The sequence below is a fragment of the Microtus pennsylvanicus genome, chromosome 10 (assembly GCF_037038515.1).
Source record: "Microtus pennsylvanicus isolate mMicPen1 chromosome 10, mMicPen1.hap1, whole genome shotgun sequence".
Lineage (NCBI taxonomy): Eukaryota > Metazoa > Chordata > Mammalia > Rodentia > Cricetidae > Microtus > Microtus pennsylvanicus.
Genome location: NC_134588.1, coordinates 9130503 through 9202591, shown reverse-complemented (window position 1 = coordinate 9202591; position 72089 = coordinate 9130503). Strand labels below are relative to the sequence as shown.

At 37.0% G+C, this 72089-nt stretch overlaps 1 pseudogene; it reads right to left on the bottom strand.

Annotated features, from left to right (window-relative positions):
- Positions 1-42171: 42171 nt before the first annotated feature.
- On the bottom strand, positions 42172-42668 carry LOC142859203 (large ribosomal subunit protein uL1 pseudogene; annotated as a pseudogene).
- Between the last annotated feature and the right edge of the window lie 29421 nt (positions 42669-72089).

Sequence of the window (72089 nt, the reverse complement as noted above, 5' to 3'; positions counted from 1 at the left end):
TTCTGAATTGAGATTTCTCTTCACAGATATCTCTACCTTGGATCAAGTTGACAGAATACTTGTCAGGAGAAAAGTAAAGAGCTTGATGCCTCTTACAGGTTTAAGTCCATCTTGAAGAATCCAAGAGCAAGAGAAAAAAAAAAAAAAAAACAACCTGGAGGCAGGACTTAAACAGAAATTATAAATCTCTACATGTAAATATTTCAACTATCTTCTTATAGCCCAGACCTACTTGCCTTGGGGTGGCACTGTCCATAATGGACTGATAGTTCCTATATCAACCCACAATTTAGATTGTTGGGCATATAATTCTATCGTATAAGACTTGGTGGCAGGCCTGAGATCATAGATTCAATCATCTGTATTAAAAATGGATGAATGAATAAGTTAGCAAATAAGTAAATAAATAAAATACACAAACAGAAAACTAATAGAAGGAGTGGCCATGGAATTTTTCCAGTGGAAGTCCAAGGCCTATCATCTGTGCAGTGAGACAATCCTGTAACCAGAGCCAGGTCACAGGTAACAGATGAAAGGCCTGAGACGATAGGTTAAAACCATATGGACAAAGTGGGATTACCAGGGTTGGTGACTTTTGCATATGAAAAGCAGCAAGGTACAATTGTGTGTACACTGGTGAATATGAAGATGTCTTGTCATGATTTAAGTTAATGAACATTTTTAGAATGTCAGAGTTTTCGTCAAATTTTTTCATAATAGTAACTGACCTTATTTAACAGTTTTTAACTATTTATGAAACCTTGCCATATTTTTCTTAATTTCTTTTTGTTGTGCTGATTTTTTTTAGTTTTTTGAAAATTTTGTAAAATATATTTTGATTATATTCAAACCTTTCCCCAAATTCCTACCAAATCCCCATACCTACCCATTCAAATTTGTGTCTTTAAGAAAACGTATCAAGTCCAATTCATGCTGCACATATACTTGTGGTAATGTTGTCATGTATAGGAACATAGTCCACCTACCAGGGACTACAGTTTTAAATACTTCAACTACAAGCAGTTGTCATTTGCCAATAGCTCCTCTGATACTGACCACCTCTCCTCTCCATGTTGGGATTTCGTCTGGCTTGAGTTTGCTTGGATCTTGTGCATGCTGTCACAACCTGTCTTCATACATGTAACTGCTCTATTGTGTCCCAAAACCCATGATTTCATGATTTTACTGTAGCCACCCACCCCTTATGAATCTTATAAACTTTTCCATTTCATTTTCTTAATAATCGTGAATTCTGGCAGGAGGATTGTATGAGACAAAAGGTTTATTTGGAGATTATCATTCCACAGTGCCCTATTCTCTGCTATCTGCCTTATTTTCTAATTGATTTACATTGTTTAATATTGACTAATTCTCAAAAAATAAATATTTAGTTTAATGTTTTAAAATATTTTATGTTAACTGTGTGGTGCTTGCTTTTTACATGCATGTTTATTTAGATGAAGTCACTGGAAGTTTCCAACAGTTTGATTAGTGTTTTTTTAATATTCATTTGTCTCTTACAAATATAGGTGTAAAAGTTCTCACCAAAGTACTTGCAAAACAAATTTAAGAATACATCAAAAAATATTGACAACTACCAAATCGACTTCAACACAGAGATGCAGCAATTGTTCAAAATATTGAAATCAATAAAGGTAACCCACCACACAAAAATGCACATGGTCACCTCATTAATTGCAGAAAAGTACTTTGCATAAATTCAACATCCCTTCATGATGAAAGTCCTGGAGAGATTTTGGATACAGTGTCATATAACAATATAATAAAAATAACTTACAGCAAATTACAGAAAATATTATCCTAAATGGAGAGAAATTCAAACCATTTTTATTAAAATTAGGAAGAAAAACAATTGAGAAAATGCCCTAAAGATATGCCCTCAAAATAGTCTAATGAACACAATTTCTTAAAGAAACTCCAATTTTTCTAATATGTCCAGATTAATGTTGAGTTGATGCTTCTTGCCCAAACATGAGGACCAGAGTTCAAATCCTAATATCTACATAAATGCCAGATGTGGTTCTATTATCTATATAATGCCAAATGTGGTTACACCTGCAACACAAGCTTAGCTAAAATAAATAGTACCTCCAGGTCTAAGGCAAGAATTTATCTCAAAGGAAGAGGCAGAGTATGAAAGAGGAGAACACTCAATGTCCTCGTATGGTATCAATGGATACACAAGATGTGGATCACCACTCATGTACACCTGTGTGCATACATCATATACACACATATTATACACAAACATGCACACATGTACCACAAATAAAATAAAGACAAACTCATTTATGCAAAGTCAACGAAGAGCTGGGCGGTGGTGGTGCACGCCTTTAATCCCAGCACTCGGGAGGCAGAGGCAGGTGGATCTCTGTGAGTTTGAGGCCAGCCTGGTCTACAAGAGCTAGTGCCAGGACAGGCTCCAAAGCTACAGAGAAACCCTGTCTCGAAAAACAAACGAACAAACAAACAAACAAAAAAAGTCAACGAAGAAAAGGAATACTGGAGTCTGAGACAGTAAATTGTTATATAGTGTCTTAGGAAAAAAATAGTTCATTTCAAACATGTAAATATGCTAATTTGATGGGAAAGAATGTTTAAGAACTCATGTACATTATAATATACTGTTTAGTATATTTAATGTCAGTAACGATAATTATTTTCAAATTTTTAAATTTACTGATAGAGTAATTAGAAATATTTATTAAACATTTACAGGTTTAACATCCAAATATGTAATAATACAGAATTTACATAAAGCTACAAGAAGAAATGTAAAATAAACACAAATGTTTCAAAAATAGAGACAAAAATTCAATAAATACCTTCAATTTAATATTTATTTATTAAAACCTTGATGAAAATTGGAGACTTCTAAATTAATAAAGAACTAAATAATAACAAAATATTCCATGTTTGATATGAAACCATACTCAAGTGGGATTAGAATCAGTAAAATATTTTCTTGAAATTTAAAATCATGTATACTTTAGATATATAAAATGGTTTTAAATAAAATAATCGAGCAATTAAAATTATAATTAGACAACATATGTAATTCTTAGAAATGCTCATTTATCCATATTGGCTACGCTTTACAAACAAAGATAAATTTATAAACATTGCATATTCAGTAATACTCTTTAACATGCTTATAAAAAAAATACCCTTTGAGTGTGAGTAATAGAAAGTTTTCAATCCAGCAAAAACATGTTTTCCAAAGTCTAAGGAAGCACAATATGCATCATCAGATACAAAGGTATTTTCTAAAAAAATCATGAACAATGACAGTATGCTTTCATTCGCTTGCACTCACCATTTTTAGTAGTGATGATGGCCCAGCCCTCGAACATGACAGAAAATGACATAGATATGGGAGGGGAAAAGAAACTAAAATACATATTAATAATGTATTTTATTAATTATTAATTTATAATTAATAAAAGGTGATGCATATTAAAACAATGTATTGTTTTATATAAAGTACAAATGGCCTTTTAATATATTCTTATCAGTTGTTTTCATAATCAGGAAAATATCACTGGACTTGACGACATACATGAACTTTGGTTAACCCTGCATCTTGATTTACCTGAATACGTATTAAAGAGTATGCTTTAATGGTGTATCACTTCATCTAAAATCTTATTCTAGAATTTCATAAAGTTAGGAATTTAGGTAATAACTGCTTTTGACATTCGATTACTAGGGTAATCAGGAATAAAGTAAGCAAAGATATTGCTAAAATCAATGTAAGGAAATTTTTATAATTTTTGATGCTATTAAAATTATATAAATGCATGTGCACAATGTCACAATTATACATTAACACTATTATAAGAAGTGATTTTTCTCCCTACTGTCTTACGAATTTGATGAAATCTGAATTCACTTCTCAATTGGATTTAATTATACAATCCACAAGGGTGTTCAAATTTTGCAAATGCATTGGGAAATATGTCAGTTACTTTTCTTGTTGCTGACATAAAACACCATGGAAAAGTGAAGTTATGAAGGGAAAGGTTTGCTCTCGTTCATTGCAAATAGGGTTATTCCACCACGGTAAAGGAGAAGAAATGGTTTTAAGCAGAGAACGCATGATGGCAGGAGTTGGGGGCCAGTTGCTCACACTGTATGCAAAGTTAGGGACATTGCTGCTATCCTTTCTTTTGATTTATTTCATGTTCCAGCACCTGAAATGCCACTAACCACTTTTTGTGTGTCTGTTTCTACCCCACTGAAAATAACAAGGAAAAAAATCTCATAGAAATTTCCACAGAGACTAAAGTAATATACGTAACCTATTACTGGTCTTCTCTGAGTCTCCTTTCTTAAAAGAGTATGTATCCAAACACATTGAAATCAATAAAATGTACTGCAGAATGAAAGAATGAGAGGACCATGTCTTACTCAATGACAGGCTTTCTTTAGAAGGTGTTGTTCTTATGCCTGTGCCATTTTCATCAGGGAAAAAGGGAGGTTAGACTGCGGGAATAGAATAGTTTAAAACCAATCTCCTTAACATACACTAGGTTTACATGTCGCTGATATAGCACTTGCCATTCCAACATTTGTTGAAATAAATACATCATTTTAAAAAGATGGCTGTAAATATAAAAAAATAAGAATCAGGACTTTTACTCTATGTAATAATCAATAATTAACTCTGCTGAGGGAGTATGTCCTTGTACACATTAAAGATTTGTCACTTGTATTGATTTAATTAAACACTAATTGGTCAGCTGCCAGGCAGGAGGTATAGGCAGGTATAGGAGGTATAGGAGAATTCTGCGAAGAAAAAAAGGCAGAGATGGAAGAGTCACCACACAGAAACAGAGGAAGCAAGATAAGAATGCTGCACTGAGAAAAGATACCAAGGCATGTGGCTAAACATAGATAAGAATTATTGGTTAATTTAAGCTGTAAGAGCTAGTTAATATTTTCTGGTGTCCTCTTCATTTTCTTTCTTCAAAGACTTAAAGTTCTTGTCAAATAGATCTTTCACATCCTTGGTCAGAGTTACCCCAAGATATTTTATGCTATTTGTGGCTATCGTGAAAGGTGATGATTCTCTGATTTCCCTCTGCTTCCTTATCCATAGTGTATAGGAAGGCAACTGCTTTTTTGGAGTTGATCTTGTATCCTGCCACATTACTAAAAGTATTTATCAGCTGTAGGAGTTCTTTGGAAGAGTTTTTGGGGTCGCTTATGTATACTATCATATCATCTGCAAATAATGAAAGTTTAACTTCTTCCTTTCCAATACGAATCCCCTTGATCCCCTTATGTTGTCTTATTGCTATTGCTAGAACTTCAAGCACTATATTGAAAAGGTGTGGAGAGAGTGGACAGCCTTGTCCAAATCAGGAGCAGAAGGAGAGAGAGCATGAGCAAGGAACTCAGGACCGCGAAGGGTTCACCCACACACTGAGTGTGTTCTATTGGGTACTCACCAAGGCCAGCTGAACTGGGTCTGAAAAAGCATGGGATAGAACCGGACTCACTGAACATAGTGGACAATGAGGACTGCTGAGAGGTCAAGAACAATGGCACTGGGTTTTGATCCTACTGCACATACTAGCTCTGTGGGAGCCTAGGCTGTTTGGATGTTCACCTTACTACACCTGGAAGGAGGTGGGTGGTCCTTGGACTCCCCACAGGGCAGGGAACCCTGACTGCTCTTCAGGCTAATGAGAGAGGGGGAGTTAATTGGGGGAGAGGGAGGGAAATGGGAGGCGGTGACGGGGAGGAGACAGAAATCATTAATAAATAAATAATAAGAAGAAAGAGCTAGTTAATAATAACCCTAAATAATAGGCCAAATAGTTTATAATTAATATAAGTTTTTGTGTGTTTCTTTGGTACTGAACAGCAGAAAATAGATTACATATATGCATAAGAAATAAGGTTTAGTACGGTTTTCATTTGTTTTATATCTAATATCCACTTATGAGTGAGTCTTTTGGGGTCTAGATAACCCCACGTGAGATGCTTTTTCTTCTAGTTCTAAACATTTGTATATAAATTTCATTATGTTATTGTTTTTCACAACTGAGTAATACTCCATTGAGTAAATAGACCTTATTTTCTTTATCCATTCTTCAGATGAGGGTCATCTAGGTTGTTTCCAGTTTCTGGACATTATGAATAGCACTGTTGTGACCATAATTGAGCAGGTGTTCTTGTGATATGATTTAACATCCCTTGGGTATATGCCCAGGTTTGATATAGCTGGGTCTTGAGGAATATTGATACCCAGTTTTCTGAAAAACCACCATACTGATGTCCAAAGTGGCTTTACAAATTTTCCCTCCCACCAGCAAGAGCTAAATAATAAAGAGGACCCTAAAAGGGAAGCATAAATTTCCCTAGGAAGGAAAAATAGATGAGATCTCCTGGATAAAGTGAAGATAGGGAGCTGGCGTTAAGTAGGAAGGGGTGGGAGAGAGGAACTTGAACCAGGTTGGTCGATTGGGGGTAGGATAGAGAGGGGGAGTCATGAAAAAGGTATCTTGATAGAAGGAGCCATTTTGGATTTGGGGAGAAACCTGCTATAAGGGAAACTCCCAGCAATCCATAAAGACAACCCCAGCTAAAACTCTTAGCAATAGTGGACAGGATGCCTGAATTAGCCTTCTCCTGTAATAAGACTGATGACTATTCTAATTATCATCACAGAAACTTCATCCAGTAGCTGATGGAAGCAGATGCAGAAATCCACAGCCAACCACTGGGCTGAGCTCCTGGAGTCTCGTTGAAGAGGAGAAGGGATGGTACAAGTAAGGGGGAATCAAGACCATGACTGGGATATCCATAGATACAGCTACACTAAACTAATGGAGTTCACAGACTTCAGAAAGACAGCTAGGTGAGTTCCGATTGAACATCCCCATTGTCTCAGTGTGTGGGTGCAGCCCTCGCTGTCCTGAGTTCCTTGCTCGTGCTCTCTCTCCTTCTGCTCCTGATTTGGACCTTGAGATTTCTGTCCGGTGCTCCAATGTGGGTCTCTGTCTCCTTTCCTCGCCTGATGAAGGTTAATATTCAGGAGGATGCCTATATGTTATTCTTAACCGGACTCGCTGAACATAGCGGACAGTGAGAACCACTGAGAACTCAAGAACAATGGCAATGGGTTTTTGATCCTACTGCAAGTACTGGCTTTGTGGGAGCCTAGGCAGTTTGGATGCTCACCTTACTAGACCTGGATGGAGGTGGGTGGTCCTTGGACTTCCCACAGGTCAGGAAACCCTGATTGCTCTTTGAGCTGATGAGGGAGGGGGACTTTATTGGGGGAGGGGGAGGGAAATGGGAGGCGGTGGCAGGGAAGAGACAGAAATCATAAATAAATAAATAAATAAATAAATAAATAAATAAATAAAATGACAGAAAGACAGCTAGGATGCCTGCATGAACCTGGCATAGACTGGCTTGTGGATGACATTGTGTACCTTGGTCTGTTCATGGGGTACATAGTAGTGGGATCAGAACATAGCCTTAGCCCATGAGCTGGCTTCTTGTAGCCTATTTTTATGCAGAATGCTTTACTAAGCCTTGATGCAGGTGAGGAACTTGTCCTGCCACAATGTGATACAACATGCTTTTTTGTCTCCCATGTGATACCTGCCCCTTTCTGAATGGAGGAGAAGTAGATGAGTGAATATATGGGAGGTGCAGAAAGGGAACAATAAGAGATGAGGGAGGGGAAACTGGTTAGTATGTAAAATAAATAAAATATATTTAAAAATATTATTTGTAAGTCTAATCCCATGGCTAAGCTTTCCACCCCGTCTGACTACTGTCTCCTGCTCAAAGACTGACATAGCAGAAGGAGATATCTGGCTTCTGAAAGGTGCCCTTTGACACCCCCCCCCATTACCTCACTCACCATGGCATGCATTTGTCCATGTTCATGCAAATGCATAAATAATAATTTTTAATGTAATTAAGAAGCCACAATAATATTTATCCATTCAAAAATTTGAGGAATAAAGCATTTAGTATGTGAATACAGAAAGACTTTACTAAGGCAAACGTAATGAAAAATATACTACTGAAAGAAAAAATATTAAGTTTTACATGTTTTGTGTCCCACCACTACAGAAGGTTTCATGTAAGGCACAACAAACATGGAAAAAGTAAAAGTGAAATGTTATACAATAAAAAAATACTAGCATTAACTCTAGTTTGAAATATCCAGAAAGTCAACAGGAAAAAATCCGTGAACATGAAATTTTGTTCATAATATTGACATCTAAATTACCACAACCAATAAAGAATGTTCCCCATCAGCACTAGCCAAAGCCACAGTGAAATTTGTTCAACAGTTTTCAAAGTGGCAGTATTAGAAGTCTCGTGTTGCCACTGCAGTGTGTTGGTAAAACTGCAGAAAAATGAGGACTCATAATACCACACTGCATTAGTCAGTTTTCCTCCTTTCTGTAGCTAAATAATTTGACCAAAGCAGCTTAAGAAATAAAAAATAATATTCTGGCTTGACTTGTGTTTGTTTGCTTGTTTGGTTTGTGGATTTTGATTTATTAATCTTAATTATTATTTTTGATATTCAAATATAACCATAATTATTTTTATTTTTACTTCTTAATATTTTTTTAATATCTATACATTTTGCCATGGTCAGAAAGGTACAACAGCAAGAGATCAAACCTGCTCATTGCATGAGTAGCCAGGAAGTAGAGAGAGAAAGACCACTGGACAATGTTTACAAAACTTCAAGCAACATCTCAAACCCACCAACCCATTACCATCACCTCTTACATTTTCCATAACCTTCCCAAACACTGTCACTGACTGGGAAACAAATCCTCTCAAACATGAATCTGTGCTAAACTTTCAAATTCAGAGCCAGCACTCATTGTTACACTTTACTGAGTTTCTGGTAAGATTGGGATTGTTTTCCAAACACATAGGAGAGATGAAGATGAAAATAATTTTAAATTTATCAATCTCATACTTTAAAAATATTCTAGCCTATCTGTACAAAGGGCATAACAAATACTGTTTATTTTATTTTTTATTTTTTTATTGAGAAAAAAAAGTTTCCGCCTCCTCCCAGCCTCCCATTTCCCTCCCTCTCCTTTATTTTAGCTTTATCTTCCAGGCTAGCAAATGCCAACAGAAATGTTGATACATAAGCTGGTTATATAGTCTTTAAACCCCCTTATAAATTAGACCCTTTTCATTTCAATTGCTATAGAATTGTATTTATCTTTTGTCAACAAACTGTCAAAATGAATGACCAAATTTATCTGAAAATATTGCTCCTGATCAGAACAATGCTTGAATGCATTTAGATTTAGAACACTTGCAACCTTTGGGAAAACATTAAAAGCCTCATGTATTACTAACATAAATTCAGTGATTTCATTCTTGTTCTTGTGCATTGTTGTTTTAATCAACTTCTATGACAAAATACTTTTTAAAAAAATTCAAAGGAGAAAATGTTGGCTTTGCCTTTTAGTTACAGTTTCTGGTCACCTAGCCCCCTGGCTTTGGGCTCTTCCTGAGGCCAAACCTCGTGGCAGGGAGTGAACAATAGAAGCAGCTTTTCACCATTACTGTATCGGATGTACAGGGCAAAAAGATCAAGGGGCATCAGAAAACTGCACCATAAGACAGTGGTTCTCAACCTTTTTAATGTTCCAAACCCTTAATACAGCTCCTCATATTGTATGACTCCAAACTTTACATTATTTTGCCTTGTTGCTTCATAACTGTAATTTTTCTACTGTTGTTTATTATAAGACAAAATATCTGTGTTTTCTGATGGTCTTAGGAAATCCCTTTGAAAGGGTCATTCATCCCTCAAAGAAGTCATGACCCAAAGATCGAGAGCCACTGCCATAAATACGTTGTCAATAACCCATTGTCTTTCACGAGGCCCAACGTTTAAAATTTGAATTTAACTGTCATAGGCCATTACATTGAAGTTTATAAATTCATTATTCATTTATGACATTGGAATTCTTTTGATTCAATCACATACTCAATGTTGTCTCTGAAAATTCTACATAAAGGAAAAAGTCCTAAGCCTGTGAGCTTTTGAGATACATTCAGGCTTATGCAATCCATAGCCTATGGGCTTCAGTTGGTTGAGGAAAGTCATGAATATGGTCCAACACAAAATTGCCAACTTACTTAAAACATTATGAGAGGTTTTTTAGAATCCAAACCATACTGATGCCTGGGCAATGCCCCTGCAGAGGCCTGTCAATCATAGCTGCAGTAGAAGAAAGGGATAGTTTGCTCCCAAGAGCCAGTCTGTGTGAGTAAACAAACTTCACAGGCTTACTGTTCCAGGAGAATGAAACTGTGGAGTAGGTTACCAGACTACCTCAGAGGTTCAGAGGGATGTTAGTGAAAAAAACTCCAACCTTGATAAAAGAAACTCCTTATCATCATGCCTTTCACATCCTCATAGTCATATATTCTTACCCAGAAATCTGCCCCTTCCTCTGAGGCCTATGAGAAGACATCTTAGGTCTGTAAGCAATTAACGCTTCACTGGCAAGTTATAACTGTTAGTAGCTTTCCACAGGAAAAGGATGGATGAAAGAAAGAGAGGAAAATTTCATGTAAGCAGACACGTGATGAGAAGAAATGCTTTGAAGAGTAGAGAAACCTAAAATTATTTGGAGATGCCCCAAAAGGTAAGAAAAGCATGCTTTGTATAAAAGTAGGCAGACTTTCAGAGCTGAATAGCTGTAGTCCTGTAAGCTACTATATAGTTTTAGGGGTTCTGGGAGAGAAATGTAAAATATCTCATTGAAAAACTGATTATTCCATTTATGTATTTAGTACAAGTTACAATGAACCTGTCTTCCTAGGGGTAATCAATTTCTTGGCTAGGAGATTGATAAGGCATAACTGGAAGGTTAGTTTTCTACCTAAGACAGAAATTCCATTTTCATGAATACAGAATTTCCCAAATAGACCCTCATTTCTGCTTTACTATTTGTTCCTTGTTGAAAAAAAATCAGCAAAAAAGAGAGAGATTCAAATAACAGTAGTTAAATGACGATCTCTGATAACTTTTCTGGCCTACAAATTTTATTCTCCTACATTATTCATTTAAGGGATGTGTAGCAGCAGGCTGCTTAGCCCTGAAATAATCACATAGAAACTGTATTATGTAATACAGTTTGGCCAATAGCTTAAGCACATTTCTGGCTAATTCATATCCTAAACTAACCCATCTCTATTTAATCTGTATATCATCACAGGGCAGTGGCTTACCGGGTAATGGACCCAGCATCTGTCTCAGGCAGGGGATCCACAGAGTCTCTCTGACCCCATCCTTCTCATCCCATGCCATAAGCCAAGTCAGTTTTCTTTATTTATTAACCAATAAAAACAACACATAGACAGAAGTACCTTCCACACAAAGGATGAGCATAACAGCCCCGAATGTGGATATTCTTTGAATGTCAGTCACTTGTGTCTGGATCAACAAGTATGCTGTCTCTGTTTCAAACATGTTATAATGAAGGTGAAGGATAACCATTTACAATTGCAAAGCACAAAATGATAGTAGAATGTTAGCACCTTATTATTTGTTTTTGAATGAAAGAGAGATTGGGAAGTCAATTTAACAAAGACCTTAGTACCTTGAAAACAGTGCTAGAGATCATGAAATTTTGAGAAGCCACATCCATTAGGAACTTGCAGAAAGTAGAAAGCTTGCCCCCATTTAAAACAATTCAACTGTTTCCTTAATGTGATGGTTTGAATGAAAATGGCTTCCATGTGCTCATTTATTTGAATATGTAGTTACCAATTTTGTGGACTGTTTGAAAAAGACTGGAAAGATGAGGAAATGTAACTTGTTAGAGGATTATAGATCTTGTTGAAGCAAGTATGTTGCTGTGTGTGGAATTTGAGGTTTCAAAAGTTCGCAGCAGTTCTAGTCTCTCTCTCTCTCTCTCTCTCTCTCTCTCTCTCTCTCTCTCTCTCTCTCTGTGCCTTCTCTCTGGGACTCAGGATGTACAGCTTTCAGACACCTCCAGAAGCATGCCTGTATGCTTCTTACCATGATTATGGAATAACTCTCTAAAACTTTAAGCAAGCCCCTAAATAATGCTTCTTTTTTAATAGTTGCTTTGGTCATGGTGTCTCTTCATAACAATAAGACAGCAATTAAGATGCTTAATATTTCTAAAATGACTTTAATTAATTATTTATTTATCCCTTTCTTTATTTATGTACCAAGTACTTCTCTCTTCCATCAGTCAGCTCCCAAATAAAGACATGGAAACTTATTATGAATTATGAAAGCTCAGTCTATAGCTTAAGTATATTACTAACTAGCTCTTATAACATAATTTAACCAACTTTTAATTAATCTATGTTTTACCTTTATTTCATTCTGTATGTCCAGCTGCCTCCATGTCTCACTGTGTCTCCTCCTTTCTACTTCTGCTCAGAGTTCTCTCTGCCCCAAAGTCGCACCTATACCTCCTGTCTATCTAATGACCATTCAGCCTCATATTACACCAATCATAACAACAAACTTTCACGTAGTGTACAAATATCCCACACCATATTTATTTGTCTGTATGTGTATAGTGTATATATACCTATGCATGCAAGCAATGACACCTGTGTGGAAGCTAGAGTACAATTTATGGGAGTGATTCTCTCCTTCCATTAAAGGGGGCTTGAGAATTGCTCTCATGACTTTAAGCTTGGTTAAGGTGTCCTTAACTTCTGAACCATGCATCTTGGCCACTAATTGTCTATGTTTTATATGAATATCTCTAGCTTTCTCAACCTTCTTTTTTTCTACTCTTCTTAATGATAAGACTATTCCAATTTGCAAATTATGGTGTTTGATCTTATTTTTTAAACCTGAAAAATTGTGTCTGCAGTTCAATACCTTTAAGGAGAATGAAAGGAGCTACAAGCAACCTTGTGACTTCAGAAGGGTTGAGTGACAACTATCCTCAGGATTCAAGGAAGGAAGGAATGTATATGATTTGAGAAATACTATGATCAGTTAGGTTAGCAACACACACATACAGTCAAGGGGGTCTTTATGTAATCATCTCACTCATTTTCTTGTGTGATAGAGAAACTATCAAAGTTGTTGTTACTTTGTGACAAATACAAACAATTTTTTAAAATTTCTTACTAGTTATTTGTAACAAATTACTTTGTTACCTTAAGGAGGTAGTTTAAAATCCTAAAATGAATCCTAAAATTCATTTCTATCTTTTTGCATTGCCAAATGAAACACCTAAAGTCACCTTACACTGAATTTTCATGTGATAAGAATGTGTGAATTGTATAATGATTATGCAAGTTTAAGTTGATGAATGCAAAATAGTGAATTCTTAAGAATGTTCTCAGGAAATTACTATCTTTCTTGTATGAAAATTTTGGCAATCCTGAAGACAAACTAACTGAATATTTCCCCTTACCCTTTATTTGTTTATGAGACAGGGTTTCATGTATCCTAGGCTAGCTTAGTAGAGGATAACATTGATGTCCTCGTCCTACTTCCATCATCTCTCAAGTGCAGAGATAAAACACTTATGTGATCTTAAACCCAGGACTTCATGTATGACATACAGGGACTCTACCAACAGAACTACATTCCCAGCCCTTTTACTAATACACTTGTATATTTTGTGACATAGCCATGGCTCTATGAGGAAAAACAAGAGGGGTGTATTGGGTTTATATTTGCAAGAACCAGGGTTCCAAAGCTATTGTTGGAAATCCTAACAATTATATTATGACACACAGGTGATTTATAATTACAGGATTTTGTCATTATGAGTCCTGACCTAAACTGATACCATTTATTCTTTTTCAGTCTGCTGCAATACACATTATATTGCATATACCAATGTCATCCTTTTCCAGACTTCTGATATAGCCATGTTTAGGTCAAGTGTCCTCTAAAATGCATTTTCTGGAGGTAAGCTGACATCACTAACTCTGTAACCAGGAACAAGAAAAGAGCTAAATCTATCTTATGAGTTAGTGTATTGTGCACTTGTGGTCAGCAAAAGGAAGAACCATTGCTATGAAAGGTTACTACTAGGATGTGGGATTTCCCTCTGTATGCTATGATTATCATTAATGAATGAAAAAACTGCTTCAGACCTATAGCAAGATGGAAATTCACTAGGCAGGATAAACTAAACTGAATGCTGGGAGAAAGAAGGCTGGAGTTGGGGAGAAGCCATGTAGCCCTGCCAGAGACAGATGCTGGAACTTTAGCTAGTAAGCCACAGCCACATGGAGATACACAAATTAATGGTGATGGGTTAAATTAATAAGAGTTAGCCAAAAAGAAGCTAGAGCTATTGGGTCAAGCAGTGATTTAATTTAGTTTCTGTGTGGTTATTTCACAGCTGAACAGCAGAAAACAACAAGCAGCCTTCATACAAATAATTGGCATCCATGTGGCCAACTAAATCCACTTAAAAACATAAGAGAGCTTGAAAAGAAATTCTAGATGCAAAAATGCAGAGTTTAACATAGCTTCTTGCTGTTTGCTGGTGGTGTGCTATAGCTTCTCTAAGAGAGGTTTTTCTAACTCAGTGGTATCAGAAAAAAAGCTACATGGCTTTGAAATGCCAGCCTTGCTGCAAGTTGAAGCTCTGGCTTTTTCAGGAGACCAAGCGTTTAAATGGAGTCTATGATCAGCATGTTACAATCTACTTAATGGCTTGACATAGAGCCACTGCAATTGCCCAGAGGAACTGGGGCAATATGCACACCTTGCAGAAGTGGTGAATGAATTTTCATGATGTTGGACTGTGCAGAGCAAGCAGGAAGGTGTATATATACCCTTAGATTCTTAAGAAGTGCTTAGCATTTTAAGAAGTACTAGTCAGAAAATAATTACAGACATGCAATAAAGACAAATCCAGAAGGAAAAGACCTCTAAATGGGTTACAGTGTTGAATAAATATACATAGGACTTAGGAGAGAGAAGAAAAAGAGTATAGAAAGTTATAAAAAGTAAAAATCCAGTGTACAGACAATCACAGATTAAGGAAGTAAATATAATAAAATAAGTATTAAAAAGTAATAGAGTAAAAGTAAATAAGCTATGTAAAGATGGAAAATACACAGAGAGTCTGGAATATATATATTTTCTTTGAATTTTTTAACTGTGAAAGAGCTAAGTACAGAGGGCCATTTCATTGTATGAGCTGCTAAGATAAACCAGCATGTATATTATAAAGGCACCATGACTTTAGAATTTGGGTCTATGGATACGTTGCTTTGGAAAAGAGGTTCTACTTTTGTTTCCACAGAGGATGAGAACCTGTGGAGTCATTGCAGGCTAATGTGGTTTGATGTTCCAAGACCCCATGAAAGTTACTCTGAACAACCCTCAAAAATTACTTTGCCAAATAAGCAGCAGGAACTAATTTAGAGAGAACTACACCATATTTCCAAATATTGTTTATAAATGCTTGTTTACATTTAAGAGAGGATGTGCTACAGAGGTTTGCATTGGTTTGGATCTTGGTTTATTGATACAAATTTAAGGTCAGTTTTGTTATATGTGTTTCTGATATATATTGTGTTTGCCCAGCTCATTTAAAAATGTAATGTATAATTAAGAAATATAGGTTAATAAATAGTCAAGCTTCTAGTCATATCAGTTAGGTTTTCTAGATATATAGAGATATATTTCAATTAGATAGATGTTCTTCAAACCTTTCAAAGACCTGTGGAATTTGGCAATTAAAATGTTTTAAGAACTTAAGACTTTTCATGACAGTGAGACACATCTGCTTCTGGCAGCACCAATCGAATTCAAGAGGAAGATGGACATTGAAGGGTCTACTTATGGTGTTGGTTAGCCATTTGCACAAGAAACTGCTTTTTCCTGGACTGTTTTATAAACTGGATATGCAGAACTTGCAGAAAAATTACTGCTGAGCTTGCCTAAAGGTGAGATGATCCTTCAGGTTTTTTCATGAAAAAGTTTTTAAGATATTCTACAGGGCACAGAAGAAACTGACTGATAAACTGCCAATATAGGTGGAACTGTATTTGAAATTTCGTGCTTAATGGAAAAGTATTCTGGATACTATGAGCCTGTAGGCTTAAGATAGATGTCTCAATGGTACAAAAGAACTTTGGTTGACTGTTCAGTTAGCAAGATGTCTCTAACAATTCTAGAGTTACAATGAACTTATTGTTTACTTAGGTAATATATCATTCTGGAGTCTTTGATGGAGTTGAAGAATTTATAGTGATAGTTATAGTTTTTCTCAGTTATGATAAAAGATAAAGTAGTTATAAATATTGTAACTGTAATTTTTGTTTGATACCTGTTTTTGTTATATGTAATTTTACTATATTAAAGTTAAAACCTTCCTTTTTATTTAAATAGAAGGGGGGATGTGATGTGGCATTTCTCTCTGTATGTTATTAATGGATAAAGAATTAATGAATAAAGAAACTGCTTCAGACCTATAGCAAGACAGAACTTAACTAGATTTGGAAAATGAAACTGAATGCTGGGAGAAAGAAGAGAGGAAAAGCCATGTAGTCCTGCTGGAGACAGATGCAAGAACTTTAACTGGTAAACAACAGCCACGTGCCAATACACAGATTAATGGAGATGGGTTAAATTAATATGTAAGAGTTAGCCAGAAAACAGTGTGGTACTGGCATAAAAATAGAGAAGTCGACCAATGGAATCGTATAGAAGACCCACAAACCTATGAACACCTCATTTTTGATAAAGGAGCTAAAAGTATACAATGGAAGAAAGAAAGCATCTTCAACAAATGGTGCTGGCAAAACTGGATGTCAACCTGTAGAAGAATGAAAATAGACCCATATCTATCACCGTGCACAAAACTCAAGTCCAAATGGATTAAAAACCTCAATATCAGCCCGAACACACTGAAAATGATAGAAGAGAAAGTGGGAAAAATCCTACAACAGATGGGCACAGGAGATCGCTTCCTATGTATAACACCAGAAGCACAGACATTAAGGGCAACATTGAATAAATGGGACCTACTAAAACTGAGAAGCTTCTGTAAAGCAAAGGACACTGTTACTAAGACACAAAGGCAACCTACTGACTGGGAGAAGATCTTCACCAACCCCGCAACAGACAAAGGTCTGATCTCCAAAATATATAGAGAACTCAAGAAACTTGACTTTAAAATGCTAATTAACCCAATTAAAAAATGGGGCACTGAACTGAACAGAGAATTCTCAACAGAAGAAGTTCAAATGTTCAAAAGACACTTAAGGTCATGCTCAACCTCCTTAGCAATCAGGGAAATGTAAATCAAAACAACTTTGAGATATCATCTTACACCTATCACAATGGCTAAAGTCAAAAACACCATGGATAGCCTTTGCTGGAGAGGCTGTGGAGGAAGGGGTACCCTCATCCATTGCTTGTGGGAATGCAATCTTGTGCAACCACTGTGGAAGTCAGTGTTTCGGTTTCTCAGGAAATTCTGGATCAACCTACCCCTGGACCCAGCAATACCACTCTTGGGAATATACCCAAGAGATGCCCTATCATATGACAAAAGCATTTGTTCAACTATGTTCATAGCAGTATTATTTGTAATAGCCAGAACCTGGAAACAACCTAGATGCCCTTCAATGGAAGAATGGATGAAGAAAGTATGGAATATATACACATTAGAGTACTACGCTGCGGTAAAAAACAATGACTTCTCGAATTTTGCATGCAAATGGATGGAAATAGAAAACACTATCCTGAGTGAGGTAACCCAGACCCAAAAAGATGAACATGGGATGTACTCACTCATAATTGGTTTCTAGCCATAAATAAGGGTCACGGAGTCTACAATAGGTGAATCTAAAGAAGCTAAGTAAGAAGGGGAACCCAAGGAAAAACATATAGTTATCCTCTTGGCTAAGGGAAGTAGACAAAATTGCCGGGGAGAAAATTGGGATCTTGGGGGTGGAGTGGGATGGGGGTAAGGGGAGATGGGGAGAGAAAAGTGAGAAGGGAAGGAGGTCGGGCCTTGGGGAAACAGGAGGATTGGGATAAAGGAAGGTTGGACAGGGGAGCACGGAACCACAATTCTTAGTTAAGCAGATATTTAATTAATATAGTTTTAGTGTGGTTACTTTGGGTCTGAGCTGCTTGGGCCGCCCGGAAACAAATAAGTAACCCTTTTCAACACTATTGTTTATCTCATAGTATATAAATGGCAGAAGTGTGAAAGAGAAAAAAGAAGCTTAGCCATTGGATACTTATTGTGGTAATTTTAATGAGATTGGTTGCCATAGGCTCATATACTTTAATATTTGGTTCCCATTTGGTGGAACTGTTTGATAACGATTTGTAGCTGTGCCCTCATTAGAAGAGGTATATCACTCGGGGTGGACTTTGAGGTTCCAACACCCAAGCCATTCCAATTAGCTTTCTCTTGATCCAACTTTCAGATAAAATATAATCTCTCTCCTATTGTTCCAAAACTATTCCTGCCTGCCTGCCACCATGCTCCCTGCAATAATAGTAGTATACTTTCCCTCTGAAACTCTAAGCAAGCCTCTGATTAAATGATGTGCTCTTGGTGTTTTTTCATAGCCATAGAAAAGTAACTAAGATACTTGTTCCTAGAGAGAATGCCCAGTGGGAACTGTAGCTGATTGCCTCAAATTCCCTCATCAGTTTCTATTAGATATTATCAGCACCTGATTTGGTTATTATATTTTCATCTGTTGCTGTCTGCCTCAAGCTAGGGGACACTCTTCTCTGTCTAGGACTTTCGATCAGGAACTGCAGTTGACTGCCTCCATACATCTTCTTCAGTTTGTTTCTGCCACATGATTTCAACATGTAATGTGATGATATCTATCCATGTATCTCACTGTCTGTCCATCCATCCATCCATTTATTCATATATCCATTGATCCAACCACCTATCATTTATTCACCATTTTTTTTTTGTTTGCTACGTACTTAAGTTCATTCATCCAATCCAAAATTTTAACCATTGTATATAATTCTGACATCTGCATGCCTTTTTGTAATAAACAGATTAATATGTCACTGGGATTCTCTTCCTGAGATATAGCCAGCAAACATATGACAAAATATAGGACCACTATAGTAATTCCATTATCTTTGGTCAGTTACTAGTTTTAAAATTTACAAGTAAAATTCACCTATGGAGCAAAAATTCTAGCAAAAGTATCTCAGCAAAAAATATATTCACATCCCTTTTGTGTGTGTGTGTGCATGTATGTGTGTCTGTAAAGTAAAATAAAGACTATGGAATTTCTCCTTGTTTACTCAAAATTAATACTGATGAGAAAGATTATCACCCAATGGTAGGCATTCATGCTGTAGTGGCAGGTTGAAATGGTGAGTATTGCTGAATGCCAAATATAATTGTTACAGCAACCTGGAGTGAACATTCAGAATTACTTGAGATTTTTTTCTCTCTTATTTCTTCATCTAAATCTAGAAGTAATTCTGCTTCTTAAGTCTCCATTACTCTACAGACCAAAAGAATGATAGATAATTATTTCACAAGCCTCTGCTGCTCTTTGGTATCATTCCAAGATCTACTATCAGTGACAGCTGGATTTCTCTACCAAGAACTTGATCTAAAATTGATTATACAGAAAAAGAAAACAAAGTTTAGAACATATTCCTTGACCCCAATAGCTAGGTCTACTATCCAGAGGCAATGTCAATCACAGCACTATAGGGTTTCAAGGAATGCCACCTCAAACTAGTTGCAAGTTGAATTCTCCAAGGTCCTGGTCATTTGAGCAGCAGCCCAAACTATGTTCTTCTAGATTTTCACTATGGTTTTAATGTGCTCCTTCTTGTAAATGTCAGCCTCACTTGATTTTATTAAGTTTCTCAGGTCTAGTATGAGAGTTACAATTACGTCAAACCAAAGAAGATCTAGTCCTAAAAGCTTTCAAAAGTCATTTTAGTTTATGTGAAACTTATTAAATATGATTTCTTCAGAGGACCTTATAGTAAGGAAAACGTTTCCATATTCTTAGGTACTATTCTAGTCTACATTTCATTAATATTGTAAAATACTTGAATCAGCTAACTTGATAAAGAATAACAATTTATTTGGGTTTGGGTTTTGGAAGTTCAAAAGCCAATATGCATTGGTCCACCAATGTGCCCCCTGGTGACAGTCATTGAGCACGATGTGCCATCAACCAATATAAAGGATAATGATCACAACAGGAGGTGGTTAATACATTTAATCTAAGCATGTGAGAGTCCGAGAAAGGCAGATCTTTGTGAGTTTGGGGATAACCTGGCCTATGTAGGTAGTTACAAGACAACCATCAGTATGTAGAAAGACCCTGATTCAAAAAGAGGTAGAGAAAGAAAAATAGAGAGGATTGATGTCCATGTCTTAAAGAAAACAAAAACAGAGAATTGGCATGTCATAGTCTGCTTAGAAGGCAAAGTTCCAAAAACCTAAAGCCTTCCTTCTAGGCATCACCTTGTGAAAATCCATAGAACTTCTTTAGGAACAAATCATCTAACCATAATAGATCCTTAGACAATATAACTGGTAATTGCACACAAGAGATGAGGCTCTCAAGTGCACAATGAACAGAATAGTCTTTGGCAAACCCTCAAGTCTTCTTAGTTGAAGAGAAACTTGATTTCCCCTTTCTACCATCCCATTCTCCACTCCTGATTCTATGATTACAAGCATCATCCTTTGCTTGTTCAAAGACTACCATCCCCTTCCTTTATCAAAGGCTTTCTTCACACAGAGGATCTGACAGCAATCATGGAATACACATAATTTCTCTTCTCATGAAGAAGTAATACTAGAGAAATGACTCAGACAATTAAGACACTTTAACCCAAGGCTGATGAACCATGTTAGAAGCATGGGACTCATTTAATAGAAAGAAATAATTCCTGTAAGTTGTTTCCCAAATTATACACAAAAATAAATAATTACAATATAAAAATTTGATGTTATGTTTTCATATAAATGTAGAAAAAGACTTTAACTTTACTGAATTATGAACATCACAAGTATAAAATTAGTGACTTTTATTACAAGTGTAAAGTTAAACATAAGATTCTACAGTGTTAGGCCAAAATTTATTTACTATATTTATGGTTTTCTAGTGGGTTAACAGTAACAATAACAATAGTGAGTCTATTTGAATCACTTTTAAATGTTTAAAAGAGAATTTGATGAAATAAGAATTGTTGCTTGTATATTAATACAAGATATATTGATAAATCCTATTAGTTCATGCATTTTAGAAAATTTTAGAAAAACTCATTAAAGAAAATGAGTAAAAATTTTACTGTTAACAGGTGAATTTGACTTCGCTAGATACAAAGTTACACACACACACAAAAAAAAACCCTTCATGTTTTCTTTATTTAGAATCTCAGAATTAAGCGGAAGGTGAAATGTTTCTAAGTTAACCATTCACTCCTGGGATGCCTCAGTTTGGAAGCTGAATCCAAAAATTCACCATCTCTGCAAATATCACTATGTTGTTTTTGTCTGACTTTCATAATGGCTTTATAAATAGTGGGTACAAGTCGTGTAGATGAAATCTACAAGGTTTGGACAGCTAGGACTGAGAAAATGGCTTAATAGAGAAAAGACTTGTCAAGAAAATTTAAGTACCTGTTTTTATATCTCTATAATTCACCTAAAACAGGATGCTGTATTGTGTGCATATAATCTCCCATCCTTTTTTTAATTTATTTATTTATTAAAGATTTCTGTCTCTGGACCCAGCAATACCACTCTTGGGAATATACCCAAGAGAGGCCCTATCATACAACAAAAGTATATGCTCAACTATGTTCATAGCAGCATTGTTTGTAATAGCCAGAACCTAGAAACAACCTAGATGCCCTTCAATGGAAGAATGGATGAAGAAAGTATGGAATATATACACATTAGAGTATTACTTAGCAGTAAAAAACAAGGACTTCTTGAATTTTGCATGAAAATGGATGGAAATAGAAAACACTATCCCGAGTGAGGTAAGCCAGACCCAAAAAGAGGAGCATGGGATGTACTCACTCATATTTGGTTTCTAGCCATAAACAAAGGACATTGAGCCTGTAATTAGTGATCCTAGAGAAGCTAAATAAGGAGAACACAAAGAAAAACATATAGGCATCCTGCTGAATATTAACCTTCATCAGGTGATGAAAGGAGACAGAGACAGAGACCCACATTGGAGCATAATCTCCCATTCTTACTTTGAGATGGAAGATAGAGACAGGAGGATTGCTGCACATTGATAAGCAAGCAATCTTGGCGAAAACAAAGGGGAACAAGACACTGCTCCAAACAACATAGAAGGTGAGGGCCTAAAGAGAGGCTGCCTCTGACTTTCACATAGGCACAGTTGCATGCAAAGGCTTGCTTCCACATACAGCACACACGTTCACAAACAGATATGTCACACATAGAAAGTAAAATTAAGGTGCAAAGTTTTGTCTATTATTTGTGCATATCAGTGAGTAATTTGAACAAATTTTGTGTAATCTCTCTGTGTGCAGGATCATGTGTCTGCATATGTGGTGTGTATATATTCAAATGGATGCTAAATGGAACATATATTCCTCAGTGCTTTTGCAGCTCATGTTTGAGATAGGAATGCCACCACACCTGATTTATGTAGATACTTGGGTCATAAGCACATTATTAATTGTACAGTCTCTAGGACATGTGAAGCTCGTGTTTTCTTTTGTTAATTTATTTTGTGTGTATACGTGTAGGTACTCGTGTACTATGTGAATATATGAAAGATAGAGGGAAATTTGGGAGATGGTGTTTTCTGCTTCTACCACAGGTTACCAGGGCATTGAACTTGGGTTTTCAGGTTTGGCAGCAAACACTTTTACCAACTGAGTCATCTCCATGGCCCAAATTTCTTGCATTTTCTTTTACTCAGTATAGTCACACATTAAGGAAAGAAATATCCCAGGGGAATTATGAGGTGATATTTTTCAAAGAACTAGAGAATTACTAATAAATGCTGGTCTATGCAGCTTCATAAATTTGTGATAAAGATCCATGTTGAAAAATTAAGCTCATTCTCTTTGAACCTGGCTTATACATGTAATTTTTAAAAAGCGCTCTATTCCTCTCAGCAAATTCTAGGAATGCCAAGCACCTAAACAATGGAGAACTCTGCTCCTGTCTTGGCATGGGTATGATGAGGACTGATACTCCATAGAGTACAAATGTCCTACTGTAACTTACTCATTTGTTTCTCTACATAGATCACAGGATCGGGATAAATACTTTTGAAGTCCCTTGTGGCCGAAGGCATAGTCCTAAACAGGAAAGATAAAATACTGTAGAAATGTCATGCTTATGCCTTCCTGTTGTGTGTTTTTCAGATCTAAAAGACTCCATGTCAACACAAAGGATTCAATTGTGAAATCCCAATGTTATTCTACTTTCTGCACCAGCTATCGGAGATACACAGTGCTTCCCAGTATGAACACTGATTAAATAAACTTCGGGTGTTAGCAGGAGAAAACATTTCCTTTACTCAAACCTACAAATGATTCTGGAAGAATTGACAGCTGCTTGAAAGTCACATCGAAGTGAGATATTAGGAAGTTACCTACCTGAAATACTGATGAACAATTAAGCCTCATCCTCACTTTGAAATTGAAGGAATTGGCCAATTGCCTTTAGCTACCTTCTAATAAGCATACTCTAAGGTAACAGTTTAGTGGAGGAAGTAACTACATTTTATTTTTGGAGAAATCCTGCCAATTTGGATGATGAAATATCCATCAGAACATTATTCTTTGCAAACAACAACAGAAATTTCTTAAAGGCAATAAAACACATTTATAAAATTCCTTTCCTTATGATGTTAGTGGTGCAAACATAATCTTCGTAGAAGGCAAACTTTGATTTAAATATTTTGCTGACAATTAAAAACTAAGTGATGTTTTCCAGAAGTTTCATCTTCTTGCTTTTCATTTTTTGCTCCATAAAGTTGTCATAATGAAATCTAGCATACCTATGTGCTATGTAGATTAAATGGGTGGTGTGTATGTGTGATTATGATATAATTTTAATACATCTGCAATGTTAAGCTGAGAGTGCTTTCTCACATTGTTGAGTAAAATAGCATTGATCTGTAGATGTTGCTTTGTGGTTGGGTGGAAGGAAAAAGAGCATCTTATGTGATGGCACTCTGGAGAGTGGATCACTTTTTTTTTCCATTGCTGCAACAAAATATCTGACAAAAGCAACTTAAAGAAGGGGAATTAATTTAGTTAAAAGTTTTAGGGGACAGGCCATCATGGAATAGAGGTCAGAGTGACAGGAGTGTGAGTCACCTAGTCACATTGCATGCCCAGTCAGGAAACCGTGGTGAAAACTGGTGCTCAGGTTATTTTTGCCTTTTCTTGTAGTCAGTAAGCTCATAACATAGAATTGCATTAAGCACATTTATAACATGTCTTTTCACCTCAGATAATCTAATCAAAAAATACCCCTTACACAAACCCTTGTCTTCAAGGTTGTTTTAGATCCTGGCTCGGTGACAATGAACATTAACCCTCATAGGCAGGTTATTCAATTTCATGACACCTCAGATTTCTCTTCTGTGAGAGACAATAACCATGTCCTGTCATGGTAATCAGGAGCATAAAGTTCCTCCGTATCACTAATGGAGAATGCACTGCAGGACAAGAGGCATAGTGTTGCAAATCTGCTGTCAGTGGTTGGAGAGATCACAGTGAGGGAAAAAACTCATTTTGCATCATAACAAAGCTTGTCAATGTTCTCCATAGTGTACTTTATTATCTGTTGGTGCCCTGTTATTTCACAAAATGTTGAAGGCATTCTATTCTGCTTATGGGTGTTTCTTTACTGCAGATATCAAAACTTGGCAATTATCTTTTTCAGAGACTAAAGTATTTCTATTCATTGCCTTCTCATTGCCTTGTTAGATGTATCTTTTGGCAGCTTCTTTCAACACACAAAGACAGTTAGTTACAAAACTTCCCTTACTGATGAGATGTTCATCTTAATACACTACTATACACGCAAAAAATAACTCATAAAACCAAAAGACACAACAAAACAAAAACAACACCAGCAAAGAAAAAGAATGCACATTATACATTTAGTGGTGGGTGACTTTAAATTGTATGCTTCAAGACTGGCTTACTAGGATAAAATACCATGACACAAAGTAACACAGAAAGAAAGTACATATTTGGATTATGGCTCCATAGTGCTAAACACCATCATGGTGGCAAAGGGATGGCAACAGGCAGGGAAGCAAGATACTAGGTGCATTCACTTACAGGAACCACACAAAGAGAACAAGACAATTGGTAAGACTCTAAGTACCCAAAAGTGAATCCCAGTGATTTTCTTCCTCTACCAAAGCTCTACCTCCTAAAAGTTTCATAACATTCCAAATAGTGGCACTGGCTGTGAATCAAGTGCTAATATACAGGCAAGAGGACTTTTCTCATTCAACCCATCCTTGTGAGTTGATTAGCTTATACTATTACCCTTATTTTATAAATCAAGATGTCTCAATGACCTGGAACTTTTTCATCTATGAGCCCCAAGGATATCTCTGTCTTTGCTTCTTCTGTGAAGGAACTACAAGTATGAAACACCATATCCAATATTTTACATGTCTGTTTTGAGGACAAAAGTCAAGTCATTCTCAACCAAAGTAAGCGCTTTAGTGACTAAGAAACCCCCACTGAGTATCTCTCTTAAAGTGACCGACCATATGCATAAATTCCACTGAATTTGGTTCAGTCAGAATTATGCTATTAATAACTGTCTTGCGCACAAAAAATGATCATTACAAATAAATTTTAGAGAAAACCAGTATTCAGTATAATGTGGATAAAGAGCTATACGAATGTTAACACAGACAATATTTCATAAACAAGGAAGATAAGCACATTTTGTTTGTAAGTTTAAAATATACACTATTTTCAAAAGGGAAACTTAGTAGCTATGTATCTATGGTGGCTTTAGTGTGATTAGTTCCCATAAGCTCAGAGAGAATAGCACTATTGGCAGATATGACTCTGTTGGAGTATGGCCTTGGTGGAGGAAGTTTCTTACTGTAGCGGCAGGTGTTGAGGTCTCATATATGCTTAAGCCATGACCAGTTTCTCAGTTCACTTCCTGTTGCCTGTTATTGAAGATGTAGGACTCTCAGCTAGAGAGAGCACCACATCTGCCTTTACATTCCATCATGTCCTACCAAAAAGATAATGGGATAAGCCTCTGATACTGTAAACCACTTGATTAAGTATCTTCCTTTATAATAGTTTCTATAGTCATGCTGTCTCTCCACAGCAGGAGAAATAATAACTAAAACAGAAATTGGTACCAGGGACTGGGATATTGCTGTGAATAGCCAGATTAAATTTTTTGTTTGATTGTTTGTCTCTTTTAAAAATATGGACTTTGGTAGTTTGCATTAAAAAAGTAGTAAAAATCATTAAGGGATGCTTTAAGTTCTATACTACATGAAAGACAGCTGTGCTAAGAGTTATTTTAATAATATGGACATGACTTAAGTTTTAGAGAAGGAAAATAGTAATATGTCACCTAGAGATATTCTTGCGATATTTTGGAGAACAATGTGGCTGCTTTCTGCCATATTCTGCAGTCTGCCTGAGATTAAAATGAACAGATTTGAACTAATTCTGTTGGCACAGTATATATCACAAAGAGCCTAGTATTGACTCTATTGCATGGTTATTCCTGGTCACTCTTATAGAGATTTACAATGAAAAGGATCAAGCTGAACAAGCAAAAAATATAAAATGTACAATTTGTGGAGAAGTGGAACACTAGCACGTGGAATGGAGTTGACTTATTTATTAAAAGAGGTTATTAGATGAAGAGTGAAATAAACAAATTGGTGACCTCAGCGAGAGATTCTACTAGCTGATTTTCAAGTTTTGAAATATAATTAGAGAAATTCTTAAAGAAAGATGGGGTGGTGCACACATTTGATATAAACACTCAGAAGGCAGATGCTGGTGGATCTTTGAATTTGAGGCCAGCCTGGTCTACAAAGCCAGTATCAGGACAAACAAGGAAATTAAAAAAAAATCGAAAAGAGAAAGTTAGTGAAGATATAGCTGAGCTAGAAGGCCATGTTCAATCCCAGTAATCAGAAGTACTTGGAGGCTTTAGTCATGTGGTTCTGGAGTCAAAGATAGAAGAAAGAGGTTATGGAATTTGTCTTTGTGATTAAGAAATGCTTCAGAGGGCTGCTGAGAAGCCAAGGACAATGGCACTGGGTTTTGATCCTACTGCATGTACTGGCTTTGTGGAAGCCTAGCCTGTTTGGATGCTCACCTTCCTAGACCTGGATGGAGGTGGGAGGACCTGGGACTTCCCACAGGGCAGGGAACCCTGACTGCTCTTTGGACTTGAGAAGGAGGGAGAGAGAAGGGGGAGGGGGGAGGGGGGGAGGGGGAGAAAGGGAGGTGGGAAAAGGCAGAAATTTTTAATAATAATAAAACAAAGAAATGCCTCAGAGACCAGGAATGTGTCAAGGATGCCTAGATAAGCCACTGCATGAAGCTGTGAAGTTAAAGCCTGAAATGCCTTGGAGACCCCAAAATGTTGAGGTCATAGTACCCTAAGGTACCTGTTGAAGAGAACTGCTAAATGTCAGTGCAACCAGCCCAAGAGAAAGAGATATGTTTCAGTCAGCAAAGCTGAAAGGAGATAGAGATCTGAAAAATGTTGGACCTCAGATATGAATATGCAGAGTTTGGAGTTTTCCCAGCTGGTTTTTGATCTTGCTTTGATCCAGTATTTTTTTCAGCATTTTTTCATTATGCTTCTTTTCTATGTTTTAGAATGGTAATATATATCTTATTCCATTATTTGATGAAAATATGTGACTTGTTTTTTTTATTATTATTATTAATATTTTTTTTTTGAAAAAGGGGTTCTCTGGGCAGCTGAGGAGAGGGAGCCTGAAATGGCCCGATCCTATAGCCATACTGATGAATATCTTGCATATCACCATAGAACCTTCATCTGGTGATGGATGGAGATAGAGACAGAGACCAACACTGGAGCACCAGACTGAGCTCCCAAGGTACAAATGAGGAGCAGTAGGAGGGAGAACATGAGCAAGGAAGTCAAGACTGCGAGGGGTGCACCCACCCACTGAGTCAGTGGGGCTGATTTAATGGGAGCTCACCAAGGCCAGCTGGACTGAGACTGAAAAAGCATGAGATAAAACCGGACTCTCTGAATGTGGTGGGCAATGGGGGCTGACTGAGAAGCCAAGGACAATGGCACTGGGTTTTGATCCTACTGCATGTACTAGTTTTATTGGAGCCTAGTGTTTGGATGCGCACCTTCCTAGACCTGGATGGAGGGGGAGAGGACCTTGGACTTCCCACAGGGCAGGGAACCCTGACTGCTCTTTAGACTGGAGAGGGAGAGGGAGGAGGATGAGGGGAGGGGGAGGGAAATGGGACTTGGGGAGAAGGCGAAATTTTTAATAAAAAATAAAGAAAGAAAGAAAAATGGGTTCTATGTAACTTTGAGGCATGTCCTGGAACTAGCTCTAGTATACCAGGCTGCCCTTGAACCCATAGAGATCTTTCTGTGTCTGCCTCCCAAGTGCTGGGATTAAAGGCATGTGCCACTACCTCCTGGCTTGATTTTTATTTTTCTGTAGTGGATTACAGTTAAAACATTTCATGAATCTCAGAATGGATTCTCAACTTTAGCATTTAAATAATTTTGAGATTGTCATAGACTATGGGACTTTTGAAGTTAGTCTGAATTCATTTTTTCCAGTATGATATTGAGGGTCAGAGAGTGGAATGTGGTAGTTTGAAATAAAATAACACTACTAGGGTGTGTGGTCTTATTGAAGTAGGTGTGGCCTTCTTGAAGAAGTGTGTCACTTTCGAGGTGGGATTTGTTGTCTCATAAATGCTCAGCCAGTCACAGTTTCTCAGACATCTTCCTACTGCCTGTTTATCAAGGTATAAGAATTCCAAGCTTTCTTTCTTGTACCATGTCTTCCTACATACTACCATACTCCCAGGTGCCATGTTCCACAATGATGAAAATATTCTAAAACTCTGAATTGTAAGCAAACCACTACAGCTAAATATTTTTATTTATAAGAGTTACCATGGTCATGGTATCTCTTTACAACATTAGAAATCCTGACTAAGACAGGCATATCCAAAGGAATATTCACTGTACCATATGGGCACCTTCTCAACTATGTTTATTGCTGTTTTATTCATAACAGCCAGAGGCTCTAAATACTCTAGATGTTTTTCAAGAAAATAATGGACAAAGAATATGTAGCTCATTTGCAAAAGGGAATATTACTTAGCTGTTAAAAGTGACATTAAGAAATTTGCCTGGGGGGAAAAAACCTCTGATTAAGGTTACCCAGATTCTATAAGTATGGTATTAATTTGAATATGTGGATAATGGTCTTTAAATAAATGAAAATCAAGCTATAATGTATAGTCCTAGAGAGGTCAGATATAGAGGAAGGAACTAGGCAGAAAACATGGATCTCCCAGGGAGGCAGAAAAAGATTAGATATTGTGGTAAACAAAAGATGTGCAAAATGGGAAATGGGGAATCACGTCAGTCAGGGAGGGAAGGTAGAGCTGAGGGAGGGAATGTTGGGAGATGCAGCTCAATATTATAAGCATTTGTGAAGTGGTATGAAAACCTAGTGCAGATGATCCTAATGAATTCTCCAAATAAAGAACAAGATCAAATCCCAATTGGCCATCACTTGTCACCAAACAAATCTCCTAATCCCAGTATTTTGGGTCACAGCCAATTAAGACTTTGGCAAATGGGTATCCTTGAAATTCACAAAAAACCCAGATAGTTACAAAAATATTAGGCTGCTCTCTGCAAATGTACCATGAGGCTACATTGCTGACACCAACACCCATAAACCTCATTGAACGTGGAGAGGTAGAGTTAGTGCATACATGGAATCTTCAAGTCTATCTTCTAATATCTTTGGTAGATACTCTGGGAAGGTATCTTCAGGATACCAAAAGAGAAATAAAAACATCAACCCAGCAACAAAACCTGTGATTTATAATCCTGTCCTGCCTGTAAAATATGCTTGGGTGATAGTAATACAAAACCTGGGGAAGTAACCAGTCAAAATCAAATCTGAATTAAAGCATACTCCATGAAATGGAAAACAGAACTAACAATGCTCGGGTGACCAAGAACCAGATACCAGATGGTCCAGAGATCAGAAGTGAAACAAAAAACTACTTTTTAAAAAGTAACAATGAAATAAGTTCCAATGATATTCATGTAGAACATTTCCTTGATTAGCCATCATCAGAGAAGTTTCATCTGCCCCAGATTGGAACAAATGCAGAGAACCAAGCTAAAATTATGTAGAGTGAAAGAGAAATGTTGGTAATCACAGCAGTAAATGAAATTTCTCCAGCAAATCCCTCAACTCAGAGCTTAGGGAACCCCACAGAAAGTATTTTGGAAAATGTTTAAGAGCCAGATGGGATGGAGAAAACCAAGAAATCATATCCTTCTAAATCACCTGAGCAAATCTCATATGAACTCACACACACAGAGTAGCGATTGCATAGACAACATGGGTCTGTATTAGGTCTTCTGCATATACATTATGCCTTTCAGTTTAGTGAGACTCGTAAGTATATAAACCATTCTTTATTCTATTACCTTTCATTGGGCTCTTTCCCTTCTGTTGGTTTGCTTCATCCAAATTCAGTGTGATAGGTTTGTTTTATCTTACATTTAATATTTTGTTCTTATCTCTCAGAAGCACATTGTTTTATAATGAGAGGCAGAAAGGGAGAGGCTCTGGATGTGAAGGGAATAGAGAAGAACTTGGAGGAACTGAGGGAGGGGAAACTGTAATTAGCATTAGCTGCATAGAAAAGATATAATTTTAATAAAAGGGGAGCAGAAGAAAATTTCCCCCCAAGTATATACAGAGGCTGAATTTTTGTTAATTTTAAATATAGTCAATATGGAAGCCAACGTTAGACATGAAAATTATACTCCAAAATACTACTACTGGTTGAGCACTAAGCTCAATACAAACCTGTGGGGAATACTAAATAGTCAAGATAATCCTATGATGTAATGTCAATGCGAGCAAAAAGTATACTATAAGTAAGCCCAGTAAAGCTCTATAATTAGATACCAGTGAATGGATGGGTGTAATCATATGAAAAATGATTATACTGGTGCTAGAAATATGACTATGTGGTGTAAAGTGTCATTTGTACAAGCATAAAGACTGACTTGAATCCCTATCATTCATGTAAAAGGTGAGCCTAGTGTAGTTTATCTGCAACCACAGCACTAAGGAAAAGGGACAGGGAGATCCCCAGAGTTCACTGCAAGGCAGCCTGGAGACTCAGTGAGCTCCACATTCACTGAAAGACCCATTCTCAAAATATAAGATGAAGAATAATTGAGAAAGATATCCTGTATCAACATCTAGCTGCCACATACACTCCTATGAATATGAACTTGCAGACATATATTTATGTGCACTCAACACACACACAAATCCTAACACATCCACTCACACACACACACACACACACACACACACACACACACACATGCACGCACGCACGCACTTTTTTTTTTAAAGATTTATTTATTATGTACACAGTGTTCAGCCTCCATGTCTGCCTGCAAGCCAGAAGAGGGCACCAGATCTCATTACAGATGGTTGTGAGCCACCATGTGGTTGCTGGGAATTGAACTCAGGACCTCTGGAAGAGCAGTCCGTGCTCTTAACCTCTGAGCCATCTCTCCAGCCCCTGCATGCACTTTTTTAAAGAAAGAAAAGAATATATTCCTGCTTGGATAAGGTTTGCTAACATGAGTAAACACTTCATTGTTTTCTTATTTGTTCTTTTGGGCTGACTGTAAATCTATATCCTAATAATTCTAGGCCACTATGTTACTGCTGATTTTCCACAGAGTCCCTGAAATTTGCTTCTTCAAAGGAGAAGTAAAAGAAGATGAAGTTTTAAGTAAAATGTTCAAAGGAAATGTGAGGTGGCAGACTGCCATTATTGGATTTGAAAGAGTCTAGTTTTCAGGGTTAACAATACGCTGAGAAAATTTTCATCATTTGTATTTTAAAAATTATTACCAGCACCTACTTTCAACCTATGAAGCTTCACATAGAAAGAACTATGTGGGAAGGGTCATCACAAGTTATCATGCTGGGCCACAAGAAAAAGCTATTCATGATTGGAAGTGCTTCAAGGGCAAAGAACTCCAACGTCAAGACCTGGCCCTCTGTGAAAGAATGACAGTTACAGTCGTAGAGATGAGATACTCCTGGGAGTATTTGCTCTCAAGTGCCCAGAGAATGTTATTGCTAATTTTCATTTTCATAAAGTGTCCAGGGAAGATGACATATGATGTTTCCTTTGAGTTTCCCCTGGGCACCACTAGGTAGGGGATTTTCTGAAAAAGATTTGGTCTGTCATGCTCTCCTGTGCACCATAGCAAATCTGTGGCTTCCTTCTACACCCTGACACCTTGTCAGAGAGGTTGGAATAGTGAGGCTCTAAAAGGCCACCTTGAAGTAAAAGCAAACGACATTCACTGTGAATGATATCAAATAATATAAGATGAAGGAATCCAAGTTTTAAAAGGGATATTAGGGATCAAGATAAAAATTGCAATTATAAAGGAAGAAGATCAGATTCCAACTGGAAAACTACTTGAGATGGTCAAGCCATGACATTATAAAATAATTCTGAGTTGATCTCATGGGAGACTCAACTTACTTTCATCAAATATCTATAAAGACACTATGATAGCCAGTACAAGGCAATTACATTAGTTCTTGACTTTTTGGGTGTGAAACCTGTCTGAAAAAAAACTACTTAAAAAGCAAAAGGTTTTTCTAGTCTCACAGTTTTAGGGTACCATTAATCATGATAAGGAAGGCCTGGAATCAGGGTGTGGAGAGATGATCACATTGAACCCAAAGCCAGGACAAAGAGAGTGATAGAATCTGGTGTCCAAGAAGTTTCTTCTCTTTTTTTCCTTTTTTTGTTTATGTGTTTGTATTGTTATCTTTTATTTCTTTGGTTTGATTTCTTCAAGGCAGGACTTTACTGCTGTCCTGAAATTCTCTATGTGGATCAGTTTGGACTAGAACTCACCAAGAGCTGCATTACTAAGCCTCTAGAGTTCTGGAGCCACCATTGGACTCAGCACAGGATTTCAGGACAGGGTATGGTATTACCCATGTTTAGGGTAGTTCAACCCACCTGAATTAACCTAATCAAGAAACTCTTTCCAAGTCATGTCAAGTGACTCATTTTTCCATAGTTGTTTGATGCTAGTAAGTTGCCAAGCAATGTTAAGCATCATGCATAGGATCCCAGAAGCCTGTGTGAGAATTTATCACTGAGATGTGGAACACATGCAGGTGGGAAAGTGAAAACTCCAAATAACACTCACAGTTTCCAAGAACCAGCAGGAAAACAGCCAACTTAGATGAGGCATACTAGACATCAATGCCCAGAAAAGAGAGCAAAGGATCGTGACATGGTGATACAAGAGTGTCATGCTAGACTCAGGTTGGAATCCACCATCTACTCTGTCAGGATTTTTCCCTTTATGGGTTGCTGAGAGATACTTTTCACATGAGACTTGAAGGTAGATTAGAAATATTTCTGAAAGGCCTAATGGCAAGTCCAAGATTGAGACAAGGTAACTTTCTATTGGACTAAGTGATGTGAGTTTTTTTTTAAGGATTATTTTTAAAGAATTTGTTAGTGATTTCTTTTTATTTATTGTATCTAAGAGTTTCAATTCCAGGAAGAATGGTAAAAGAGTAAATAATTGTCAAAGAATGTGAATATCTTATTAAAAGTAAGTGAAAAATAAAATTAAGGGTTTCTGGCAATTTCACAGAAAATAATAAGCAATTTAATCACCTTCGGCCAACAAATTGTTTCTAAGCTTCATGTTTTATTTTCATTTTCAAGAAATAAGCAAGTTTCTTAATTTCATGGTATCACCATCATATAAAAAGTAATCCCTAGGCATCAAATGAACCAAACAGTCAAGCTTCACATTTAAGTTTTTAAGTAAAACTGGTTACATATTTGTTTAGAAAAAACTCCTAGCATCTGGTACTTATCTATGCTCCAACTGCAAATTCTCTTCTGCTTCTCTCCTATGACCTCATATTTAGATTTCCATCTTGTCACTCCAAGAAATGTGTTCATCTGAGAATACATACATTTATAAAAGTCACTATCAACATATCCCCCTTTAAATATAAATAAACAATTATAAACAATATTTGGGAATATGGGCATAGTTATGTTCATACTGCTTCCTGCTACTTGGGGGCACTGTTAATTGAGTCTTTTAAGGTGTATCTTGTGTGCTAGGTTGATCTCAGTCACCAGTTTGATGAAGTAATTTTTTAAGGGTGTTCACGGCAACCTTTCATGGGGTGTGGTCTATCAAACTATATTCTCATCTTCTAGGAAAAGAAGAATCTCTTTTCCAAAGCAACATATCCTTAGACTCAAATTTTGAAATCGAGATACCTTTATGTTGGTTTAACTTAGCTGTCCATACAATGAAATGTCTCTTTGTACTTAGCTCCTTCACAGTCAAAAATTCAAAGAAAACACAATAATATACATAACCTAGACACTCTGTGAATTTTCCATTTTTACATGGCTGATTTTACTCCTTTTAATCTATTACTATCTGTATTCTGTCACTTTAAAGACTTTTTTTTTAATGATTTACTTCTTTTCCAACTCTCTATACTCTGTTTTTCTCTCTCCCCAGCCTATATACATTTATCCAACATTGTGACCCATTTAGAGTTCTGTTATGTCTGAATCTGCCCTTATTGTATTATCTGTAATCCTTTACTCTTTGGAAGAGCTTTTAAAATGGTAAGCAGCTTGGCCACAGCAGCAAAGGTTGCTGGCTTCACCTCTCTTCTGCTTTTCAAAATGATGGGCATACCATTACTGCCTGGTCTGTTAGGACACAGCACTTTAACTCTGAGAATGAACATGCAGCAATAAACCTTTTTTATCTGAGTAATAGTTATATCTGCCATGCAGAACACTGTGTAGCCTGAATATATCTCTTTGTATGATGGTGGGAATCTGCCATGCTCTCCTGCCTGTGCAAGCCTAGTAAAGCTGATCCTGCCACCCACCCAGGCAGGGACCACTGAACCATGGACATGGTCTCAGCTACTTTCCTCCTGACATTGAGTGGGCACACAAACACTCAAGCCCACAAATGCCATTAGCCAGTGTTCATGCTGGCTGCACGGCCCAAAAGCTGCATTTTAAAACTGCATGGAATTCTTTGTTATAGATGAATCAGAAAAACCTCTCTTAAAGGAGCTGTGTCACGCCACCAGCAAACATCAAGAAGCTGTGATAAACCCAGCATTTTTGTGTTTAGAATTCCTTTTCAAACTCTTTCAGGTTTTAAGTGGATTTAGCTGGCCAAGTGGATGCCAATTTGCAGGAGAAGAAGTCATTTGCTCTTCCCAGCTGCCCAGCTAGCTTACAACCAAACTAATCACACAGAAACTGTATTATTTAAAACACTGGTTGGACCATTAGCTCTAGCTTCTTATTGGCTAATTCTTATATATTAATTTAACTCATTTCTATTAATCTGTCTATCACCTACCAGCAAAGTTCCAGCATGTTTACCTTCAGCAGCAGGTCCATGATGTCTCCTGACTCTGCCTTCCTTTCTCCCAGCACTTCATTTAGTTTTCTCTGCTTAGATCTGTTCCCCTACAGCTCTGCTATAGGCCCAAAGCAGTTCCTTTATAAACTAATGAAAGCAAAACACAGACAGAAGGACATCCTACACCATAATACTAATTGTAATTGGTCAATAAATACTATGCAAGGAAGAAATGAAATTGGGAGTGAGAGATAGTAGAGTCCTTGCAGGAGATGGAGGGCAGTAGTGAGGGGTGGATATGATCAAGACATATTATTAGTGGGAATAAAATTTATATAGCAAAAATTAAACTTAAAAACTCACCAGCAAATAATTAAAATCAAGTTTACATACTCGGCAGAGCTTGTGGAGACTATGCATTGTTATCAATTTCAATTTTACATTTACTCAAGACTTTGGAAGTTTGAAAAAATTTGCTTAAAGCAAGAAACTGTGAATGTTCAAGCCTTGGAAGTAGATGAAATGAAAAGATGCTTCTCCACTAAGCATTACAAACTTTTTGTCTGGTGGCAGTAAGCATCTTTGTTATAATCAACTTGAGCCTGCATGCTCTCAGTCAGGTATTTTCTCAAAATTCAACAGAATGGCCTATTCTAAGAGACAGAACTAGGCTGCTTTCTACACCTGAGCCTCTGAGCTGCAACACTGCATTCACCCTATTCTCCAAAGGCTGGTCTTATGGAGCATTGCATATTTCATCAGGTGTCTTCCACTTTGTTGGCATATATTAGTCATAAACAAGGAGTTTCATTAGGACATGTTATTCATATGTAAATGTGCCTTGTTCACATTCTTCCCATTACCCTCTATTATTCTCTTCCCAGTCATGGAATATAAAAAACATTTTAACTTATGTTTTGTAAATTCTGCCATTTTTGTATTCTGTGGTATTTTGTGACCACAAATATTATAATATTGTAAGAATTCACTAGATAATATAGGAAGCTTTTAAGTCACTAACAAGCGGGTAGTATTTACATTGAATAAATACTGGCAAAAGAGTGATTTATCTCTAAAACTTTATAGACAAATAGAACCTGCCATTTTATGATACTCAGGAATGTGTATAATTTAAAACTCAGAAACTGTTTAAGATGAGGTAATAGCAGGCCAAGAATGGTGATCACAAGTGTAAGCATGGCACACATGTGGCAACAGGTTTTGCCCTTTTCTCCCTTTCCCTCTCCCTTGGTTAAAACTGTTAGAGTAAGTTCCTAAAGCTAGTCATCAAATTCTGTTCTCTTATTTGACCACTGACCCATTCCTAATATAAAACATCAAGGTCCATCTATCAAAATTCATTAATTAGTTATATCCAATAAGAATTTAACAACTCACCCTGATGTAGACTTGATGTGGGATTCCCCTCTGTATGCTATAAATAGGTTTTGTTGTTGTTGTTGTTTGGTTTTTTTTTTGTGTTTTTTTTTCCCATTGGTTAATAGAGAAGATGCTTCAGCCTAAAGCATGCCAAAATATAGCCAGGCTGGAAGAGATATGTAAAGAGTGTAGGTGGAGTCAGGGAGAAGGACTGTAACTAACACAGGAGAAAGACGCTGGACACTGTATAGAACCGTACAGGAAGGCCACAACCATTGAAGATACAAAGATAAATAGAAATGGGTTAATTTAAGATATAAGAGCTAACTAGAGATATGGTTAAGTGATTGGCAAAGCAGTGTTTTAATTAATACAGTTTCTGTGAGATTATTTCAGGTCTCAGCCATCAGGAAATAAACAAACAGTTTCTGCCTAAGAAAATGCATGCCAACATGGGACTATATCGATGTAAAACCTGAGAAAGCTTGGAAAGGAATTGTAGACAAAAAAAAAATCTTCTTGGAAGCTGGCATATTTTTTTCTTGGGGGATGGGTTCTGTTTGCTGAAGGTGAGCAAGACCACCATAGTTTCTTGAGAAGAGATGCAGTAAAAACTGCACAAATTCTTTAGGGAAAGGTAACTTCCTGGTTCATGATAGTTGCACATGCAGAGAAATTGGCTTTCAGAGGCAGTGAACATGCCTCTGCCATGTTTGACTGGGAAGAATAAGCAGACAGGACTATGGAGTTGTTCCTAGCCACACCCACATTGATGTTCACCCAAATCATCATTGGCTTAAGGAAGAAATAAAGGAAGAAATTAAAGACTTCCTAACATTCAATGAAAATGACCACACAACATACCCAAATTTATGAGACACAATAAAAGCAGTATTAAGAGGAAAGTACATAGCACTAAATGACTACATAAAGAAGCTGGAAAAAAATCTACAAGAGTGAATTCACAGAACATTTGAAAACATTAGAATAAAAAAAAAGCAAACTCACCTAAGAGAACTAGATGGCAGAAACAATCAAATTGAGAGCTGAAATCAACAAAATAGAAACAAACAAACAAACAAAAAGCAATATAATAAGCCAAAGAGTTGGTTCTTTGAGGAAATCAACAAAATAGACAACTCTTTATCTAAACTAACCAAAAGGCAGATAGAGAATATACAAATTAACAAAATAAGAAATGAAAAGGGGGGAACATAACAACAGACATGGAGGAAATACAGAGAACCATCAGGCTATATTTTGAAAACCTGTACTTCATAAAATTGGAAAACTGAAGGAAATGGACAAATTTCTAGATAAATAACACTTAACAAAATTAAATCAAGACCAGATAAGCAAATTAAATTGACCTACTACTGCTGAAGAAATAGAAACAGTCATCAAAAGTGTCCCAATCTAAAAAAGCCTTGGACAGATAGTTTCATCTCTGAATTCTACAAGACTTTGAAAGAAGAACTAATGCCAGTACTCCTCAAATTATTCCACACAAAAGAAACAGAAGGAACATTTCCAAACTCTCTTTTATGAGGTAACAACTACCCGGTTACCCAAACCACAGAAAGACATTGCTAAGAAAGTGAATGACAGTCCAATCTCACTCATGAATGTTGATGCAAAAATACTAAATAAAATACTGGCATACTGAATCCAAGAACATATCAGTACCATCGTCTACCATGATCAAGTCAGCTTCATCCCAGAGACGCAGGGATGGTTCAACATATGAAAATCTGTCAATATAATCTACCATATGAACAAGCGAAAAAATTAAAACCACATGACCATCTCATTAGATGCTGAAAAACTTTTGACAAAATACAACATCCCTGCATGATAAAGGTCTTGGAAAGAATAGAGATACAAAGAACATACTAAATATAATAAAGGCAATATACAGCAAGCCAACAGCCAACGTCAAATTAAATGGAGAGAAACTCCCAGTGATTCCCCTGAAAGCAGGAACAATACAAGGTTGTCCACTCTCTCCATATCTATCCAATATAGTTCTGAGGTTCTAGTTAAATAAGACACCAAAAGGAGATCAAGGGGATACAAATTGGAAAAGAAGAAGTCAAATAATCACTGTTTGCTAATAATATGATAGTTTATATAAGCGATCCCAAACATTCTACCAAGGAATTTCTACGACTTATAAACACTTTCAGTAATTGATCAGGATACAAGATTAACTCAAAAAAGTCAGTAGTCCTCCTGTAGATGAATAGTAAAAGAGCTGGGAAAGAAATCAGAGAAACAACACCCATCATAATAGCCATAAATAACATGAAATATCTTAGAGTAACTCTAACCAAACAAGTAGAAGACTTCTATGACAAGAATTTTAAATCTTTAAAGAAAAAAAAATTGAAGAAGTCACCAGAAAGTGGAAAGATCTCCCATTTTCTTGGAGGAATTAATACAGTAAAAATGACAATCTTACCAAAAGCAATCTAAAGATTTATTGCAATGCTCATCAAAATTCCAGCAAAATTTTTCACAGACCTCGAAAGAACAGTACTCAACTTCATATGGAAAAGCATAAAAATTCAAAATATCTAAAACAATCCTGTACAATAAAAGAAATTCTGGAGGCATCACAATCTCTGACTGCAAACTCTACTACAGAGCTACAGTAACAAAAACTGCCTGGTATTATTGGCATAAGAACAGACAAGAGGACCAATGAAACTGAATAGAAGATCCCGATATCAGTCCACACATTTTCGAAAACCTGATTTTAGACAAGCAAAAAATATTAAATAAAAAAGAAAGCATATTTAACAAATGGTGTTGCCATAACTGGATATAAACATGCAAAATAATGCCAATAGATCCATATTTATCGACATAAACAAAATTCAAGTCCAATTGGATCAAAGACCTTAACATAAAGCCAGCCATACTGAACCTTATAGAAGAGAAATTGGTAAGTACACTTGCAATCATTGGCACAGGAGACCACTTCCTAAATATAACCCCAACAACACAGACACTGAGAGAAATAATTAATAAATGGGAACTCATGAAAGTGAAAAGCTTCTGTAAAGCAAAGAATACAGTCAACAAGAGAAACAAAACATACAGAATGGGAAAAGCTCTACACTAACCCCACATCAGACAGAGGTCTGATCTCCAGAATATACAAAGACTCAAGAAATTGGTCATCAAAAGAACCCATAATCCAATAAAAAAAAATGGAGTACAGACCTAAACAGAGAACTCTCAATAGAGGAATCTAAAATGGCTGAAAGACACTTAAGGAAATGCTCAACATCTTTAGTCCTCAGAGAAATGCAAATCAAAACAACTCTGAGATTACATCTTACACCTGTAAGAATGGCCAAAATCAAAAACACTGATGACAACTTATGCTGGAGAGGTTGTGGGGTAAAGGGAACACTCTGGCATTGCTGGTAGGAGTGCAAGCTGCTAAACCCCTTTGGATATCAGTGTGGTGATTTCTCAGAAAATTAGGAAACAACCTTCCTCAAGACCCAGCAATACCACTTTTTGGTATATATCCAAAGGATGCTCAATCATGCCACAAGGACATGTGCTCAACTATGCTCATCGCAGCTTTCATATCCATAACCTGGAAACAACCTAAATGCCCCTCGACAAAAGAATGGATATGAAAAATGTGGTAAATTTACACAATGGAGTACTGCACAATAGAAAAAATAATGACATCTTGACTTTTGCAGGAAATTGGATGGAGCTAGAAAACATTATTTTAAGTGAGTAACCCAGACACAGAAAGACAATTATCACATGTAGTCACTCATAGGCAGTTTTTAAACATAAAGCAAAGAAAACCAGCCTACCAACCACAATCCCAGAGAACTTAGACAATAATGAGGATACTAAGAGAGATTTACATACATCTGAGTAAATTGGGAGCATGGAGATTTTGAGGGAGGGTTTAAGGGATTAGGGGAGAGGCAGGGAGGGGAGCAGAGAAAAATGTAGAACTCAATAAAAAATCAATAATAAAAGATTGAGTTACTTTCCCTATCGTTTTAGATACAAACACAAACTTCCAAATGTTTTTTCTCTCCTAAATTCTTCACTTGCAAATGTTTTACCAGTGAAAGTCAAAGAGTTGATGATAGACAGGAGATGTTGTGGTATGCTATTCCCAGATAAATATATCAGCGATGGCATGTCTCCTTTTACTTATTTATATACCCGGTTTATATTGCTTCTGACAGTATTTATGCTGATATGAACAAATCTTTTCATGAGAGTCGCCTTTCATTGTTGTCATGTATCTTCTTTTCTGGTGTTTTCCCATTCTGGAAATAAATATTTTATTGATTTTCTCCATGTGAGCAAATAGTTTCCATATATACATAATACATTGTAAATATGGGTTTTGTTATGCAATATGTTTTAGTGTACTATATTATGTTTGTTCTATAAGCCGTGATTTTGATGACAAGCAAAACAAACATCTCAAGAAAGAGAAAGACAGAAAATAATGACTATTAACTTGTAGCTAGAAGGCATCTTTACAATAAATCTTTGGATTAATAATACATGTGGCTATGTTTATGATGCATGGACATGCTTGTCAAGAAACATGTATCTGTGTGTGCAAGTACATGTTCTCAGTGTCTTTGTAGAGTCCAAAAGTTAATGTAATATGTTTACCTCAGTCATTCTCCTATAAACTACACCAGTTTCTTTCAGTTCTCTACTTGCTACTTACTAGGCGCTACAGGAACTAGGCTTAAGATTTAAAAACACAAACACAGAGACAGACAGACAGGGAAACCTAAGGCCCTGATGATCTCCATTGTCAACCCCAAAATTAATGTGTGAAAAGATATGCCCAGGTTTCCCAGTGATGAATCCTGGATCTATATGCTTGCATGACAAACTTGCAGCACTTTAGTGAGCCATGCTAAAATCCTGAATGAAAAATCTTATTTTAACTGTGTTTTTTACACAAAGTCTGGTAATTTAAAAATTGTCAAGTAAAACTTGAGCTTCATAATAACTGGTGTCTGGTTAATCAAAATCTTCTGAGCTGCATTTTCACACCAACAAAAGCTGTCTCTGCTAAAATTAGACTGCTAGCTTTGAAGGCTTCAGATCCTCTGAGCAGGGTCCTGCCACTGAAAATTATATGTGCGCTCTTGGCAAGTCCATTCATCTTAAGAATTTCCAAAAAGGCGTCATACTTCTTGGCCAGCTTTTTGACCAACTTCTTGTTCTTATTGAGCTTCTTCAGCGCCGCGATGTCCATGTGGGGGATATCCACGGCCTTGGCCTCATCGCAGTGCTGCTGGTCCCCCAGGATGCACACCGAGAACTTGGGGCGAGGGGTGGACTTGAGCCTGATGGTGCCTGAGAAACGCTTGTCCTTCTGGGGGTCGTAGTTCTTCAGGCTGATCTGCAGCTCCACCGTTTCCAGAAACTTGCTGCGCTTGCGCTGATTGCCATGCAGGACCTCCCGCACCGCCTCGTACAGGGTGTCGCGAGAGACTTTGCTGCTCATGGCTGGAGAGGCTGCGGGAACCAAAGCTGGCCAAGAAGTATGACGCCTTTCTGGCCTCTGAGTCTCTGAATCAAGCAGATCGCGCGTATCCTGGGCCCAGGCCTGAACAAGGCTGGCAAGTTCCCTTCCCTGCTGACACACAATGAAAACATGGTGGCCAAAGTGGACGAGGTGAAGTCCACGATCAAGTTCCAGATGAAGAAGGTGCTGTGTCTGGCTGTCGCTGTCCGCCACGTGAAGATGACGGACGACGAGCTGGTCTACAACATCCACTTGGCTGTCAATTTCTTGGTGTCCTTGCTCAAGAAGAACTGGCAAAATGTCCGGGCTTTGTATATCAAGAGCACCATGGGCAAGCCCCAGCGTCTTTACTAGGATGCCCCAATAAACCTTCCTGCTACTCTAATAAAAAAAAAAAAAGAATTTCCAAGAATGTCTTTTAATGGAGAATTTGGTGATAATTAAATAAAATGTGTGTCGGCTGCTTATTACAGTGTAGCATGTGTAGTCCTGGTTTTAGGTTTTATTTTTGTTAACTGTCCTTACTGGTGATGCTGCTTCTCACCTACCATTCTATCTCTGTTGCTTCCCTCATTCTATTTTCAAGAATATTCTTTCATCTATTCATCTTTTCATTTAACAGTCACTAACTATGAACTTCCTAACTGACAGGTAATCAGGAGGACATCAGTCATGCTGAAAAGCACAGGAGTCTACTACCATGAGGCTCTGTAGGAATTTGAAGTGACAGTTGAAAAAGAAAAAAAAAAGGAAGAAGAGAAAAGAAGGAGGCACATAGTTATAAACAATATCAGAAAAACTAATTATCAAGAAAACCAAACAAATTCAGAGATATAACCCCAAGCAAGTCTATCATCTTCTTAACTACAGATTTTTACACCACACGAATCATAAGGCAGAGGTTGATGGTATTGATTAAAAAGGGGAAAAGGCAACATGGTGCAATCTAGTTAAATATAAAAATGGATCAAAAGAGTGAAAGTCTTGGACATAGTGTGCTGACTAGAAATTACTCTTCAAAAATCAGAAAACAAAGACACTCGTGTTACACACTCTTCTGAGGTATACAGGGTAATGAAGTTGACTGGTGACTGTGAGGAGTGGAGGCATTGTCAGTGCGGAGCTTTGGTCATTCTAGATGGAGTCTAGGTATCTGTTGAACTACAAGGAGCAAGATGATGGCAACATAACTTTAGAAATTCTTCAGACTATACCCTCGTATTTTGTGTTTATTTTCCCCACAGTAAAATGAAAAGCATGAGAATGAGAAACACATAACAGGAATTTTAACAAGACTTAGCCTTTTGAAATGGCTCATTGAGTAAAAGTGATTGTTGGCAAATTTGACGATGTAAGTTCTATTCTTGGGTTCTTCACAGTGGAAGAAGAGAGTCCACTCTTGATATTTGTCCAGTGACATTAACATGGCTCATTTTGGTTTTGAGACTTGCATTAACACACTCATTAACATACAATGAATAAATCTTGGTTACTAAAAATAAGACATAATTATAATAATATTATAATATAAAAACAATATTTAGAAAAATGCTTTAATTTATACAAACTATGTGAAATCAAAGATGATAATTCTTCACAATGGCAGAATAATATGTTGACATTGTTATATGTACTGCACATCAGAATGTCAAAATTCATGAGATAAAAGCTGTTAGATACAACAGGAGAAATAGGCTAAGTCACAATCAGGATCCAAGATACCAACATATCTCTGTCCATACCTAACTGACCAACCATGCAGAAAATAAACAGCCTCACTGTGTTGTCAATAAAACAGCTACAATTGGCATTTGTACAGTTATTTACTCAATACCAACAGAACACACCTTCTCAATGTCATGTGGGTAAACTATCATTCTGGTTTTAAAATGAATCTCAACAAAAATAAAGTAACAAAAGTAATGGAAAATATGCTCTTAGATAAAAGTTCTCAGAACCAATTTAGAAATCAACAGAATAAAACTGGGGAGAGGACCATGAAATATGTGGGATTTGAGAGACACAATTTTTTCATTATTGAATGAAGAATTTCAGAAGAAATTTAAGTAACCTTCTAAACTAAACTAAATGAAAATGTAATGCAATCATTTGTATTTGTCACATGCATCTAGAGTGATGCTTGTGGGGAAATTTATTCCACTAGATTTACAGACTAGGAAACAAAAAGAACTAACACCAAGAATCTAAGTTACCAAATGAAACAAAAGTGTATAAAAAGCATTAAACCCATGCTTGGAAGAACAAAAGAAACAATATAAAGGAAATTAAAGAAAGAAACTTAATACAGATCAATGAAACATATATTGGTTAATTAAAATTATATTTCACAAAATTAATCAATCTTTTCAGTAGAAGGAGAGGAAAGAAAGAGGTACAAAGGATAAAAGAGTTAGAGAAAGTAAGAAAGTAAAGTAGATCAAGAGATGTCAATGGAGAAGGGGAGAGGTGATGGAATATTTCAAGCAAATCATAGATCTTGGATAGACAACGTCTTAAGATAGATACAAATAATACACAGCTGGACACTGTTGAGATGAAATCTTGGTATTACTCATACAGTAAAAACTGCCACTCATCAAGGGTTCTCTTAGGAATACCAATCTCTAGCAACAGGATTCACCATTGACTTCACAATATGTTACCATTCTTTCAAAAGGCCAAAAGATCATCCAGTCATTACATTATTTCAGTGGCATTTTTTCTTGGAAGGGACATATAAACCTAGAATGATTTGCCATATATAAAAAAGAACCTCAGTTAACACTATTATTTAAGGCTTACAGAGTTCTTGATATCCATAGATACTAAATCACATGCACCATTGTTTCTGACCCGAGCTAGTTTCACAAAGAAGAAGCTGCAGTATGGCATGTAACCATGGATTCCATGATTGTAATGACCAAGATATCATGCCAAAGAAGCATGCTATGGCTGGAATATGACTCTGATGGTAAAGTATTTGTCTAGCATGCACAAAGCCCTGAGGTTTCATCCCATGCTCTATAGAATACCAGGTGTGGTGATGTAAATGTGTCTGTAATTTCAACATAAGATTCAAGGTTATGCTAAGCTCTATAATGAATTTGAGGCAATCCTAGGCTATAGGAGAACTTTTCTTTGTTTGCTTGTTGGCTTGTTTGTTTTCGAGACTGAGTTTCTCTGTATTGTTGTGGAGGCAGTCCTGGGACTAGCTTTTGTAGACCAGGATTGCCTCAAACTCACAGATATCCACCTGCTTCTACCTCCCGAGTGCTGGGATTAAAGTGTGTGCCATCACCGTCCAGTGACACCTTTTCTTAATACAAAAGAAATACAAGTTTATTAGAATGTTGGAATGGACTGTTGAAGATACAGCTGAAAGGGCTATTCAGAGATAATGCTCAGTAATGGAATGACTTTGCCCAGAAGTGAATGATTCACTAAGTCAGAACTTTCTCTTTGGCATGCTTTTCCAGATGGAAGAACATGAGTTTCATGTTAGCTATAGTCCTGAAGTGCGACTTTTCAATACTCTCAACAATATAGAGGAATTCTGTCTTCAACTATTCTGGGAACTGCTGAGTTAAAACCCAGTATCCAAAAGGACTTGTGTCAAGACATATGTTAGGGGCTCAAGATCATCCAGCTATGACCTTCAAAAGCCTCATTCCCAACCATCAGCCAGTAAACAGAGTCCCAAGAAGCATAGGGCTTTGATTCTGCTTACCTGCAGGAGCTGTTGAGCAGATGAGGCAAGAGGAGGATATGTGGACCCAGCTTACTTGTTTGCTTTCTCCTTGCTTTTCTGTAAATTACTCTCCAGAGAACAAGTTTAACTCAGCTGGCATAAGGACGAAATAGTTTTCAGAGATTGAGACCACCTAACTAGGCAGGCCATCATAGTCAGCAGATGAAATATGGTTGATATGTAGGAAAATGAGGGAATTCATGTCAAACAGAGTGACCAAATACAGAGTAGAAATGTCATTTATTTTAATAATGTATATCTTCACAGTTGTCTGCAGACATATAAATCCAAGAAACATTGAGAAATTAACTCTCAGAACATATTTTGCATTACTGATTCATCAAAGTTTAAAATAGACAAAGGGTTCTGTTTCATGTCTGTCTCAAGAATCAATGGACCTGGTCCTGCTTCAAGTCCCTATTCTAATTTTTATGCTGGAGACCACTTTGCTCCTCAGCTCTTATATAATATATATAAAGTTACTGGGACCAGAGTCTTCATGCTCTAAATTGATTCCTTACCATAAACTGTGTTTGTGCATGTGTGTATGTATGTGTGTGTGTGTGTGTGTGTGTGTGTGTTAAGGTACACTTATGAGTGCATGCATATACATACACACATACAAATGAACTATCCCTTTTTTTAAGGACAATCACACACTACTTGTAGCTCACAGATTAAGCTGTACTGGTTAGGCAGAAAGTCCTCATTGTCCTCCTGTCTCTGCCTTCCCAGTGAATCGATAGCGTGTGTATGAGAGCACACCTTGTACTTGCACATAGGTTGAGAATCAGACGCAGTTTTTAATTCTACAGGAGCAGTCATTGAAAATAAAGAGCCACCTTTAAGCCTCCAGAGTTATAATTTATAGCTTTCTCTAATCAAGTGTACTTCACCTACTGTCTAGCTTTCATCAATACAACTTTTATAATTTTCACCCTAACTTATGTACTTATTCCTTGAAACTCCAAGCTGATATAAAAGTTTCAAAAACATCATAAAATCTAACTATTAATAAAGATATCACTAGCAAACAAAATCCTTTTCTACCTGGATGCATGACTTTGATCTTTTTAGGAACCTCTAGGAAAATGGTCATATAAATAATGATAAAGGAGAAATAAAATTGTTAACCTTGATAAATGTTGGGTATTTTTAATTCTGCTAACTGAGACCATTTCAAGAAAGGAAATAGCATCATGGTCAGTTTCAATATACTCATCTTCCACACATCATCCTGCTTTTTAATAAGTTAATTTTACTTTAAAAATGAGAAAAATCTGTTTCAAGTTTATACTTTATCTTCCAAATGCCATGAAATGAAATGAAAATGCATACTTTCTATTTGCTTGTACATCAAAAGTTCTATTTAAATATAGGATGGTGAGTATGACTAACTAGTAATTAACTTTTCCTGGATTTATATGACCAATATTGAAATGTGTAACTATCAATGATAATATTAAATTATGCAACAAAGTGATACAATTGATTCCCTACATTTCTATAAAAGTAGTTAATATAAACAAAGACTAATTAGGATCCACTCCCTTGCAAGGACATCTACTGTTTTGTCCATTGTTTTCCATAATCATCTAGTACTTGTTGAACTTTTTTTGATAATCTAAAGTGCTTTGATTTGGACACAAATACAAAAAGCTTTCTTTGGATGCAAAATTTGTCTTGGGAAAAACTGGGACTGAATTCCCATGCTTCCTGGAACTAGATTACAGATGAACTCTGTTTCCATCAGCACAAATCTGAAGTCAGTGTTCCTGGCACCTGTGCTGAAATTTAGTTACTGACTTGATGGGAGCAATACATCTAGTCTCTAACACAGAGTTTCCCTTTCATAGCATCATGGCTGTCATTAGAAATGTCATCAGCTAATTTGCTGGTCCTTTTGACCAGAAACAAAACAATTTGCCTATCCACCTATCTACCTACAGTGATCCCTGTCAGCAATGTAGAAGGGCATCTTAGTTCTTAGTTCTGGAAGCCATGACAGTTGTTGGAATGAGAAGACGGCTTAGTCTGTTAAATACTTGCTATAACATGAGGATCCTTGTCTAATCCCCGACATGTAACGATAGCAGTATACATTTATAAACCCTGCATCAGGGAGGTGGAGACAAAAGGATCTTTGGTTTTTACTAGGCTTGTACAATTTGGAGAGCTCCAGGGAAAAGAAAATATTCAAAAATTTTTCTTTCAAAAATCTAAGAGCATGGTATTTAAGGAATGATGCCAAGGTTGTCCTCTGACCTTTGTATGCTTCATGCAAGTATGCACACACATACAAATAATCACAAGGATAAACAATTTTCCTGACATTATAATTATTATTATTTATTTTTTTTGTTTTGTGGGATTATGGGGACATCTGTGGCCAGACTGGCTTCTTTTCTGTCCTCTTATTTTCTCAGAAATCACAGGATTCCACGATGCTCCTCTTCTGATAAGCAATTACTCAGATTCACTGGAGATGAAGGCAAACTTAATTAGGTCACAAATCAAAACCGATTCCATACAAAGCCACCGTAGTCACAAGGTGATTTCTATATCTTCCTTTCATTATTAGTCCATAAAGGACTAGGGAGTTTCTAGCACAGATGGTGAGATAAGAGCAGCAAATTCCATCTGGACCAACAAGATGGACAAACGGATTAAACTTCTGCAAGCAAAATCATGAGCTTGGATTTTGATTTTTTTTTTTATTTTCTAAAATGAGAGCAGAGCCATTGTGCAGAAGGATCCTTCTGTTTTAGTAAAACAACATTAGGGGACTACTAGCCTTGGCATCCAACTTTCCAATTTTAGAACTGACTAAATTAAAATATTTCTTCATGACTATAATAGTCTAAGATAAATTAATAGAGAGCAGTATAGATTATACTTTGAGATAATTATTTAAGTTTAATGATTGTGATTGCATAATTACAGAAGGGTAACTAAGTTTGTAATCATAATATTTTATAATATTTTGGATTTTGATAAATATTTGTGCTGACTAATTTTGATTGTCTACTTGATACAATTTAGACACACCTAGGTAGAGAATTTTAATGAGGCATTGTCTAGATGAATTTTTCCTCTGGACAGGTCAGGGGGAGGGAAAAGGTACTTATATTCATTGTGGTTGAGATACCCTCTGTGGGTGGTGTCATTCCCTTGGCAGGGCACTGGCACTCTGTATTGTGTAAGAGTGGAGAAAACCAACTGAGCACAATGTAATTTCATTAGTTAGCTGTTGTCTGATCAAAACTGAGCATATACTGGAACTCTTTCCCATGGTGACACACAATAATCTGGAATTGTTAGCCAAATGGAACTTTTCTCCCACAAGTTGCTTTTATAAAGGTATTTTATAATAGTAACACAAAGAAGAGTTTTTATAATTGCAAAATTGGATGCATAATTATGTAAGATTTGGAGTATGCAATTGGAGTATAACTTCACTGAATATTATAGCCAGATTACTATTTAAGTTTGTATACAAATATTAAGTTAGGGCTATAGATAGCTATGAAAATTGGGCACAATTATAGTTATATAAGTTAGCAATATAATTTTTTAAGAACTTTAAAGTGTATGTTTGTGACTGTGTAAATATGAGGTTCAGTGATATGTAGAAAAGACAATGGGTTTAGATGTGTCTTTATTAGATTATATTTCTTAAAGATACTGTATAAACATGTATACAATTTCTGTTGTATCCCTACCAATCAACTTTGTTTGAATTATGAGTTATTAGTTATTTTTAATTCTAACCTCCACACTAAATGTTCTAGTGATCTAGATAAACTTCCTTACTTGTGATGTGCCAGTGGTACTTTCTTAGAAGTTAAGGAAGTTTGTATTTTTTAGCTCAGATCTGATTCTGTGATAGAGAGGCCTACTGTTAATTGCTCCAATCAGAAAGGTGTAGATGCAACTTGCATCTCACTTTGCATTACTATATTTAATTTTCTCAACTATGAGGTGATGACAAATTTGTAAATTTAGTCAGTTGAGAGAGATGTCTAGGAAGCTCACATACAGAAATAAAGCAACGAGAGGAAGGATTAACAAGGCTTATCTTGAGGAAAGCTGAGCAAGAAAAAGTGTGACTTCTCCAGATAGATAGATAGATAGAAGATAGATATAGGTATAATTAAGAATGGTATCTCAGTGTAGAACTTTCTAATTACCTTAGACTGCTGACCAAGAAGCCTGTGGGGTCTACCTGTCTCTTTCACCCAGAGCTGGATTTCAAAAGTACACTGACTTTTAAATGAGTGTTTGGGGGATTGAATACAGGTCCTCATGTGAACATTATAAGCACATTAGCAACTGAAATATTCTTCAAGCCCAACACTAAGAATCTTTGAAACACCACAAACAAAAATGATACTTCTCTACAAACAGTTGCTTCATTCATCTGTATTACAGTAAAAAGGGTTGATATTAATGTATTTATTTTGGGAACATAAAACAGAAAAGGAAAGATAAGGTCATCATTCTTTTGTTTTACAGAAAATCCAGTCAATATGTCTATGTGGTGGCTAATTTGTGTTGAAAAATAGCTGGATTCAAATCAAAATTAAAACACAAGCTACCAGACATGTCTGTGAGGTATTTCCTTCATCACATTATTCAAACCAGGAAGACACTTCCTAAATCTGGATGGCACTTTTTGTGGCAACCCAGATAAAAGGAGAGTTCTGCCCATGGATTATACAGTCTCTAACTCTTAACTAGAATAAATACAAATTATATTTTAAAATATGCTCATTAATGAGTATAAATCTGCTTTTAAGTATCTTTCACCACACTGCTCCTTTTTATTTTATCAACTATTTCTATTTGCTGCTGATGTTGTCTTACCACAATTGTAACATACAGGCTAATCATTCATAGATATGACTTGGGAGATTCTTGCTTTTACCAGATTCATGCTTCTGTATAAAATCTGAAGAGATGCAAATGTACCTAGAACTCTAAGACTCACAAGTGGAAAGATGACCCTGTAACATCATCAAACAAAAGTATAACTATGATCCTGTTCACACTCCCAGGCTACACTAGTGTAGTAACCTAAAAGCTCAAATAATGTGACCATATTTCATCCTGCATTCTGTATGTTTCTATGTGGGTGTGGTAGGTATTTGTGACTGTGTGTGTGTGTTTACATGAGTGTGTATATATGTACATGCTTGTATGAATGTGGCCATGACACACCTATGAAGATCAAAGTATAGCATCCAGGAAACAGCTCTTTCCTGTTACCTTGCATTCAGAGAGAGTTTCTCTTGCTGTTTCTACCAATTCACTGGATGTACTCTGAGTTAGCTTGCGTTTGAACTTCAGGGCAATTTTCCTTCCTATCTACACTTCCTCAACCTTGCAGTTGGAGTTCTATATTTAAAAATGTAGACCACTAAGTCTTGTTGGTATGTTCATTTCAAATGTACATTCCAGGGAGTGAACTTTTGCAATCATGTCTTGTGTGTCAAATATTTTTCTTCAGCTTCCCAATCTATAGTTCCTTCATATTTCATTACTTATGCTACTCCTCATATACTTACTAGTTATGATGTAAAAAATAGGCACAGCCATGCAGGTATATAAGAAAAAACTGGTAAAGGAAGAATATAGCATTCCGTCTTACTTAATGAAAAAGACGATATATGCTTAAGCATATAAACAGAATTTTTTAAAAATCTTGTTTATCATTTATGTAAAGTTATACTCATCTGACCAATTTCCAATGTGAATAAAGGTCTCAGCTTTCTTGACTGACAGTTCTCCAAGTGGTAGATGTATGATCTCTACCTCTGAATTGCTTAATATACTTTCTCTTACAGTTGACCCATTCCTCAGTTTTAACCTGCCCTTTTTTCCTCATTATTCTCAATATAATTTTAAGAGCAGTTTTTTAGTTTTGGTTTGCTTTTTGGTTTTCCAAGACAGGATTTCTTTGTACAACCTTGGCTATCATGGAATTGGCTTTTTAGTTCTTGCTGGCTTTTGCCTGTTCTGCCAGTTCTGCCTCCCAAGTGCTTAAAAATATGCACTATTGTTGTCCAGCCAAGACTTTTATGAAGTCAAATATTTTATTATTTGACAATCTCATACAAAAATATTATATATTATACATACATGTATATAATGTACATATAATTATCATATATATATGAATTTGTTTATAAATATATATATATATATATATATATATATATATATATATATATATATATATATAAAACAAATTCACCCCTCCCTCCACTCCAGCTACTTTCATGGCAACTGTGGGGATTTGAAAATGAAATGTCCCCTCTAGGCTCAAGTATTTGGATACGTGGTCACCAATTAAGGATACTGATTTCAGAAGCTTCAGAAATGTGAACCTGTTTCACAAAGTATATCACTTATGGTAAGATTTGAAACTCCATAATTTTGCCCTACTTCCTATTTGTTTTCCTAGTTTTTTCCTTTGGGATTGGTGATGTGAATTTCCAGCTTCCTGATCCTGTCACTATGCCTGCCATTTGCTGCTGTGCCTTTCTGCCACGATGGACTCCTAGGCTCCTGCAACCAGTGCAGCCTGGATGCCAAGACTGGCAGGAGGTGCCGGGATTGGGTCATGGAGGCTTCTTTTCAGGTGGAAGGACAGCAACCTTTATTTTGCCCAGAGCTAAAACATTTTATACCTCTACTGCTTCTGTGGAAAAACACCGACCAGAAAGAACACAAACATCCTTGTCAATTACAGACCACAAGGAAGTTCCGCTGTCAGTCAGGGGGAGTGAGGGCAGCTGGATCACAACAACTGCCCCCATTTTATTTTATAATACCTTGCCTGTCATGGGGAATAGCCCTTTAGTATTACCTGTCTTAGGTAGCATCCTGTCCCCTAAGTATTGCCCGTCCGTAGCTACCCAGACACATAGCCCTAAACCAAGTATCCCTAGGACTGACAGTGCCAATGAGCCAGACCAGCACTGCAACTATCTAGCATGCACTAACTGGGTGGTAAAATTAACAAAAGCAGTATTCCAAACCCCTCTCATATGATGGTTGAGTTCCATAACAGTAGCAGAAGCATGCAATACAGTGCCATGAGTAACACATCTAACACGATAAACCATTGAAAAGTCCACAGATAGTCCACTTGCTCCTGAACCAGAGTCACTTGTTGGTTTCAGGTCAATATGCCCAATGGAATGTGTCCATTAAGATCATTTTGAATGCTCAAAGCATTACTGACTCTTTCATCCTGCTGATTGACAATCTCAGCCATCTGCAGTCTGTGAAAAAACAATTCTGGCAGCAGTATCTGTGGTGGCAAAGCTCTGCTCCAGCTGCCTTCTGGTCCCTGCTGCACTCTCTTTGGGTCCAAACTGCTGCATAGAGCAGAGCAGAACTCAGGGAAGAAGGCTCACTGTTCCTGCTCCAGAACCATTGAAGGGCCTCCACTTTAACAATCTTTTAGGGAATTTGGGCATAATCAACCTGTCTGGCTACTTCCTGCTGGGTGGGGTGCTGTATTCTTGGGGGTGTTTTACATCAACATTTCAGAGGGTCTCGATGATTCAAACCACATAAATTTGCAATGAATCCACACTTTCTTATCATCTGTGGAGACAAAAGCAGAACCTCTTTTCCGAAGCATCAAATCCTTAGGCCCATATTTTAAAGTCAAAATACTTTTTTTTAGCAGTTCCCAGAATCAAATGCCTTTTTCCAGTCCAGAACACAAAAGACAACACAATAACATACATCTATACACATTTTATCATTTTGAGGCCCTCAGTTCACCCTCCTGCCTCCTCTTTATTACTTCCCTACTGGCCAATCTTCAGGAGGGCATCCCTCAGAGCATCTCTGGGTATGAAAAAACACATACTCTGATTTGGCTTGTTCATAGTCTGGAATATTTAAACCCACTCTTGTACAAAATCTTTGGCTGTCTTCCTTGTTACTTCCACGCCTTGTTGCTTTAAGAGTTTCAGTTACTTTTTGAGGTTCAATTTACCCTCCCACCTCTTTGTACTTGATAATCTTTTGAAGGATGTCCTTCAGAGTATCTCTGGGGATGAAAAGAAAAACACATTACCTTCCCCAATACACTCCTCCATTCAGCCAGCAGATAGAGCGACCACACTCGTGGTTCCCCACTTTCTAGATCTCAGTGGGACCTCCATTTGCCATGGCCAATGTGATCTGGCTGCAGAGACTGACTGGGGGTGCTGGGATTGGGACATGGAGGCTTCTTTTCAGGTGGAAGAACAGCAGCCTTTATTTTGCTCAGAGCTAAAACCTTTTATACTTCTACTGCTTCTGTGGAAAAACACTGACCAGAAAGAAGACAAACATCCTTGTCAATTACAGAACACAAGGAATTCCCGCTGTCAGTAAGGGGGAATGAGGGCAGTTTGATCACAACAATAGGCCTCTGAAACTTTGAGAGAAAATTAACTCTCCTAAATTTCTGTGTTTACGGTGTTTTACCACAGCAACAAGATAGTGCCTAATATACAATTCACAGATGACTTCTTTCCAACCATGTGTTTTCTTTTACAAACCCACTAAGTCCATTTAATGGCACAAGTATGTTCATGGGTATTGGGCCATTCACTAGAACATGAGTAGCCTACCTGAAGCTACAACCTTGAAAAAAAACTGACTCTCTTTTTACAAACAACCATCAATCAGCAATCACTCCTCAGCTTGGATTAAGACTTCATGAGATACTGGTGGGCAAATTTGAGTGAAATTTCTTATGGATATCTTATTTAATCTTTCCCTATGATTTGAAATTCACTCTAGATGCTAGTTTCTTGAAGCCTGTACATGTGCCCTGTACTAACTGTATTTAAACACTCCAAATAGGTGTTATTTCTCAGGAGATGTTTATGTTGTTTTTGATACAGGGGTGCTCACTGTCCTGTAACTTACAGATTAAGAAGCCTCAAGGAAAATCCTATATATATATACTTCAGCAGTGGATGGGATTGGAAACATACCCTACCACACCTATTGGATTAAAATGCATGATAAACTTATCAACTAAGCTATTATTTCACCCTTCCTCATCTTTAATACTTATGACAAATCGTGTGATTCCAAATGCCACAATATAGAGGAATGGATCTTTGTTTTCTGCAGGACTGACATTTAAGCAAGTATATTATGGTGGATCATACTGAACTTCCTTTTGGTGAAATGACCAGCATGGAGCCACTATTGTATGAGTCCTACAAGTGCCTTACTACAAGCTCTGACTTCTTGAAAAGTCTCCTGGAGTATGCCACAACCCCCTCAAATTCAACATTAAGAAGGTTGCCAACTGTTTGCTATATGACTTGTTAATTAATTGAACTACTATTCATGTTTACATCATTATATAATTGCAAATGAGACTGATTATAAGAACTGTAGAAATATTTGTCTGCTTTCTTATGGTATGCCTAAGTGGTTTTAGAGAAGACTTCTATGTTAGGCTTCATTACAGGAAGAGAATTTAGATTTAGGCTTACTAAAATGCAGTATATTAGTTACCTTTTCTATCACTATAATAAAACACATGAACAAAGGCAAATTAAGGAAGAGATAATTTGTTCTGTCTTATTTTTCCAGAATCATATACCATGGTGAAAGAGTAAGGTAGCAATGGACAGGAAGAGTAGCCAGAGAAGGAAGGTGAGAGATTACATCTTAAATTGAAAACAAAAAGTAGAGAGAACAAACCAGAAGTGAAATGAGGTTTGCATTCTCAAAGGTCACCTTCTAGTGGTATACTTCTTCCAGCAAGACTGTCACTATAATTTCCCGAAAAAGTACCGATAACCAGGAACACATATTCAAATGCATGAGCCTCGAGAGACAGTTTTCATTCAAACCACCACATTTTATTTCCTGTCACTCATAAATTCATGGGTATTTCATAATGCAAAACACACATAGTCCAACTTCAAAAATTCCTACAGTTATTCACAGTCTCAACACTCTTTAAAGTTTCAAGGTCTATAGTTTTGCTTTCAGAGACTCAAGACAATCTTCTAATTGTAATTACTTGTGAAACAAAAAGAAAACTGCATAATTACATTCTTCAAGCATACAATCACACAGAAAATGTGCTGCCATTCCTAAATGGAGAGATAAAGACATAGTAAGGAAATATTACCCAAAGCAAAATTAATCCCAGCATGGTAAATTTCAAATATTATAGCTCTATTTCTGATGGCTGGCAATTTAGTTTTAAAAGTCTTAAATTCTCCACCCTTCCAGCTTTGCTGTCTACAACTTACATCTCTCTCGGGCTGGTTCCATTACCTATATTCAGCTCCCCATGGCAGGGATCTAGTGGCTATGACATCTCCTACATCTTGGGTTCTCTACTGCAAACGAGGACTAATTTTCAGATCTTCTTCAATGATCTTTCCCAGCCTCTTGGCCTCTCAGGGCCTTCATGGGGGAAGTTTCCTGCCTCATGCTAGCTGGCTTCAGCAGCTCTTTGAAACCAGAGACCACTCTATTGTATTCCTCTAAAGTCAGTACCACACAGACAACACAGCCAAGTTCTGCTGCCAGCTTAGAATGGATCCTCACCCCTTGAATCATATTAGCAGCACATTTTGTGTTTAATTGCTAAGAATAAAAATCTCCTTAGGCTCTCTTTCACTTTTTGGAGGCTTAGTTGGGTGGTCTTGCCCTGAATGTATCCTTTCTGTTGTTCCTGTGCAGAGCAAGAGGTCCTTACTTAACTATTCGTATCTCCTTGAAGATCTTTCTCTCCTTTAGCACAAACCTTGACTGCAGCATTCAGCTTCCAATACCCCTTTACTCTCCGAATTTTACACTTTGTTCTTCTTTCTGCTCCTCTGTCTGCTTTTACTATGAATCTGTGTAAAAGAAATCAACAGAACACAAACTATATAGTTTTACTATTGGAGAAGTTAGTCCATTACTTTAAACTTAGCCTCAAGCTAAGTTCTCTGGAGTGGGTAGAAGGCAGTTGTTAGATTCAAGAGGGCCCCAAAATTGTCAGTGCCACTACCATTGTCCTAAATGTCATTTTATTCTCTGCTCAGCCTGGACTCTGACCGAGCAAACAGAAAGAGTATTAATGGATAAACAAAAGCCTAAACTTAGCATTTGTCAAAAATACTGTGAGCTGCCAATAGATTCTACTTGGAGCTTACTTCAGGTGTAACAATACTGGTCATGGGCTAAAGAATGTATCTCCCTTACAGGAAGGGCACTGTGTAAACTGGGGACACTGAGGGTTAACTGTTACTCTTTGCCTCACCAAGGAAGGCCATACTTCCAAGTTCTTCACAAGAAAAATCTTTCTGATCTTCTAGTCCTGCTGGCCTAAGCCTTACATGGCCTAGGATCACAGACTCAACCAAATCATCAAAATTAAAATGGAGGAATCTAGGATATCTATCTAAAAAGTAAGTCTCTGTCTTCTTAAATCGATATAGAGGCTGTTTAGTCAATACTTCCTGTGTATTGTGGTAAAATTTCTCTTCCTCAGATGTCTGTGAAGGGTATGAATGGCTGCTCCACCTTGCCCCAGGCCCTATCAGGCACTTTAGTAACCCTGCCCCCTGTTGCTATAGCAGCAAAGTAGAAAGTAGGCTGCATAGGCCTTAGCTACCTTGTTCTCTGAGGTTGCCTAGTCAGTCCATATATAGTCAAAAAAATCTTTACCTTAAAAACATTCTGACTTTATAAAAATTATGCAGAGGTAGAGAACTTGGAACACTCAGCCATAAATGGTATTTCCCTCCACTCATAGCTCAGGGGACCCCATAGAAGAGGTGGCAGAAAGAATGTAAGATCCAAACGGAATGAAGTCCACACATATAAAAGTCCTCTAAATAAACATTACAAAAGCTGAAATGAACACTTAGAGGTTGAATTAACATATATGGGGCCCACTCACATCTCCATCATGTCATTCGTGTGTGTGTGTGTGTGTTTGCAGTTTAATGTTATTATGGGATTCCTGTGTATGTGTTCAAATGTGTGTGTCCAAGATTCTTTTTTTTCTTTTTGGGCAATCACTTTTTCTTCTGTTTGTTTTACCCAACTTTGATGTCTCACGGTTTGTTTTATCTTACTATATTTTATTTTGCTATATTTTATTATCATCCATTATAGGTCTGTTTTATAGTATGCGGCAGAAAAGGATCCAGTCAGGAGAAAAGGTGTGGATGCTCTGGGAGAAGGTAACAGAGGGGAAATTATAATAAGGATACATTATGTGAGGAAAAACACCTATTTTCAATAAAAGGATAAAACCATTCTCACTTCACAATAACTTTGGTTAAAAAGGGTAGATATGTTGCTAGCTGATGATTCAAGTCTGAGAGCTTTAAAGTAAAGGTGAAATTACCTGAGTCTCTTAAACAATAAAACGTTAAACTTGAAACTCAATTATTCAGCAGACTAAATTGGTTTTAAGAGTGAAAAGCAGGACTAGCTTTTTCCTAGAACTAACAGGTTTCCTGCTGAGGTAAGTAAACTCAGAAGCAGGTTCCAATGGAAAAGCAAATTCAATACTCCCTCGCTGTTTTAAGGGACTTTAAAGTGTTATTTTTTGCTTTTCTCTTAGGTGTCAATGATGATTTAATAAAGATTTCTCCTTTCAATGAGTACTCTCAGTAATCAAGAACTTTTGTATTCTGGTTAGTGGTTAGATATTTTGCAGATGGAAAGAAAAGTCCAAGGTTTAAAGATTAAGATGCTGGATATTTCCAGAATGTAAAGGAAATACCACATTTATCTCAGTTTTTAAGAGTCTGAGGAAGAGATTAGTTTTTTTAATATAAGATTTGAAGATGACATGATATTAAAATTTTCAATTTTAAAATGTAACACACCAATGTTCCACCTCTGCTTATATCAATAAAGTTGTCATGAGTGATAGTTCTACCTTTGGTAACAGTCAAAACACAGCCTACTAAAACTTTCAAAATAACTAAAATCATCAAAGTCACAGGCTCCAAAATTTAAACTTCATTCGGTCATAGGCTTTTCTAAATATTGAGTAAAATGTGATACTCATTATGCTGAAAACATCTTTGCCCAATCTATAACTATCCAGTCCCCTTGACATAATGGTGTGAGGAAAAGGGGCAAAGGAAAGAGTATGCAATCTTTTCGGCATTCAAGCTTTTCTTCCCATTTGTTGTATTTCTTGCCAGGAAATTTTTGTTTTATTATAGATGAATGTTGACAACTTTTCAGAGTTTATTTTTGCTAATATTAAAAAATTGAGTTTACTTGGACTGTTTACATATATATGTTACTGCTATCTCTACAATGAGGACTTCAAATCAGTTTAATAGATTAAAACAGAAAATGGTCCTGCTTATATAGCTAAATTTTCATCTCTTTTTGTCATTTTTAAAAAGTCCATGCAAGCTTCACGGAACTGAGATCTGGATTTATTTGTCAGCCCAAATGGGCTCAAGTTACCTTGGCTGTTAACTATTCCCAGAGGGTAGATTTTAAAAACTTTTTCTCTCCTATCTACCTCTTATTCCAAGGACAGGCTCTTTCCTTCTCAATGGTGAGGAGTATTGGACTCCTCTCCATCTTCCCAATGATTACGATCATGCAAAGAGCCTGTAAGTTTTAATTATGTACCCAAGAACATGGAAACAACCTAGATATGACCCTCAACTAAAGAATGGATAAAGAAAATGTGTCACATTTACACATAACTACTCAGCAGTTTAAAAAAAAATGACATCTTGAAGTTTGCATGCAAATGGTTAGAACTAGATAAAACCATCCTATGTGAAGTAACCCATTTCCAGAAAGATGAACATGGTATGTACTCACTCATAAGTGGATACTAGCTGAAAAACAAAGGATATTGAGCCTACGGTTCATGATCCTAGAGAAGTTAAGTAACAAGGTGACCTCTAAGGAGAACATACATAGATTGACCTGGTAAGGGGAAATAGACAACATCACCTGACAAAATTGGGAGCACGGAAATGTAGAGTAGGGAGGGTGGAAGTAGAAGACAAAGGAAGAAGGGAAGGTGAGAAGGAAACTTGAGGGAATGGGATAGTTGAGATGGAGGAAGGACAGATATGATAGCAAAGAAAGAGATTGATTGAAGGAGCCATTATGGTGCTAGCAAGAAATTTCGCTCTAGAGAAATTCCAAGGAATCCACAAAGATGACTGATGAACATCTTAAATGTCATTATAGAACCTTCATCCAGCAACTGATGAAAGCAGAGGCAGAGACCTGCACTGGAGCACTGGACTGAGCTTCTAAAGTCCAGTTGAAGAGTGGGAGGAGTGAGAATATGAGCGAAGAGGTCAAAACTATGATGGATACACACACTAAAAAAGGCTAGCTTAGCTAATGGGAGCTCACCAACTCCAGCCAGACAGGAAAATAAACAGCATAAGTCCAAACTAGTCCCTCTGAATGTTGGTGACAGTTGTATGATAGGGGCAGTTTGTGGGGCCACTGGCAGTGGCTCCAGGATTTATCCCTATTGCTTGTACTGGCTTTTTTGGAACCTAATCCCTTTGGATGGATAAGTTGCTCAGCCTAGATACAGTAGGGAGGGCCTTGGACCTTTCCCAAAGCAATGTGCCTTACCCTCTCTGAAGAGTGGATGGGGGTGGTGTTGTGGGACAAGTGTAGGGGATGAGAGGATGGTATGTGTGGAGAGGATGCAAGGGAGTAGGAACTTGGATTGGTATGTAAAATGAAAAAAGATAGTTTGTTTTCTTTTGTAAAAAAATAAAAAAAATTCCTGGGTGGTGGTGGCGCACATCTTTAATACCAGAACTCAAGAAGCAGAGGCAGGGGGATCTCAGTGGGTTCGAGGCCAGCCTGGTCTACAAGAGCTAGTTCCAGGACTGGCTCAAAGAAACACAAAGAAACCCTGTCTCAAAAAAATAATAAATAAATCTTAAAATGTGGTTTAAGAAATATAAAATAAAATTTTTATTCTATTTACACAGTTTTCAAATATTCCCTTTAACTTTGGAAAAACTATTTATTTTAACTCCTTATTAAGTGCAAATATATGTTTCTACATATGGTTATGCACATATGCATGTCAGTACTCATTAAGGTCAAGTGCATGAGATCTTCAGGAATTGGGGTACTCTGTAAGATATATCTTAATAGGGGTAGTAATTGTGGGGGTAGTGTGAAGTCTAGTTCTTAGGAAATTCCCAGGAATCCAAATGGATGACCCCACCAAAGACTCCCTGGTATAGTGGAGAGGGTGCCTGAATTTTACTGTCCCTGTAATCAGATTAGTGACTACCCTAACTGTCATTGTAGTGCCTATATCCAGTAACTGATGGAAGTAGATGCAGTGGTCCACAGCTAAGCATGGGTCTGAACTCCTGGAGTTCAGCTGAAAAGAGGGAGGAGGGATCATATGAACAAGGGAAGTTAAGGTCATGATAGGGGAAATTACAGAGACAGCTGACCCAAGCTTCTGGGAGCTCACAGATTCTGGACTGACAGCTGGAGGACCTGAAAAGCACCAAAATAGGCCCTCTGCATGCGGGTAACAGCTGTTTGGCTTGATATGAGCCCCTGCTATTGGGACATGAACTAATCACAGGCACAAGAACTGGCTTTGAAGTCCATTCTCTGTCTTCATACCTTGCTCAGTCTTCATGCACTGGGGAAGGACTTGGTCTTGCCTCAGATGGTATGCCAGACTTTGTTGATTCTCCAAGGGAGGCCTTGTCCCCTCTAAGGAGTAAGTGAGGAATGAGAGGGAAGAAGCTGAGAGGTGGGAGAATGTTGACTGGGGTTTCTGTCCTGCCTGGTTTCTGTCTTCCCTAAATAGCAGGTCCCACTGCTATTTAGCCCCAAAGAAAATCCCACAGAAAACCATATTAATGATAAACTGATTGGCCCATTAGCTCATGCTTCATAGCAGCTCTTACAACATTTATCAACCCATTATTCTTATATACATTAGCCACATGGCTCAGTATCATTTTCGACTGGGTAGATCATATCTTGCTTCTTCTGTGATCTTGGCAGGACTGGGGAAAAATGGGCTTCCTTCTTCCCAGAATTCTCCTGTTCTTACTGACCCACCTCTACTTCCTGTCTGGTTGTCCTGCCCATACTTCCTGCCTGGCTACTGACCAATCAGCGTTTATTTAAAACATAATTGACAGAATACAGAATTGTCCCATACCAGGAGAAGGGGAGACATAAAATGAAAAATGACATAAATTTGGCTATTACATAAAATGAGAAAGAATAAATGGAAAAAGTGTAATGTGTGATTTTAATGGCTGAGGCATCTCTTCAGTAACTCAAGTGGAATATTCCTTGATGTATTATGTCCTTGTTTTCTATATGTTCTTTACTATTATTCAGAATTCTGACAACATTGACTCTGACCATTTTGTTTTGATTTTTGGTATTACTATGGGAGAATAAGAGAAGGAAATTTCCCCCTCTACATGATACTAGCATTATTCCAGGTAGTGCAAAAATTATACACAGAGAATATAAACATTTCTTGATTTACAGTTCTGTTTCCTACCTGTGGTCCTAGATTTAGCCTAGAATTTGTTATACTTCCTATTGCTTACTAATTGTAGGTTCATGGAGGGACATTATCTAATGTACCCTGACATCTACACATATATAAATTGTATTGTTTCAAACAATTTTAAATGTTCCAGGAGGGAGACATGGAATTATGAATTTCATGAGTCATTTCAGTTGACTAAGTTAATTTACTATACCAGAATATGTGTGGTAGAGTTCTTAATAAATTCCTCTCTAACAATATACCCTGAAAATTTCCTTCCTCTAAGTTTCAAGTGGAGTTCACTTGAACTAATTTATCAGAAATAAAAGGTATCAGAAATATAATTGTGTCATCTAATTATCTCTTGATCACACATGTATACAAGATTGGATGTCTTTTGTTATAAATATTATCACAAAATCAAGAAAATTTAATAATATCATATACGTGTTTCCATAGGTATAAATATGATCCTGTAAAGAATGAGGATTTAATATGTAATTAATTGAAAATTAATCTATTTTAAAGTGCCTTTAAGATTCTAAAAAATTCCTGCTATGTATTTTTTGGAAAAATCATAATTACAAAAATAAATATTTTAATACAATGAAAAATTTAAGAAACAAGAAATCAGTATCATACTTCAGGTTTGGAAAACACAGATTAGGCAGTCTGTATTCAGTATTAAACATACATAGAGGTGAGTTATATTGTAATATTTCAATCACAGGAGAAAACAGGGTTAGTCTCTGACTTTTAGTATGCAATGTTTTACTAATTGTCTTTGTTTGGGTAATTTCTTCTTTCTCTCTCTCTCCCTGTCTTTCTTTCACTCTCTCTTCACAGTATCATCCAAACAAAGTCTTGTGGTCTGAAGAGTTACTTTTTTCCACACAGGTTCAAACAAAACTCATATAGGAAGAGCCAATGCAATTAGTACAGCTTGAACTTGCATCCCATCAAGCAAACTATTTAAACACATTGACTTTTACTTGGGTTTATCTATTCCAGAAAGAAACATTTTTCATGCCCCTACTCAAATTTATCTGAGCAACTAAATGAATGAATTCCAACCCATCACTATGGAGGGTCCCTTCTCATGCCTTTCTTGTTCTATCAAAGTTCTTACTTTGTAGTAGAAATAGAACTTCTAAATAGGAAAACACATGTGGGGGAAATAAAAGAATGAACATGACATTTTAACCTATTAGTTCTTAATCAAAAGTGACTACTGAGACACAAGTGTAAATCAAGAGCAGATCCAGCAGAAAATTGAGAAAACAAAGCAGCTAGCAAGAGGTTAAGCGGAGGAATGAAATAATATTAGCATTTACTCAGGGAAGTAGATTGATGTGATGAATGCCTGCTGGAATGTATATCAAGTTAGCATCAGACAATGTCATCAACACCTCCTGTTTGATCTGCAACTCCAGGCAAACAAGCATGACCTTTACATAACTAGTTGACATTCATGTTAGTAAAAGCCAGGGAATAATTTAACTCAGATCACTTTTAGTAAATGAATCCAAATGCATTTATTGGTAATAACATATTTTTCATAAAGCATCAACTGAAACAAAGCATTTTTAGAAAATTGCATCTTTCATGAATTTTGGGATTTGTGAAAGGTGACAACTTAAATACATTATGCTTTCCTTTTAAACCCACAGATCCACTTCCAGTTACTTTCACACTCACCCCCTTCCAACACACATTCTCAGTATTAACAATTATCTTTACTTCTAATACTAAAAACTTATTTGGCTTCCTATTAAATTTCAAAACATGAAAAAAATGATTTGGAGTTTAGCTTTTCTCACCTCACAATTGTGTCAGTATTCATCAGTTTGTTCATTGTAACAATACTCCCTCTTCAATTTTGTATAAAAGAGCAAAATTTCAGTGTATCAAAAAATTTTATTCAGGTTGTGTAGTGGTGGTGTATCCTTTTAAGTCTAGCACTTAGGAGGTAGGCGGGTGGATTTCTCTCAGTTCAAGGCCAGTCTGGTCTACAGAGTGAGCTTCAGGACAGCCAGAGCAAAAAAAGAAAAAGAAAGAAAGAAACCCTGTTTAAAAATATATATTAAGACTAAATGGTAATGATGCAAACCTTTAATCCTAATACCTGAGAAGCAGAGGCAGGTTGATCTCTGTGAATCCAACATTCTAGTCTACAAGTTCCAGGATAGTCAGAAATGTTACATGGAGAGACCCTCTCTCAATTAAACAAAGCAAAAATATTTGTTTCATTATTGATATTTGGATTATTGCTAAATTTTGATGTTACTGAATATCTAATTTTATATTCTGATAGTTATCTTTGGGTATTCACATACTATTGATAATATAGTGTTTCTTCACTACAATAAAATAGATGATAGAATTTGTTTTTTAAAAATGTTTGATTTTGGATTTGGTTTATTTTTATTTAGGTGTGTCTGTGTAGGCGAATGTGCCTGTGTGGGGGAATGACCATAGAGAACACAAGAGGGGATAGAATCTCCTGGGGCTAAAGGAGCAGGTAGTTGTGAGCTACCTGACATGTGTACTGGGAGCTGAACTCAGGTCATCTTCAAGAGAATTGAGTATTTCTGACTGCAGAGCTGTCTTTCTGGTCTCTGGTTTGGGTTATGGTTTTAAATGGATTGTCTAAACCAATTTTACATAGAACCCCGGCTAAAGATTTGGGAGCTACTGGCATAGAGTAGTTGTGATAGAGAAAACTTTCCCTCTGTGACCTGGAGTGAAAAGACTGAGAAGAAGGAGCCTACATCATGACACTTGAGAACATGCCCCAAAATCTAATGTAATGCAGCCAAACTCTGCCTCCCAAGGATTTAAACAACTACCAACAATTTTACCCTGGCAATCAAGCATTTAATACATAGACATTAGAAGACCTTCAAAGCTCAAACTATAGCATTATTTCAATGCAGAATTTACAGATTATAAGTAAAGCATATATGAAGATGAGATTAATGTTTAGTTGAATCTTTTTATATAAACAGGCACTGTGCTTTTGTTTCATGGCTACCCAGACCTGATTGATAACACAGAAACTATATTAACACCAACACTGTTTGGTCAATGGCTTAGGCATATTTAGCTAGTGCTTACGTTTTAAATTACCCCATTTCTATTAGTCTATTTATCACAAAGAGTTTGTGTCTGACAAATAAAGTTCTGGCAACTTTCTCCTTAGGTAGCTATAGGGCATCTTCTTAACTCTGCCTTCTCTCTCTCTCTCTCTCTCTCTCTCTCTCTCTCTCTCTCTCTCTCTCTCTCTCTGCTCGGATTTCCTGCCTGGCTTTACTCTGCTAAGTCATTGACCAAAACAGCTTTATTCATCAACCAGTAAAAGTAACACATAAACAGAATATCCCACACCACTTCTAATCTCAAATGAACCGAAAACTAGTATCCAGGCATATGGATGGTGTACACAAGTTGATGTTAGCTTACTTTTCTTGGAGAAAAGCTTAAAATGGTTCAAATCAGCTCTTGACTGATAACATTTCTTAAAAAAAAAATATGCTTTATCAATGTAATTAAATTTTGATTCTTTCACAACAAAAATATTTGCTACAATTTCAATTAGCCTCAGAAATATTTACTTAGTAACAGACTCCAGAAAGAAAAGTTGCACATTCTTCATAAATTTTAAGACACATTTTCAACCTTCTTCATGAATAGAATTTGTATCAGCATTATGTTGAAACAATAGACTGACTGTTGTAGATGTGACACCATTCCAATAATATGGATATCCTCTTTATTTATGCAATTTTATTGTACATTTGGGTATTGTGCCAGCATATAGCCAGTACCTGTGGAGGTCACAGAGGGGTGTCAAGAGTTCTAGATAGATGTTATCTACTTTTTGCCTTTTGAGAATCAAACCTGGGCCCTTAAAAAGCACAAGTCAGTGTAACTAACAACCCCTGAAACAGAATTTTTAGCTCCCTCTCTCCCAGTATGCTCTTTAGAGCTTTCTATTATTTTCATTTATTACTTTGTGTAATTTTTTAAACATATTTGGAATATTTATTTATAGATTCTTTCTCAGGTATTAGATATCTTGTATGAAATTAAGGGGTTATTTTCTATTTATCAGTTGACCATATGTAGAATTTGAAAATTTTATATTAACATTTTCCCAGTCATCTTCTAATTTTGATTTATCAATATTAAGATGATACTTGGCCTTTGGTGGATATTTTAAATAGCTTGTCTTTCACATACCCTTGAGCTGTTACTCTCTGTCTGTTCCAAATCAGAATACACCTCTTGAAATCTCTTACTAGGCCACTTTCTCTTTGCCTGTTGCTTTAAATCACCACATATTTTCCAGTATGGTTGAAAATTTCTTTCTAGATATAATATAAATGAGTAAAAGCAAATATCAACATCAACATATTAAAAACGGAGGAAAGATATAATAAATGGTGAGTAAAATGTCATTGTCTTTTCTATTGACATGAAGAAACACCATGACCAAAGCAACTAATAAGAAAATGAGTTTATTGGAACTTACAGTCACTGGTAGGGAGCATGACAGCAAGTAGGCAGGCATGCTGCAGCGGTAGATATTAATGCCTAATTCACCAGCAGTAGACAAAGAGGTGAGTAGCTGTGAATAACATGGGCTTTTTGAACCTCCAAGAACAGCCTCAGGAACACACTTCCTCCTTTAAGGCTGCATTTGCTAATCCTCCCAAACAGTTCTTCAAAAGGATTCAAATATAAGAGCTTATGGGTGCTATTCTCATCCAGACCATCACAGTCACCTTATCACATTTTCAAGTGGTTTGAATGCACTGCAGACTTAGAAGTGGATGGGAGCATAAACTGAGATGGAAATTCAAGAAATGAATAAAAGAACTGAGAATATGTTGGTGCAAAATATAGTCAGGAACATCACGTTTAGTCTCAAACTGTAAAGGAGAATTTGTTGCCTTAATTGTCAAGTCCATTGTGATCAGATAGAGTGAGTGAAACTTGAAACTTTATTTATTTATTTGTTTCTATTTATTTTTATTGTTCCATATTAGAAGAATACTGAAGAATGATAATACTTCTTGGTGTCTTTTGTTGAACTTATCTCCTACAAACAAATGACTTGCAGCATAAAATAAGGTCAAAGCACATGCTGAGCTTGACTTCAACACTGTTATCTTTGGTAACATATGGATGGATCCATACAGCACAGAAATTTAGAACCAGAAGAAGCTTTGAGAAATTTTTTTATTAAATTTTCCACCTCCTCCCTACCACCCTTTCCCCCTCTCCCTTCACTCCCCACCCCCTATCCCTTCCCCCTCCTTCTCCAGTCCAAAGAGCAGTCAGAGATCCCTGCCCTGTGGGAAGTTCACTTTCTCCCCGCCCCCCTTCCAGGTATAGGAAGGTGAGCATCCAAACAAGCTAGGCTCCCACAAAGCCAGTACATGTAGTAGGATCAAAGCCCAGTGCCATAGTCATTGGCTTCTCAGCAGCCCTCATTCTCTGCCATGTTCAGAGAGTCCGGTATTATCCCATGCTTTTTCAGTCACAGTCCAGCTGGCCTTGGTGAGCTCCCATTAGATCAGCCCCACTGTCTCAGTGGGTGGGTATACCCCTAGCGGTCCTGACTTCCTTGTTCATGTTCTCCCTCCTTCTGCTCCTCATTTGTACTTTTGGAGCTCAGTCCAGTGCTCCAATGTGGGTCTCTGTCTCTATCTCCATCCATCACCAGATGAAGTTTCTATAGTAATATGCAAGATAATCATTTTTATGGATATAGGATATATATACAAGGACCTGGCTGGGGACATCTCTGGACCCCTGAAAACCCCTCTAGAGTAAAGACTCTTGCCAACCCTAAGATGGCTCCATTAATATATATATATATATATATATATATATATATATATATATATATATATATGTATATCCTGCTCCCATATCCACCCTTCCTTTTTCCCAACCATCCCATTCTTCCAAGCTCTCCCCGTCCTCCCCTTCTCACTTTTCTCTCCCCATCTCACCTTTTCCCCATTCGACCCCACCCCCCAGCTCCTAATTTTTGCCAAGCAAACTTGTCTACTTCCAATATCCAGGAGGATAACTATATGTTTTTCTTTGGGTTCACCTTCTTACTAGCCCACAGCTAACAACAAATTAAATGGAGAGAAACTCAAAACCATTCCACTAAAATCAGGAACACGACAAGGATGTCCCCTCTCTCCATACCTCTTCAATATAGTACTTGAAGTTCTAGCAATAGCAATAAGACAACATAAGGGGATCAAGGGGATTCAAATTGGAAAGGAAGAAGATAAACTTTGGTTATTTGCAGATGATAGGATAGTGTACATAAGCGACCCCCAAAACTCCACCAAAGAACTCCTACAGCTGATAAACAGCTTTAGTAATGTGGCAGGATACAACATCAACTCCAAAAAATGAGTTACCCTCCTATACACTAAAGATAAGGATGCAGAGACGGACATCAGAGAAGCATCACCTTTCAGAATAGCTACAAATAATATAATATATCTTGAGGTAACTCTGACCAAGGAAGCAAAAGATCTGTTTCACAAGAGCTTTAAATCTTTGAAGAAAGAAATTGAAGAGGATACCAGAAAATGAAAGGCTCTCCCTTGCTCTTGGATTGGAAGGATCAACATAGTAAAAATGGCAATTCTACCAAAAGCAATCTATAGATTCAACGCAATCCCCATCAAAATCCCAGCAAAATTCTTCACAGACATTGAAAGGGCAATAATCAACTTTATATAGAAAAACAAAAAACCCAGGATAGCCAAAACAATCTTATACAATCAAGGATCATCTGGAGGCATTACCATCCCTGACCTCAAACTCTATTACAGAGCTACAATATTGAAAACAGCTTCGTGTTGGCATAAAAACAGAGAAGTTGACCAATGGAATCGAATAGAAGAACCGGATTTTAATCCAGAAACCTATGAACAACTTATTTTCAATAAAGGAGCTAAAAGTATACAATGCAAGAAAGAGAGCATCTTCAACAAATGGTGCTGGCATAACTGGATGACAACCTGTAGAAGAATAAAAATAGATCCATATCTATCACCATGCACAAAACTCAGGTCCAAATGGATTAAATATCATTATTTATATCAATGATATAAATATATATTATTAAATTTCAATATCAGTCTGATAGAAGAGAACCTGATAGAAGAGAAAGTGGGAAGTACTCTACCACACATGGGCACAGGAGACCACTTCCTACATATTACCCCAGCAGCACAAACATTAAGGGAAACATTAAATAAATGGGACCTCCTGAAATTGAGAAGCTTCTGTAAAGCAAAGGAAACTGTCACTAAGACAAAAAGGCAACCCACTGACTGGGAGAAGATCTTCAACAACCCTGCAACAGACAAAGGTCTGATCTCCAAAATATATAAGGAACTCAAGAAACTAGACTTTAAAATGCTAATTAACCCAATTAAAAATGGGGCACTGAGCTGAACAGAGAATTCTCAACTGAAAAAGTTCAAATGGCCAAAAGACACTTAAGGTCATGCTCAACTTCCTTAGCAATCAGGCAAATGCAAATCAAAACAACTTTGAGATACCATCTTACACCTGTCAGAATGGCTAAAATCAAAAACACCATTGATAGCCTTTGCTGGACAGGATGTGGAGTAAGGGGTACCCTCATCCATTGCTGCTGGGAATGCAATCTTGTGCAACCACTTTGGAAATCAGTGTTTCGGTTTCTCAGGAAATTCGGGATCAACCTACCCCTGGACCCAGCCATACCACTCTTGGGAATATACCCAAGAGATGCCCTATCATACTCCAAAAGTATTTGTTCAACCATGTTCATAGCAGCATTATTTGTAATAACCAGAAACAACCTAGCCACAAATAAAGGTCACGGAGTTTATAATTGGTGAACCTAAAGAAGCTAAATAAGAAGGTGAACCCAAGGAAAAACATATAGTTATCCTCTTGGCTATGGGAAGTAGACAAAATTGCCGGGGAGAAAATTGGGATCTTGGGGGTGGGGTGGGGTGGGATGGGGTAAGGGGAGATGGGGAGAGAAAAGTGAGAAGGGGAGGATGGGGGGAACTTTGGGAAACAGGATGATTGGGATAAAGGAAGGTTGGATAGGAGATCATGGAAGTACAATTCTTAGTTAAGGGAGCCACCTCAGGGTTGGCAAGAGACTTGAACCTAGAGTGGCTCCCAGGAGGCCAAGGCGATGTGCCCAATTAGTTCCTTGGGCAGCTGAGGATAGGGAACCTGAAATGACCCTATCCTATAGCAATACTGACGAATATCTTGCATATCACCATAGAACCTTCATCTGGTGATGGATGGAGATAGAGACAGAGACCCACATTGGAGCACTGGACTGAGCACCCAAGGTCCCAATGAGGAGCAGAAGGAGGGAGAACATGAGCAAGGAAGTCAGGACCACGAGGTGTGCACCCACCCACTGAGACAGTGGGGCTGATCTATTGGAAGCTCACCAAGGCCAGCTAGACTGTGACTAAAAAAGCATGGGATAAAACCAGACTCTCTGAACATGGCGAACAATGAGGGCTGATGAGAAGTCAAGGACAATGGCATGGGGTTTTGATCCTACTTCAGGTTCTGGCTTTGTGGGAGCCTAGCCAGTTTGGATGTTCACCTTCCTAGACATGGACCTAGGGGGGAGGACCTTTGACTTTCCACAGGACGGGGAACCCTGACTGCTCTTTGGACTGGAGAGGGAGGGGGAGAGGAGTGGGGGAAGAGGGAGAAGGGTGAGAGGAGGGGGAGGGAAATGGGAGGCTGGGAGGAGGCAGAAACTTTTTTTCCTTTTCTCAATAAAAAAATATTAAAATAAGAACAGAATTCACGTTAGTTGACTGTTGTCAGTTGCTCAGAAAACTAAACAGTTAAATTCTGCACTATTAGTGCATGGCTGACTATTTAAATTTTTGATACTGCTAATCCTCATTTCTCTTATCACAGTAGTAGAGATAACAATAATTCCTGCTGGGAAGGCTATTAAGGAGATTGTAAGGATGTCTTTGGCTTATTGCACAGTAAATCCTTAATAAACTTAAGCATTATTATGATTACATCAGTGATGTCATT